The following is a 69,726-nucleotide window of genomic DNA, read 5'->3' on the forward strand; positions in this document are numbered from 1 at the left end:
GATAGTTTTTTCTTTTGATGGGAGTTTACTTAGTCTTTAGATTTGTTAATTGGGTAACGCTATGGGCACCTGGGTGCACCTGGGTAGGCCTGTGATTTTCTACCAGCAACAACAACAGGTCAGGACAGGGGAGGCAGCATGGGAGTTTATTTTTCTCTTTTGTTTGTTTAATTGTTTTAAGTTACATTAAAACATCAGTCAAACCGGACTCACGTATGGACTCTGTATTCTTTTTAGCTGCGTAAATTACATACCTACGGTGCATCAGTGGCTTTTGATTCTGGTTTATTTTTCATTTGTATTTATTTTCTTTGCTTCAAGGGACAAATGGCCACTACAGTATCAAAGGAGACACTTACTGGATTGCTGAGGAGAGGACGGCGAGACAACGGAAGGGCTCCTCTGCCACTGTGAAGACAGAAACAAAATGTCACCTTCTGTCCACTTTTCCCTCAAGGGCACCGGCAGAGAGACGTCCGTCCAACTCACGATGAACTTGCTGATGCTCTTCAGGCTGCCGAACCTCAGGTAGGAGATGTCTCCCTTGTCCTTGTCCCGGTCCTGGTCGGTGGTGTAGATGTGCGTAATGCCGGCTCCTCTGATCAGAGGCACGCACTCATCGCACGGACATTTAGTCACAAACAGCATGGCGGGCTCCTCCGGTTTGATGTGTCGAGTCCTAAAAGCATCAGGAGGAACAGGATCACTGGTTAGGAGAGGAGAGGAGGGTGGTGATTGGTCCTCTGCTGTGCGAGCGGCTGTGCTGACCTGAAGGTGAGGGCGTTCTGCTCGGCGTGGATGATGTATCTGTACTTGCGTCTCTGTCGGTCTTCCTGCTTGTTGTCCATCTGTGGGTATTCTGCGTAATGCGAGCCTGACGGGTAGGCGTTGTACCCGCAACCCACCAGGGACAGAGACCCCGTTCCATCACAGGCAGCCTGGGACGGGAGACCAGTTTAAATTGAAATAAATTAACAGGAATAATAATGGTATTAGTACTTAATATACATTGTATTTGATGTTAGATGAGAGCCAGTCTCATGTCTGTACGCTGAATATGAAGTTATTCAACAAGGAGCCTGTTAGCTTAACCCTGGGATGAAAAAGAAGTCAAAAGGTGCGCTCACCGATGGTGCCTTGGCCCAGATAACAGCACCCACGCCCACTTTGGGGTCCTCTGGAATGAAAATGACAGCTTTGTGTTTACGAGGAACATGACTATGACCTTTAAGCATGCAATTTAGGAAAAATGCCCTACAGGCAAGATTCTGTTGCCTTGAGTCACAGCCAAGAGACTCACACAAAGGAGTCTCGTGCTGTACAAACAGAAAAACCCATCAGACCTGTCCTATAAGCCAGCAGCCTGGCTTGAATGATGCAATGGCGAGCCAGTTCTTGGGACACCCCCTCGTGATGGGGAGGCGGCGAGGACTCTGGGGTCGATTGCTGCTCCCTGTGTCACAGGAGCAACGCAATCAACAACAAATGACGGCGAGCGCTCACACAGGTGCCGTGAGCGTTTCCTACCTGTGGAAGCCGTAGCGTTGCTGCGGCACGCCGGCGGCCACCGCAGCCAGAAGCTCCACCAGCTCCCTCATGTTGTGTCTCAGGTTGGAGAAGTTCGGCTCCACAGAGAAGTTCTCCAGACCCATGTGGGTCAAAATCTCCCGGTGCTGCTCGGGCGTCTTGACCAGGAGCCGTCTGGAGAAATCCTTCAGGTGTCTCGTCCGCTCTCTGGAAAGCAGAAAGAACGTCTCGTTACGCGGCGCGGCGACGTTTCACTGATGCGGTGAGTTGCAAAGGGAGGTACCTGTTGAAGAGCTCCTCAGTATTCAGTCCCGGTTCATCGTCAGACATTCTCTCCACGAAATCGCACTCCCGTGACGTCCGGTCCACGAACTGCGACAGGCCGGGCGCCAGCGGCTGCAGCAGCACGCAGATGTGGGGCCGGCTGTTGGACTTCAGCTTCTCCGTTGCCACGGCGTCCAGCGCCGCCTCCTCCGTGATGCGGTCGGGTGAGCTCGAGGGGGTCGTGGAGGCGGGCCCCATCATGCTGACCTCGGGGTCTCCGGGCCAGAAGGAGATCTGACTGACTCCAGCTGGAGGAGAGAAAGCAGCATTGTTTATTGTTTATGGGATCCAAAGTTCAGCTCAGTGATGATGTTTAATAGTTCAGCGTGATTGTGAGACACTGCAGTTTACAACAGTGTAACAGCACCTGGAACCCGTTTAGAAATAGTTGTTGCAACCCAAATCACACTTTAAAATATGCCAGTTCAGCATATATCAACATGCGCAAGTCCCGAACCACAGAACTCAAAATGACCCCCCAGCTCCTCACCGTTGATGATCATCTTGAGGCAGGAGGCGCAGGGTCTCCGAGAGAAGTACAGCTGACAGTCAGCCAAGCAGGCGCCATGTTGGATGATGGCGGCCTGTCCCGCGTGGAGCTCCGGTCCCGAGCAGTGAAGTCCCACCACCTTGCTGTCCCGCGCCACCACCAGACCCGTCCCGCGGATCTGGAACACAGCAGATGTTTTTGCTTAACATTGAGAACCACAACTTGAATCCATATTTGTGTGTGTGTATGTGTGTGTCTGTGTGTGTGTGTGTACACCGACCTCACTGTGGTCATCTTCTTCAGATTGCTCTTGTGGGAACAGCTCCATCCACAAACTCAGCAAGGTAAACAGGTTCACCTTTGACAGCCTGGGACCAAAACCTGGAGGAGAGACATACAAAAGATTGTCCGACTTGTCCATTAGAGAACGGAGAACGTGACTGTGTGTGAAGGACCGCAGCGGTCAATTTCTTGGAGCAGATGGAGGAGCTAGATACTACTTCTCAGTGTAATATATTGGTGCTGAATGCTGTTAAAGACACATGGGGGGGATCTGACCTTGATATTTGATCTCCAGCTAAATCAATCTATGATATATTTCCATTCCTGAATGAAGTGCTCTATTATAAACAAAGTGGACCCATTCAGCTGGACAAGACTCAGACACAGGGAGCTAACAGACATAAACAACCATGTGAGTCACTTGACAATAATCATGATGCTTATTGACAAGCTGCTACCACAAATATCCTCAGAAAAGATATGCATCTGCTATATTAGAGTGTAACAGCAGCAGTAAAACACAGATTACACAGAAGTACAGATTAGGTTTTCTCCTCATACGGCAGCTGTTTCGTGAACCGACAGAAGAGCCACCAGTGTTGCTCAACAACCAGAACATGAACTGTCTCATCTGCCTCACCTTGGATCCTGCTGTCAGTCTGGGTGCTTCCGTCCCTGGTATCGCGACCCGGCTCGGACGGGCCCGCATCGGCTCGGTTCCTCATCTCGCTTCCTTCCATTCAACCCTGCAGGAGGCGATATAATGTCTCCGGCCAACCGGAATCCACTACGAGAACAGCAACTATGAAGAGGAACCGTTTTTAGCGTTGATCTGGTTGACTGTCAATGCATAGGCGAACACTATATCCGGACACTTTCAAAATAAGGACAATGTGGCTGAATAACATGACTAAAACCAACATAAAAACACCCGGGATTTTTTCTAAAATGACCCATTTATTTAATCTGTCTATGACTGCGTAGATATACGAAGCAAAGACTGGGCTGACGTTAAAATAAGATTATAGACGATATCTGACTTCCGACACAACTACGTCACAACACGTTAGACAGCGAGACTCACACTAGTACGTGTCGCATGCAACAGGTTTGCGTTGTCCTACATATTCTGCAAAGAAGGACTGACCGGAACCTGTAACATATTTTTATAGTTCTATGTCGTCGCGGATAGCGAGCCGGTTTAGTTCCGCAATAACGTCTGACGTCACAAAGTGGGCGGAGGAACGAGACGTTTTCAAACCCCCGTTTATTCCACTAGGTGGCAGCAGAGTACCACGAAATGACACATCACCACGTAACTGCTGCTTTATTACCTACCATCTGAAGAAATATCGACCTCTGTATGAAACCGAAAATGAATCAGTGATACGAATGTGTATACACAACTAATTAATAAGATAATACCCAAGTGCAAAGAAAACCATTACATGGAAACAAAGCAGAGTTTACAATTATGTATTTATTCACATAAACCTGTTATTCCATAGCTAAATATGCACATAGAAAAACATGTCAGTTAAGTAACAGCAGAAAAACAGATCGAGTCCTTTAGTGCTGATCACCTCAAAGTAAACCATGGTGGTGAGTTGACCCAAATTACCTGGCTTATAAACTTTTCTCATGTAAATAAAATATAAACAAAGTGCAATAAAAAATATACTTTAATCTCAATACAGTATGCAGAAAAATCCGATTTTTTTTCCAGTTCTCTTTTCATCTAAAACAACTCAGAAACCTAACCTTAATGCATCTGTAAATGTCTCCTAACCTGAATAATAGTTTGATAATAAACAGGGAATCTACTTACCAGCAAGCTCAGACCAACTGAAAACCTCTCAAGCTTCTGAATGCATCAAGAAATAGAAACCTAACTAAAGAAAATGAAACTGATATGAGTCAGCTGACCTGGCCAATAACTCTCCATACATTACCCAGTAATGCAACAGAAGGTCTAAACCAGGACCCGCAGGCAGATTTTGGTCGTCATAAACCCAAGCTAAAAAAATATAAACAAAACATTTGACTTTTTCTTTTTAACCACATAGCATTTCAAAGTTTTCATATTGCTTCAGCCTGCAGCATTGTGTGCTTTAAAATTGATAAAATATACCAAGGAATAATTACAGTTTTATTTTGGTCCTGCTGAGTTGCCTGTTTGTTTCTTTCTATTTGCCCCGATAACAAAAGTAAACACAAACAGATGAAACCAGTCACCTTGGCTCAGTGTGTTTGAGGTCCCACAGTAAAAAGGAACAGATGTTTTTTCTTGGAATATAAAACATCTGCCAACGACACATTTTAATTAATGTTCACGGTTGCTTTCTGACGTTTACCTCCGTTTTCTTTATCTTCCCTTCCGCAGCAAGACTTGAGTATAAAAAGGTAGTCGTTACTATATATCCTACAATGGTTTTGACCTTTCAAAATGTACAGAATACCAGCCGAGAAAAATAAGCAACCCACAGTGGGATCTGGATCAACTGTGACGTTGATGCCTTTAAATGAGCGAGAAACAAAGACTGCAAATTGAAAATGATAGAAATGGAAAGTAGATACAACTGAAAGACGCGTTTCAGTGCAGTGGTTCTTGTCCCGACGAGTTCCTTTCCTCCATTTCTTCCAGGGTTTTGGTCTCCCAAATTAACTTCACCAGAAGTAAAGGAAGAAGTGTCAGAAAAAGTAAGCACTGGCCGAGAAAAACAAAGAAAAAAATACAGCATGCAGGGAACACAATGCTGCAAAAAAAAAAGACGGCATAGCGTTGAGTTACTCCACAGGTATTGGCCAAATGGCTGAATTCAGTTCTGTTGATAGTGTAGCTTGAAAACACAGTCCAACTTGTGAATTCTGATTATCTACCTCAACAAATATGTAAATCGACAGTTCAAGAAAGCTTTCTTTTTCCGAATGCGATCCGACCTCACGTTTCTGGAGCGCGACTTCATGCACTCGAGTAGCGCTCAGTTCTTGAAGGCGCCGCAGCGGCTGGCTTTGCTGATGAATTCTTTGAGCATCGCGCCGTCCACCTGCCAGAAGGCTCCGGTCTGGGTCACCTGAGTGAGATGGTTGACGCAAAACCGAAAACAAAACACCTCCAGGTCCTAGAAAAAGACAAGTAATACGAGATAGAGTGGCGTGTTTGTGAAACAGTGTTGGATTTTTAAAACTATTTGGAGGGAACGTTTGGATGTTATTATCACTAGACGAGTTCATCATGCAGCTTCTATTGTAAGGCACAAATTCAAATCGGATGTACAGCATTGTGGTGTACAGTATGTCGTGTACTGTACCTCAGCGTCGTATCGTATGGCGGCAGACAGCAAGGTGAAGGCGTTTTCGACGTTGATCCCTCTCTTGATGATCTGCTGACACAGTCGTTTCAGGCGGTTCTCACAGTAAGAGGTAGCCAGGTCCAACAGGCCTGAATCCAACACATAAAAACACACGTGAAATAGTGTAAAAAGAAGCTAAACAATTGAAAAAAAAACACAGCATTTGACAAACACGGGAGCTAACCGATGGCGTCCTCGGGTGGTAGGTCGACCGTGTCCGTGTAGAGGAACTGCAGGAAGGATCTGTAGACGGGGTAAGAGAACTGGCCGATCTCTATCACGTCCTGCTGATCCTCCGTCCACTGGGAGCGAAACATGGACCGGAAATGCTCACACCTACTCAAAACAACAGCCAACATCTGTGGTGAACACGACAGACTCATGTGCATGGAGGAAGTTAAATATCTGTCTTAACTGTGTGCAACTGGGACACGCACCTGATCTTCAGCACGGCTTTGTGAACGTGAATACTTTTTCCGTCGACGCTGAACTTGAGGTCGGCCGTCTCGGGACTGTCGAACTCTTTCCTCAGAGCCTCCGCCACGGTCATGAAGTCATCGTGCTCTGGAGTAAAGGCGGGAGCAATAGTCGAGCTTCACATTTCCCGTTTTAAAAACAGACTTTACAATAATAACAAAGAGAGAGTCTCTCTTTTACCCATAGACATGAGCCTCCACATGACGGAGGGTGTGGCGAAGCAGGCGAAGACGTCGTCGGTGGTGGCAAAGTGTGTGAGGTGTGGCATGACGATGGACTGACCCCGACACTGACCCCACATATACACCTGGGGGAGGAAACAGTAACATGGCTCACTGAGATGCTTGGTCAAAGTTAAAAAGGCTTATTTTGCACTATTTATGGAAGCATAAATGACCAAGACGAGTACTGAGCGGAAGGTTGTGCGGCTTAAAACATAAACTCAGTCAGTGCTCTCTAGTGGATTGGCTATGACCCAAAACTAAAAAGATATCAAAAGGAACAAAGAACACACAGGCCCACATAAAATAAACTGGGACAAAAATGAGAACTCAAGCCTGTAAAGAAAAGAAGCCGTTATCAGTAACGCATAACAAGCCAGGTCAAAATCAGAAAACTGTTTGATCAATTAAACAAACTCTGAAGCCAGGAAATACACAAATCAACTCACATATGAACAAAATACATATTTGCATACATACCTGACCGCTTTGAGTCTTGGCGGCTGAAGTGTGTGTTGAATGGCAAGCTGCGACCTCGACAATCCTGATAAACGAGAGAGATGCGATAGGAAATTGGCATAGATTTACGTACAAAGTGTTTTAAATGTTGTGTTATAGCCACAACAAGAGCGGGCAGGAGCTCTTTGTGGCCGTTATTACTCCTTAAGACCAGGAGCGGAAAGGCACAAGGAGAGGAAATGAGAACAGGAAACGGGAAGTAGAAGTCTCAACAGGATGACGTCATCCCCTCTTTGCCCCTTACCGCTCTTTGTCCGCCATGATTAGCACAGGACTGAGGTGGTTGCTCTTGTTGCCGGTCCCCAGTTGCCCGTAGGTGTTGGCTCCCCAGGCATACAGCAGCCCTTCATCAGTCAGTGCCAGGCAGTGGCTGTTGCCCGATACGACCTGGGAGACAGGGAACAGTTGAGTCACCGAGTGTGTGGTGACCCCACCTCGGTCTACACAACATCCCCAGTCAGCATCTCACCTGTTGCATGCACAGCCCCTGGAGAGCGGTGAGGCGGCAAGGCGTCAGCTGGTTTCCATTGTTTCCGATACCCAGCTGTCCATTTCCATTGTAGCCCCAGCCGTAAACCTGAACACACACACAAACAACTTTACTGCTTGACGTTCAGGTTTTCTATAGCCGTAGGATCCGGGGGGTTTCGCGCAAAGGCCACGGTCACCTCTCCGTTGTCCAGCAGCGCCATGGAGGAGGTCTGTCCACACGTGATGCCAGCAACCGTCTTGCCCTGCAGGCAGCCGGTGACCTTCCTGGGGTGGGGCTGGTTGGCTGTGGAGCCAGAGCCAATCTGGCCACAGTTGTTATAACCCCACGTAAAGACCTGTAGGTGGGTGGGGCAACACACATTTGAAGGGTTAAGTTGTACTGTCAGGACAGAGTTTTCACAATTACAATGGAATGTTTGTACATAGCATGTAACATGGTTACAGCCTTTCCTACTGGCCGGCCACCCACACACACGCGCACACGCACACGCACACGCACACGCACACGCACACGCACACGCACTCTAATCATGTGTTAGGTTAATGCCTCGGGGTTAAAAATAAGCTGCTTAGTCCAACACTAGCGGAGCAGGAGGTGGCTACGTCACGGTTTTCACGTGACCCATCTAAAACTAAACTTTAAAGCTTTTTCAGCTTTATATGCCAAAAAGGAAAGTTAAAATACCCACAAAAAAAAAAGGTTTCAAAAGAAAGTATCAGTGACTGATGATGAAAGTGACAGCTACCTCTCCGTCCACCGTGAGGGCCATGGAGTGATGCGAGCCACACGCCACTTGTCTCACTTTCTTGTTCTGTGGGCTGGCGGTGACCAGCAGCGGGGACAGCCCCTGGTTGGTGCTCCCGTTCCCCAGCTGACTGTAGCCGTTGTGGCCCCAAGCAAACAGCTCTCCGTCTGCAATCAAACAAACACAAAGAGTGACGACCAGCAGAGTCAAAGCTTAAAGGTGCACCGACTAGCTTTTCACACACACAGCGTCGTATGGACTTTTTAGCCATTGTGGTGGATGGAAACACGGCTAGAATATGATGAGCACAAGGGAAGGAGTTCATGCAGCAGCAGCAAATACAGGTAATGTATGATGTAGAGGCTAAATGATTCATATAGCAATGTATGCATTGGTAAGTACCCACCCTCTGTAGCCAACAGGACATGAGGCCCACTTCCATAGCTCAGGCTGGCTACCTTCTTCCCCCGCAGGAAGTCCAGTTTCTTTGGCACAATGGTGCTCAGACTGTCTCCTGTACCAAGGCAGCTACTGCTGTTCAACCCGAACACAAATACCTGGGAACGCACAGACAACATAAAGAAGGTTTTTAGAAAAGATGGCGCGAAATCCGATGCAAACTAAATACAGATATGCAGGTACAGTACAACAATGGAGTAGAACAGGCGGACGTAACATGCCTGCTTACAAGGTGTCATAGTGACCTAACCCGAACCCTCACCTCGTTGGCGTGCGTGATGTAGACGGCTTCGTTAGCAGAGATCCCAAAGACACAGGCCTGCCGGACCGTGCCCAGCTCCTCGGCGCTCAGCAGGGAAAACAGGGGCCACTTGCTGACGTCCACCATGGCCCCGGTAAAACTCTGCCTCCCTTGTTGGGGAGCAGCAGTCAGGGCTGATGGGGGAGAGGAGGGAGGACCGGGAGGAGGGAGAAAGCAAGGGGGAGGAGGTAATGCTGGAGGAGGCAGGGAGCAAGAAGCGGAATCATCCCTGCTGACACTACGGGAAAGAGGAGAGGAGAAGTGGCTGTGGTTATAATCAGAAACGCTCCCACTTCTGACAGGAAGCCATTAAAAACACATTTATAAACAGAGGACACACACACAGACAGATGTACTCAGAATTAAATATGTAAAATAAGCCAGTAAGCATCAAAAGCTGAAGAAACTAACTTTCTTCAGCCTTGAGGGCAATGGAGAGTCCCTGGTTAAAGCCATGACCAGCTCAGGGAAATGAGGCACGGCATGCAGTGGAAGCAGCACACAGCTGTTATTGCAAAGCTACATAATGGTAAAGACTTGACTGAAAAATTTAACACAAAATCTGTCAATTCCACAGCTGCAGTTACAGTTTTGTAAGAATTAACGTAAAGCTACTAACGTGGCTCTGCACCGATTAAGAAAGTAGTTCATCTTAAGATGTGCTAGCTTGAAGCGGACCAACAGGGCAACTTTTAAATTGTTAACAAATAAAATACTGAGTTGAGGCATCGCGTTGTCTCCATAGATAGGTTCCCTTTGTGTTTATTCGCCCTTCAGTAACACACCACAACAAGCTAACGTGTCAGCACACAGTGAACAAGAAAAGCTGGTGGTTTGAGTTCAGCGCTGCGCTATTCATACCTAAAGCATCGCTCCATGACAACTGAGAAAAGACAAACAGACACATATATAATTACACAAATCAAAATCATTATCAAACACCCCCGTAAATAATATGTAAAGGTGTAACGTTTACCCGACTGAAACGTCCCACCGGCGCTGTCAGCAGTACAGCTGCTTCTCAAAACTGTTGAGACGGTTGTGTTGTGTTGAGTTTAGCTTCTTCTTCGTCTCTTCTATTTTAGGCAGAGTAGACGTTAGATGGAAGCGTTGCTGCCCCCCTCTGGCCATTGGTGAAACTACTGTTCCAAAAAGTTTATTAATTGCTAATACTTTTCATCAATCATGTCTAGTATTTAGAAGAAAAATCACTGTTAGCACTTAAGCTCAAATACAACCATGTATAATGAATTATTATCAAATTGAATGTTTGATGCACATCAGCATTATCCCCCCACCCCCTCCAGAAAAAAACAACACACAAGGTATATGACTTTTGCTGTAAACTGTTTAATTCAACCAAGACACCTCTTTAAAGCACATGCTTGCATTTGGGATCTAACATAAACAGTTAACCCAGTATTTCAAACTATCTTGCCATGTACTTGTAGTTTTTCCCAACAACCAGCAGATGGAGGACTTCCACACAGATCCTGGAGGCGCTCGTTTCAGTGCCATCTTTGATCCACGCTACGGACCGCTCACTGCACAACAAAGTGTGATTGGGCTAGTGGCGCTGTTTCAACATTTTGATAGTAAAGCGCTTCTACAAGGCCGTGAACAAGAGGCAGTTTGACCATGAAGGACTCCCAGGTTGTTGCGTCAAAACAGGTGCGTGCTGGTCTAATATGCGCGCTGTTTTAGATTTTGACTACCGCAACCAGCAGGCTGCGTGGACTGTTTTTAGTGGGATCAGAGAGGCTCTGTGGATGAAGAAACAGAGAAGTTGAACCTGGTCCACATTGAGGAGGACTTCTTTCAAGACTCCAGACAGGTGAGCAAACCTAAAAACCTATTGCAAGGTCATTTAATTGGTGTGACCTTATAATGCTTCCTCGAATTAATCGATAATTACATATTGCTAAAGTTGTTACAAGTTGTTGGGAATACGCTGAAGCTTTTAAAACATCTTGGTTGGGGAGTTCTGTCAAAAGCCCTTAAGCATAAAATGGTTTTGGACATGAAGTCCCTTAATTAAGATATTAAAAAGCTGATCACCACAAGTTAAAGAGGTCTAATTTACTTGGGAAGGTAACTTAATTGTAAACATTATATACATTATATAGACATCCTTTATGGTTGGTTATGCATATATTGTCGTAGACTTTTCTTTAAAAAATGTGTGGAAATTTAATATAAGTCCTTTTCATATCGCAGCTATTTTGACACGCCCTATAAGGTAAACACAGGTGCAACTGATTAAACTAATTCGTGCCATTCTAATTTGTGTCATAACCATCGAGCCAACATGTACAATACAATTTTACACTAGTTATTTTACGTGAGTCAAATCCCTAGTAACAGTACTTTTACTTGAGCAAAGTATTGCACTACAGATGATATACTTCTTTCCATTTACCTTTTTAAAATTTTTTTTTTTTAGTTTTTACCAAATGTAAAGGTCGAAACTGTTTCAAAGCTCTGTCCATGCTGTGAGCAAAACGGTTCAGAAAGGCACATAACCTAAGTGATCGTGGTGGGGAACAAGTGCACCAAAAACAAGGAGAAGCAACAGGTCACATTTATGTTGAAGAATTCATAGTTTTTATTAAAGAAAGCAATCCTTCTCAACTTTCTCCTGCAATGGCATGAGGAGAGACGCTTTGGAATCTTTCTGATGTAAATGATCTCTCTGAGTGTTGCAATTAATAGTCAACTCTGGTTCATTTGCATTTTATGAATTCCCACTGGCTGCATGCGTCACACTCCGTCTTCTGCCGCTTCCTTTTTCCCCTCCCTTTGTTTTTCTCTTGCACCCTTCTGCCTCATTGTTCACCTTCTTTCTCTGCATTCTTTCACCCTCACGCCCGTCATGATCCCTTCTTCCCCGTTCCTCCTTTTCCACTTGTGTATGACAAACGCACACATACTGTACACACGCATGCAGCTGTGGCTGTTTGCTGGCGGGAAGCCGAAGCCTCTCTGTGCAGATGGCATTGTGCCCCTCGATGACAGCGATCCCATGCTGCAGCCTTGAGCTCCTCAGAACAATGCAAATTGTTAACAGAGTGTGAAAAGAATGTGCCAGGCGTCAGTCGTCCTGCCGTAATGACTCTTTGCATCCTTTATGCATCAGTGGTACTTATTGTGAATCACGTGTCAGACTATAAAAGACGACATGAGCAGGAGAGATGGCTGCCTGTGAGGAATTTTACCCTGCTCTCGTTTCCTGTAACTGCAGCTGAGAGCGATGTCTGTTCCAGGACGTTCACTGTTTGTCTGTGATGGAGTGAGAGATGGCTGTGAAATTCTTGGCATATGTCACATGATTGGGTACAGCAACACAGATGGCAGCTTGATGCTAAATATTCACCGGAGGAAGCCCTGCTGGGAACACTCCTCTTTTGAGCTTGAGCCCCCATTGTTACCTCATTTCAGTGTGGGCCTGACCAGAGGCTATTTAGTGCCAGGTTACATATTTAAGATGCTATGTGTTGTGAACATCCAATACCATAGCATCACAATAACATTGTCAGATTAACTCGGATGACATTGATCATTGTGAACACATGAGACTGCAGGGCGTCTGATGGGGTGTTAAAGGAATAATAATGCCTATAGAGCTTCAAACCACCAACTGTGAAGAATATTTGAACCCAGAAGGTTTGTGTTTTAGTTTAAACCCATTTATTATATTATATTATTTATCACAGCTCATCACCATTTCTCCTTAAAATATAAATCCCTGTTCTTGTTGAGAGTGCATGTGTTTCATTTTCTGGTTCGCACCTTCATTTCTGTCAGCTCAGAGGGGGGATTGTATTTTATCACACTGCAAACATCAAAGGCACTTTATACATGAAAGTCGTTTCCTTTTTCCTTCAGTGAAACTGCTGTTTTTGGGTTACGGTTTCGTAATGGACTGAATCACAGGCAAATGAGCCGCAACCCAGAGAATAGGTGGTGTGCTTTAAAAGCCTTTTGGGGAAACACTCTGAGGGATTTAATAGCTTGAGGGAGGCAATGGACAGATTTGTCTGTTGAAACATAGTCCATCATTCACTGAAATGTAATTATCTATCTTAGTTAAACGTAAATACACTTTGTGCCTTTGGTGATTTATATCTGCAAACAGAATTAAGTCAATTTATTGCTTTTTGTTGTGGGTAGTTTAATCGGTTTGAAACGCAAACATTGACACAGTCCAGAGAGCTCACACTACTGATGAGGTTTCTCGAGGTTGTGTTTGAGTTTTTAACTCCCTGAGGTCTGAGCACGTTTTCTCTATTTTACATAATTTCTTAAATTTACCTTTTCAAAAGGCACTTGCATATGATGCATACCCATGTGTTGTATATTAACATGTGCAAAACAATCTCAGCTCGCTATATAACGAGGCACTATTGTCCTAAGGCACAAGTGTAAAGAGATCATGTGGCTCTAAAGCTGAAAAATGGAAGCTCATGTGGATTCAGCACCATGGACAGCGCCGGTAGCTTCTGCAGTATTTTCAGCCCCGTTTCAAGCCGCAATGACTGCGAGACAGTCTGTCACCGAGAAAAGCTTTTAACCATTTATTTTGTGGTCTTTTAAATGGAGAGAAAATATACCGCAGCACTTAAATCCACAACCGGTCAACCCTAATAAGTTAATACAAATGCGATTCAAACAATCCATTCCAAAAGACACGACTTCGTCCAGGCGAGCATGCCATGCAAGCCGAACTGACGAGAAGACCCCAGTGTTACGAGGAAGTCGTGCAACAGGTGTCTACGTTTGCGGATAGAAACGGCGCCATAGAACTGCCTGATTGTCGGACAGAGTTTGGAGTGACACTTGATGCGAAGAGGGGAGCGTCAAACGGCACAGAGGGAGACGCGGGGAGGCGGTGATCTCTGTCCTTGCGCCATCTCGTCGCCCACCTCCCCAAATCGTGCCGGTTGCGGTTTACATCCAGTCAGTCCGGATACTGACGATGTGGGAACCACGTGTCTACGTGTGGAGCTGCATCAAGCTGCACAGGCGAACCGGACGTAACGGTTTCCTTCAGAACAAAAGTCGACGGTAAACCAGCCTGAATGCAAATGTTATCAAGGAAAAAGAGCTTTATAGGCTTTGCTAACAAAGTGCAAATTGTTTTGAAGGTATATCAGACAACAATGCCATACGCAGTGCCTTTGGTCAAACATTTGGTCATATATTTTATCTAAATTGGCATTTTTATTAATGCAGTAGTTATATTTTTGGTCCCTATTATGTTCGTTTGTTTATTGAAACGTGCATATTCTGAAAATATAGTGAACAATTTACTTTAGTAACCTTTTATTTCTGCCTTCATATGACCCCACGATGAACAGATTCTATTTCAATTTTTATGTACTCCCCATTTCTTCTTTATTTGCTCTATGGCCTTTTTTGGCTATCAAGTACAGTGAAACAAATACTCTTTAACAAATACAGTAATATTTTATCAGAAAATAGGCTCTAAGAAAATACAAAGAACAATTATCAAAAACAGTTTCCTCGCATTTATGAAAGGCTGCTAACGTTGTGATGGTCTGGTCGTTTGTTTTGAAGAGGCCAACCGGAAATGTTTCCTTATTTTAATTGCTCCCACTTTGTTGCTGGTGAGGTATAGTTAGTCAGTGCACCTCCTTGCGCCTCACCGGCCCGTCGGTCGTCGCGAGCGAAGAAGACGCCGAAGCACCAGAGGAGCGCGAGACGACCACGAGCCGGACCCGGTGGTCTTCTTCTTCTTCTACTTCTTCTCGTCTAGTTTCTGGAGTAGTGGTGACAGCAGAGACAGAGTCCAGCAGCTTCTTTTCATCAGCAAGGTGAGGAAGAGGAGGAGGAGAGGAAGAGGAGACAGACGGCAGCAGTATCTTGGCGCATTGGAGCTTATGGATTATTGAGAAGTGGAGGCCGAAACGCGGATCAAATATTCATAAGGACTTTTAAAAGAGGAAAAGTAAGATAGTGCGGAGATTCCCCGCAGTCACCCACCTGCCCAGTTCAGCGCTGCACGCGCTCCCACTGCCAGAGACCTGAGAACCAGCGCGCTGCTGGGAACGGATTCTGCCTCTCGCGTGTGCGTGCAGTGTGTCTGAGTGAGTGAGTGTGTCTGTGTGTGTGCGTGTCTGTGTGTGTGCGTGTTTGTCTTAGTGTGTGTGTGTGTGTGTGTGTGTGTGTGTGTGTGTGTGTGTATCTGTGTGTGCGTGCGTGTGCGTTTGGAAAGGAGCCCCCTGCTGCAGTACTTGTCTGCTGTAGCCTGCTGGTACAGGGATGCCACCGACTTGCTGACGGACTCCCGGTATCCGCACCCCTCCCCTCCTCCTCCCCTCCCGCACGGACGGACGCACCGACCCCTGCGATCCCCACTAATATGCAATGGTTTTTTGTGCAGAAGCCGACAGCTGCCGCGTACCGCCGACTTCACGCTAGCGCCGCCGCATGCCTGTCCGCCGCTGCCGCTCCTCTCCCCGCGCCGCGCGGCAGTCGACGCCATTTGAAGAGGAGCGCTCGGGGGCTTTTCTCGCCGCGGCGGCCGGGCGGCAGCAGCAGCAGCGACCTTTCCTCCGCCGCTGAGGACCACCGGCCGCTGGGGCAGCCAGAGGCGGAGACCGCGGAGAAAAGCGCAGCAGCGGTCGCTCTTTTCCTGCCGCACGAGGACGACTTCGACGCGGAATACGTGCGGCTGCTGATCTCTGAGCTTGTTGAGGAACCGGCCGAGAAACCGGGCAACGAGCCGGGATTCCAGCTCCTATTCCTGTCTATGGTGCAGATTGGGAGGGCGAAGCACCGCCGAACTGAGCCCAACAGCTGGCCGGCTCTGCTGGCATGCAAACAGGGGGGCGGACCAGCCCCCATGCGGTGGGTGAATTTTAGGCTGCCGCATCCGGAGCGCCTCTCGTCCCCCACCTCCTCTTCCTCCTCCTCCTCGCCCGTCTCGGCCAAATCCATGCGGTTTATTTGGAACAACATTTTCAGCAAAGGATCGCATATGCTGCAGTGTCTTTGTGGCAAGAGCCTCAAGAAAAACAAGAACCCAACTGGTGAGTTTGTTTTATGTGTGTGTGTCTCTCTCTCTTTCTGCGGGTGTACGTGCGTGTGTGGGGGTGATAGAGAAAGATAAATACTTTATTCAGTCTCAGTGCTTCTACATACGCGCAGGAGTGGTGTGTGTGTGTGTGCGTGTGTGTGTGTGTGTGTGTGTGTGTGTGTGTGTGTGTGTGTGTGTGTGTGTGTGTGTGTGTGTGTGTGTGTGTGTATTCCCTCTCGAGACTGCACTGTTCGGCTGCTTGCTGGTGTTTCTCTGCAATCGCAGTTGTGCAGCAAGTGAGTGCACTTCAGGGAGGGGAGGGGTGTGTGATTGGGGCCGAAGGAGAGAGAGAGAGAGGTGATAACTTATTAGCACAGAAACTGAATACAGTGCCAATGCCTGCGAGAAGGAGTGCGTGCTTGGCAGAGATGCTGCAGAAAATCAAATCTAATGCAGTATGCAGACGCGTTCAGGCTCCAGTAACCTGCATGATTAAACAGCACATGGCCTTATTTAGACTTCCACTGTGCATTCAGGATAGAGTGTGTTTTTCTTGTGGCTGTGGATATTTCAGTCAAACGTCTCTCCTCATGAGATTGAAGACTGAAGATGATGCTGTGCTGTTTAGCAGAGCCCCGAGTGCCTTGGGGGGCAGACTTCGAGGGGTCTCACTTGTTTACTGCAACTTTTTTATTCAGGTGGACTCAAAAACGTCTGGTGCAACCATCGGCAACACGTCCATCTTCTAAAGCTGGATGTGTGCGCTTGTAGACAACTTCAGAGATCAGGGCTGGGAAACTTTGTCACAAGTTCCTGCTCTGTTCATCAGCAGGGTGCAGAGATGATGTCATCAAGAGTATTTTGAGTCTCATAGTCTTGATCTCCAGAGGGTACAGGACATATTTAGCTTTGCTACATGCTCCGACCAATCCTTATAGTTTGCTTTGGTCTCCACCAGAGTTTCCCTTTGCTCTGAATGAGGGCAGCACACAGATTGACATTGGCATCGCAACAGGAAGTGTACATTGTTGACGTTATTGGCATATTGACATTGCATCAACAATGGAGCCTCTGTTTCCTCAGTACAGTGTTTAGAGGGCAACAGCAGGCCATGAGGCTGTTCGTTATTGCATTTTTTAAGTTATATGCAAACCAGTCATTGCTTTTTTAATATCGCTGAGCTTGGAACTAAGATGCTATCTGAGTGGGAGTATGTGCCGTTTGTGTATTTCAGAAGAAGCCTTGAAGCAAATGAAATGTACAAAAGCCGACGTTATCGCTCCCTTCACAGAAACATTTGTATGGCTGGTCCATTAATTGATTAATCAATCTCATAATTTCCCAGTGAGGTAGAACATCAAACTTGTGCTCAGTCAACACTTTCTGCTTTACAGTTTTCCCTACCTTTTGTAATTTAAAAACGTCATGTCTCTTTGACATGCGGGCACCAGACAGACGACCACCACGTCTGGAAATGAAAAGCTGAGCCACCTGTCAATCAATTCTTATTAACCCCAAATGAAACCTTTCATTTCTTTCTCCGAGCCAGCATCCAGTGGCATTTAGGGGAAATGTCAAATATCTAAATTAGTTTTGTTGTTTAGAGCGCTACAAGTGGAAAGAGTTCAGAAAGTTGTAAGAAGAGGTAAGTGAAAGCTGTGTCGGGCATCGGCAAGCCCGTTTACACTCAGAGCTACATCGTAATGTGAAGTTGTCATTCTGTGGGCTCTTGATTGGTTCCCAGAGCCCTCAGCTGCATTTCTCCATACGTTAACATCACTCTGTGGTGGCATTGAGTACACGTTTGAGTAAGGTAATGGACAGTCAGCACTGAAAAGTGAGGGAATGAGGTCAAAGACATGAATGCTGTGTCTTCTCTTCATCCCTGGCTCATTACAAAGTGCTGTCCCTGTGGTTTGGAGCGGATGTTTAAAGAGGACAAATGCATTATAAATCAAATCCGTAGAAACACTGCAGCATGGTGTCTGCCAGCCTTGGCCATTGACTGTCTTGTGGCAATAAAGGCAATCAACATTCGTGACAAATTGCAGCCACACTTGCAGGAGAAGGCAGTTTGAGGCAGATAACCTCTTAGAAACAGGTGAGAGAGAGGTGATTCTCATACGTTTATGAAAGGATAGTACGTCTTTCCTGCAAAATGTATCTTTACTTCACCAACAAATAGTTCAAGAAAAAAGGCATGTGTTTGCCTCGTGAGATCGGGAAGTAATCTTTGTGAAAACACGAGAGCAATAAGATCTTAGCACCAAACACAAGCCTCTAATCTTGCAGATTAAAGGTGTAAACAAATCAAATCAATATTGATGTGTTGGCACAGGTGAAAGGACGATCTTTCTACTCATAGCTCAGCTGAACAAAATTTCCACAGCTTCCTTTCACTGCCTGCCAACACGCGATTGCCTGCACTTTATAAAGTGGCACATGTCTGGTTGTGTTGCGTGTCCTCTAGGCTCTGTTTCTGCTTTTATTCCTTTTCCTACTGTGCTCCTCTGCTTATTTGATAAATTGTCCGGAAGCTAGAAATGCTCATGAGAGAAACGCGTGTGCTGCTGTGATACATAAGCAGGGATATTAACCTTCTGTCTCACACCCTGCAGCATGAAACCCCCTCTTTCTAAGACGTCATTAAATGGACAGTATCCAAGCTGCAGTCTTGTCTTCCTGATGTAAAAATACATTTATAATGTGACTGCAAAATGTCCTAGTACATGTTTATATATGTACAGTAAGCAAAGTTCAAGGGGTCTACGTTACATTGGACATAATGCTGCATAATGTAGTTTGACAGTTGTAATATTCCATTGAAGGGTAATCTGCTCGAGGTCATATTGAACAATAAGTTAATAACATAAGAATGATGGATTGTTCAAACAGGAGCTCAGAAACGTGGCTGATCTCATTTTGTCATGGAAGCCTCAACACACACACACACACACACACACACACACACACACACACACACGCACACACACACGCGCACACACACACACACACACACACACACACACACACACACACACACACACACACGCACGCACACACGAGTAAGTTCCCACCAGCATCCTGCAGCAGGCTCGTAGATTTACAGCAGCAGGACCATTTAGCTGTCACTTTCTCTTTTTAATTAAAGAACACATACTGTAAACTCTCTCCCTTGGAGTTTTAGTGTGTAAGTGTGTGTTTATGCGCGATACACACAGCAGTTGGTGGTGAAATATGGACCTGCTGTAGATGGGAATGAGGCAGAGTTTAGCTGACTCAGGATTTGTTGCCATTTTTCCTCTGAATTGCACTATTTAGTTAAAGTCCACTGGGAAGACAGAAATACAGCTCTGTTTAGTGTGTGTGTGTGTGTGTGTGTGTGTGTGTGTGTGTGCGCGCATCAGCGTACGTGACCCATTCAAAAAGAAGAAGCAAGCGGAAACCATTCGTTTATGTTGTTGGGTCACTATTATATATTAAAGTTGGCTATTACTTGAAATCTGTATAATTATTGTTATAATATATAAAAGTCATATTTTATTTCTAAAATGTACGATAAAGTAGTTTACTGTGGCTGATCCTGATTCACTTTCAAAAGTCCCTCTGAACAACTTGTGGTGTACAATCTACTGCTAAACTTGGTGACAAACATGTGGTATTAGATTTCCTGCAGCTGTTTGACAATAAAAGCTCCCTTTTGCAATTTGCCGGTTTTTGTGGAGTTTACATGAGCAGTGGCAGTAACGTAGGAGAGCGATCGGTTTACAGGCGCACTGGGCATTTCCTGTGAGAAACAGCTGAACGTGCGTGAATGGAGGTCCAGAGTAACGTCTCCTCCAGATGAACCTGCATCAGTATCATTCATTGCTAAAAGGAATAAAACCCAGTGCTACTCAATGCCTGGTGCTCCATGTGAAGTGACCCAGATAGAGCGTTTCACCCTTTATAGCTCATGTACACACACACACACACACACACACACACACACACACACACACACACACACACACACACACACACACACACACACACCATTTCCATTAAGGTGTCTAGCTTAATATTTGATTGAATGTAGCGGTGGGGTGCCAACTCGGATCTGTGTCTCCGAGTGAAAGGCCCACACATACACGCGCATACATTACATGTTTAATTGTATTTAAAGTTCAATCTTTGGATCAAAAATACCCACAGCATATGTTCTTCAAGCTCGCAACAAAGAAAATGTGTCTGCCTGTCTCTCTCCGTCTCTGTTTCTCACTTGCGTGCTGCTACATCGTCCAAAAGTGATGAGATGACAAAATAGTGACAGTCATAGTGATGTGTGTCCTCTGAGGTCACATGGAGGGTTTTGGTGCAGTACTCTAACATAATCCGTGTGTGTATGTGTGTGTGTGTGTGTGTGTGTGTGAACACTCATTAGCTCATGTCCTTATTGTCGAAACACACTGAGTCTGCAGAAAAACATTTTGACTTTGCTGCTCTGATCTGCCTTCGTCTGAACCCTCACATACGTCATACTTCACACACTCGCAAGCTGTCGACTAATCACATCTCGACACAAACACGTACAGTGCGGGCGCGCAGGTCATTTATATACTCAAACCAGATCAAACCAAACTCAGCTGGACTTTGCAGGTGGAAGAAAATAAATACAATTTCTGATGTGATATTCATTGTAGTAAATGTAGCTTTTTTTCATGTACATGTACATGTTTAGTAGATCAAATGAGCCGTTAAAGATACAGTTAGAAGCCAGCTGGTGAACATTTAGCAGCATAATAGCCAGATATTTCCTGCAGGAATTGGAGACTCTTTATAGCTCTTTGCTCCATATATGCAGTCACACAGTTGGGGCCTTAGGGGCCCCGAGGAGACATAGGCTCAGGTTCATTCCACAATGTATATTTTAGTGTGTGTGTGTGTGTGTGTGTGTGTGGACCTTTTAAAGAGCACAGATCTGCTCACCGACTCATCTCTTTTTAACACAAGCGGCGTTTAACTGACCCTGAAACTGTCATCTACCAAATTGTTGCATTTCTGTTTTGAAAGGACACGTTTTACTTGAGCGAGTTCCGTTTTTGAAGGATGTCAAACAAATATACAAAACCCTCATGAGACTCAGCTGATTACAGTGTGACTCCGCTCAGCAGTGGAAACTATAATTTTCCAAATGAAGCAATGACTAAACGTGTGTTTGTGTGTGTGTGTGTGTGTGTGTGTGTGTGTGTGTGTGTGTGTGTGACGGCTCTCTCTCCAGGTTTCTGTCAAGAGAGAGTGAGTGCTGAGTGTCATTTTTCCAAGTGCACTTAAAAAAAGCAGCAGGGCATCAGAGGCTCCTACAGGAAGTGTTTTTCGCAGACTGAATGATAAGAAGCAGAGAAACATGTGACAATAACTCAGTCGGCCTCTGACTCATTAAACGGTTTCATTTTCTGCTAAAAAGGAGAATGTCAGGCTGACTTCATGAAACTCTCTCTGCCAAGTGTTTTGTTTAAGTTCATCACAAAGTACTATTACAATTATTACAAATACGTTTGTCCTGTAGCGTACTATTTTTATCTTGTCTTTTTATTTATTTACTATGTTCTTTTTTTATCATCACGAGGTTCGTTTACATAATAAGTAACCAAATGTACATGAAGAATACAATTAACAAACTAAACTAAATTAAAATAATTATGAATGATAAAAGTATAATTGTAATCAATAATAGCAATAATGGGCTAAGCTGGAGATGTCACATGTACATACTCACTTGATCATAGTGGTACAGTATTGAAGCATAAGAAAATAAAAATGAAAAACTCAAGGTGCACTTACTGGCATTTCTGCGAGCCTTCAACCATATTACATGTACATTACAACTTATGAACGCTGTTAAATTTAGTTTGGCCTCGAGTTCAACGTTAAAACATTTTCTTGTTCAGAATGAAAGGCTATAATTTAGACACTGATGGTGGCTCACGTTACAGATGCTGAGTTCCCTCTGCAGCTTTCTCTGAACACCTTGTCTCTTTATCTCTGCTCTCCACTTCTTTCCTTCGTTCTCCCTCACACACACTTGAGCTGACTCCTCGTCCCTCCTTGTCGGCTTTAACCTTTCGCTTGATGACAGCCCTGCATGACATAATCGCCATATCTGTCCCGCTCACTATTTGTGTGTGTTGCCGATGTGTGTGTCCTCATCTGAGGCCGCCTTTTGGGACTCAACGTTATGAAGTGAGTTTCCAGTGGAGTCCAACTGGCTCGTGTTAACAGGTGTGTGTGTGTGTGTGTGTGTGTGAGAGAGAGAGTCATGGACTATGAGTTTATACTGAAGGCAGCAGAGAAGAGACTAAAGGCAGCTTTGGGCAGAGCTGATTCAGGTAAGATACTCTTGACAGAGAATCTAAAAAACAAGACTAATTATGTGTCAAGCGCAATGTAGCTGTGTGTTGACTTCTTCACACTTTTCTTTGGCTTCGTCATTCTTTTGAAACCTTTCAACGGTCTGCTTAAATCTTAAGGTACGATCACTACGATGTCTGAGCCCAACTCGGCTCTTACACGGCTAAAGAATTTGGACCGATTAAAAAAAATATACACACATGGCAGTTGACGATAAGCCAGGCGTCACTCTCGAGCATCGCCAATTGCCTGTTCCATGTAAAGTAGTTTTAATCCACTAAATCCTCAACTTTTAACTATTATGTTGAGTATTGTGATTAAGGTAATGGAGTCCAAATGCTCCAGAAAAAGCTGTGGTGGTGAATTAAACATGGAGTGGAAACTCAGGTGATAATTCACTGGGAACACGCTCTTTTTATCAGCACAATTTGCATTGTCATAAAACCCAGAGACACAATGGCCAAAACATATCACCAGTTCAAGAGGAACTTTAGATGAATGAAGACGGTCGGCTTCGGGCTGCAGGCTCTATTTATCATTTTGGCTTTTTTGCTTTGCTCTTAGCCAATAATGGCTTTTCTAAAATGTCAGTAAAAAAGTAAATTCATTGAAGCTGATGTTGAGCAATTAGACGAGGTGAAACGAAAAGGTTTCACTTCTGATGAAAATGCTTTTAAAAAATGCTTTTTATATAATGCTATTATAATGCTTTTTTGTTTTTTGATGGTTAACTCCAGTAATTAATAGTCTGATAAACTCGCTCTTGTGAAACGAGAAGATTGGGAGCAATTTCATGCCTTTTTTGTCTGATTTTAAATGAATTGTTACGCTCTACCATCTCACAGCCATTAGCCTGCTCTCTCCGAGGCCTCAGGTTATGGGCGCAGCCGTAAACTGGTAATAGGATCGGTGTTTTCAAAGCGCTGTATTTATGTCTGTATTCCACCTCAAGCCGCACTTGTACCTGTGAGAAGTGCGGCTCTTAGATCTGCATTGTGGCCCGATTTGGATTATACGCCTCATGGGCTGAATGGGATCCTCATATTCACTGTGCTGCTGAAGTGTTGACATCGTCACTGAGAGGGATTACTACACACACATGCACATTCTGTACACAATATGTGGGGAAAACAGATTAGTCAGAGGTCTCTTCAACCTCACTGTCGGTCTAAGAAATGTGCTTTCACCACAAGAGCAGTTATTTTATCAATTGTGCCTTCATACTGTGCCTATTGTAGTTTTTATTCTTGATAACCGGCTTCGTTAACTTTTTGAGTTTCTTAGTTTTTACCCACGACCGACCACAACAACACAAAGATCCTTTTCTAAAATCTACTACCTCGTCGGTTATTATCCAACACCAACTGTGATCTTTTCTCCTGAGCGAGGCGGGAGGAACAACACCTTTTTTCGTCTGGACAAAACAGCTGAAATTAGGCTTCAAACTTTAGCTGCAGAGAAAGATAAGCTGAACCATTCTGCTTTGTTGAGTCTTAAACGCTGAACAAAGTTGTGTCTCTTGTCACACCATCTACCTACGCTCTCCGTCCCTATTGCTCAAAACTAATTGTGTGTCTCCTTCACTCAGCAGCAACCACCTTGAAAAAACATGCGTTAACTTGTGTTAAACATGTTTTTATCAGTTACACAAAAGGCCGAGAGAATTAAAAAAAAACAAAAAAAACTTGAGTGTGCAGCCTTTTAGGTGATGCCAAAGTGTTGTGACAGAATTGCCAACACAATCAAAGAAGAGACGCGACTCCTTACAGAGAGCAGCTTACAGTGATGTAAACTCACTGTCACTGCTCATCAAAGGGTCTGCACACTGAACAGCCCTGTCGGCAGAGCGGCAGTGGGAGTTGTGGTTTTGCAGAGATTGAATGCGTGTCGGGGAAAACCATTTAATTCTAAGTGCTTTCTGACTCGGATCACTACAATACACTCACTCACTCACACAGTGGAAGACAGGGTAACTTAATTTGTATTGATACACAGACTACATTTCTCTGACAATATCTTGCAAGACACTGCACTTACTGTAAGTGATTGTACTATTGTGATTTCTTTTACAATCAAACCTTTCTTCTCTTTCAAAGAGAGTCACTTATGGAAATGCAGTGATGGCTCACACACTCAGGAGTAGCAACCGCATCCAGGTGAAGGCCGTGAAGTCTGGCCGTGATGCGTTTGGATAATGGAGAGGAGATGAAGTGGTATCACGGCGGTCCGCTTCACTGACCGCACCGCATGATCTATTTAAAGAGAGAATGAGAACGCCTGACATAACATGAGCTTCTGGTGCACGGCTTTTTATTCCTCCACTGTTTGAATCAGTTAACTTTCCTCAAGTTATCGTTCAGTAAATTGATCGTTACCTCCTTTGTGTTCAGATTCTCCAACCTTTAACTTCACAGGACTGTTCGTTGAATACAACAAAACAAACAACTTCAACGGCCAACTATGTAATTGGACTAGGGAGGCTTGGTTTACATTTTTTTTTAACAATAATTATCTGCGTCTACTGGTTGATACCAACAGGATAACTGGGAATTTTACATTTTTTTATTTTACTAAGAAAGGTTTATGACCTGTTATTTATGCATGTCTGAGGGTAAGAAAGACTAACGATTGATAATTAAATATTCTATAGCTCTAACATAACCAACTCTAACTCGCAATGCTATTGTTAACGCAACAAAAAACAACAGCTCTGACTCTAAATGCTCTTTTCTTTCTTAACGTAAAGTACAAATGAATTGTTGTTTTTGCTGATATTGCAGTCGTCTTCCAGAGGGAGACATGTCCTACAGTGGAGGTGGTCGCTGCTTCAGACTCCGCCATGTTTTCCTACATTACATTTTCTCGTCATACAAACACACGTTCAATCTCTCTGTTGCCACCTCCGCCAAGCTTTGCCTTTCAGAAGCAAACTCTTGCTTGTAGGGTTCCTCGCTTCGGTCTCTGTAGTTATCTCTCCCCCGTCCTCGCAGTTGCCACCCTCCTCCTCTTCTCCCTACTCCTCTCATCTTCCTCTGTAGTTCTGACTTTTTGGGGAAAGATCCAGAGCGATTATGTAACCACTCTGACGCAGAAGTCCTCCATTTCTGTTATCATTTTGCGTGGAAAATTGTCACTGATGAGCTGAGCCCGCTCTGACAGCTGCCTGTGACCTCTGACCTCTCTGTGAAAAGCCAATAGCGTGCTGCTTCTAAGATGGCGGTAAGAACGCTTACTGTACACATCCCGTCTCGACAGTCTTTTTTATTTATTTATTTATTTATTTTACAGTTTGTGACTCTGGAGAAAAGGCATGGCCAACACAAATTGACTTTCACTGTTAATACTTCACACTTCAAAGCAACAGCATAAATATTAAAACGGCACTTCCTGTTGCTTTTCCTGTGAAATGTCCCTGAAGCTTTTAAACGAGAGATCAATAGTTATCTGTGAGGTGTTTCGAGGCCCATGAAGCTGTTACTGACATTGTGCTGTTGTGGAGAGTCTGAAGTACTTAACCTTGTAGTGTCGACCCGTGTGGGGTTGCTGATATTGTTTAAGTCAACTCAGTTATACTAAACACGTTTAAATGCTCTGAATAAATCCTGCCGTGTCAATCTGAGCTGACGTTACTGTCACGGGGTAAAACAAACAATTTGTTGCAACCATTTGGCAACCATAGTATGGAAAAATAAAATAACGCTACATTTCAGTACAGAAAGAGAGCTCAGAAATAAAAGAAGCATTCGTCTGGTTTCACTTATCTTTCCAGATGAGCAGTTTTTCTATCTCTCCAGTCTGGTGTCTTGCTGCTAATTACATGAGCTGAATGGTTTAGTGTCAAGCTTTTCTTTAAAATCCTTTTGGGCTCAGTTTTGGTCCTCGTAAAAATCTCATTAACTCTTAAAGAAATAACACGTTCTCCTTCTTTCACGTTGAATCCCAAGTAAGACGTACAGCTGCTCAACTCTAGAGGGACGGACGGACTCGCTCGGTCTGCATGACCTCTCATGACAATCTGGACAGATGCTGCTGTGTAAATGTGTCACTTTGCTGACTTTATGACTCTTTTTTTTATCATACTGCATGAACTCAATAGTGTCACTTTAAACTAATAAATACACCTCACTCCTTTTAGATCAGATCATGTATCTGTAAAAAATTGCAAGGTTACATGGCTCATTTCCCCCTTTTTATCAAGTTATATTTGTGATAATCAAGTTTATTTTAATCCTCCTGACTGACAAATGACAAAAAGACTGTTTGTGTTTCTCTCTTTTTGTCCCTCTGGCACACGCGTGCCTGTGAATTTTCGGACAAGTCGATGTGAAGTTGTTCACTGATCTTTGTGCTGCAAAAAGAGAGGATCTGATGAGAGAGAAAAGGTATAAGAGAGAGAAAGGAGGGAGGGGGATTCAAGACACTAGAGGCAGCAGACAGATGTAAGAAAAGAGAGAGCGGGATGAATAATTCAGTACCTCCATTCCCTCTCTCATCCTCCCCGCTGAGGAGGAGATGTTACAAAGATAGACAAGGAGAGGAGAAAAGGAAAGGAGATGTGAAAAAGAGAGAAGGACAAATAAAGGAGGTGTCACAAGATGAGAGGAGAGAGAGAGAGAGAGGAAGACAAGGAAAGGAGATGAAAGACAATGAGGAGATGGAAAGGAAAGAGGATGAACCTTAGAGATTAGAGAAGACAAGGAAAGTATATGTGAGGGGAGGAGATGAGGAAGGTAGGGGAAACTGAGGAGAGGGGAGGAGACAAGAAAAAGGGGTGAGAGGGGAAGAGATTCAGCAAGGAGATGAGATGAGTGGAAACAATTAGAAGAGAGAAGAAGGAGACTGAAGAGGAGACACTGAATGTAGAGGAGAGGAAACAGGAAGGACCAGACAAGGAAAGGGGATGAGAGAAAACAAGTAGAGGAGACGAGAGAGGGAAGGAAATGAAGAAAGAAGTTAAGACGATGGGAGAAGTGTGTGTGTGTGTGTGTGTGTGTGTGTGTGTGTGTGTGTGTGTGTGTGTGTGTGTGTGTGTGCGCAGTATGATAACTGCAACTGATGCCAAATGTGTGTGTCTGTGTGTATCTGTATGTTGTCCTCTGCATTCAGCAGGTGACCTCTCTCTCTCTCTCTCTCTCTCTCTCTCTCTCTCTCTCTCTCTCTCTCTCTCTCTCTCTCTCTCTCTCTCTCTCTCTTTCTCTCGTTTGGAGATCCACCTGCGTCACTAATCACTCGTTACCTTGGTAACAGTGGATTTCCCCGTGTCTGCGCCTCACTATGTGTGTGTCTGTGTGTGTGTGGGCGGGAGTCTGAGTGTGAATTATGACTCATCCTGCTGAGTTGAGAGTGGCTATCCTCACACTCCTGTCTGGGGAACACCCACCCACATCTGTTAGCTCCCTGTCTGTCTCACCTCTTCCTCCCTCTCTCTCTCTCCATCCTCCCCTCTTCTTCACCTCTCTCTCTCTCTCTCTCTCTCTCTGCTGCCGGTGCTCACAGGTATGTCGGGCTCAACGTGCGGTCCACTTGTTGCGCACTCTGTTTGTTCAGAGCAGAGGAGCAGCCATGATCAAACAAAGAGCGCCACCTACAGACATGCTGCTTCAGTTTCGCGCTCATTCATAAAAATGGACAGTACGAGTGAAGCTCACTGTGAATCTAACATTCAATAGTTAATCAATTTGGGAAATAATTACACGTTCAAATCATCATCTTTTAAAGAAAGGAAACTGCTGATTTCCCAAAAAGTTGAACTATTCCTTTAAGCAGTTTGGTGTCAGACATGTAAAGTTATGAAAGTAACAAGTCTCCACTGTCAACTCCTTGAAACTAAGATGCATAGACCAACACAGACCCACACAAAATGTCCTACAATACTTTTAAAGTGTTTCAAATAAGGCAACAAACTCAGTGACACTGTTATGAGACAATGTTCCCCATCTGGTCCTTCTATTGTGCATCTATGAGCTTCTTGGTGGACGCACAGAAAACAAAGATCTGAACCAATTAGTCATCTTCATCCTCCCACATGCAACATGTTCACTTCTCCTCTCAAGGTAGTCGACAGTTTTGGTGCCGGTACAGCACAATCACTTTTTTTCCTCTTTTTATTCCTCTCCTTTGTTGGTGTTTGAGGAAAAAGACAGAGTCTCAGCCTCTACATGTCATTGCCGATGTTTGATCCCTGATCCCGATGGGACACATACACACTGCATTAGCAGGTTGACATCACACCTGACAGGCTCTTGCTATCAGACAAAAAGCCAAAACTACTCCATGCTTGCATGAGGAAAATATTTACATGACTGTAACATAACCTGTGGCTCTATTGATCTCTAAACTTTAACATATCAACTATATAGGTGAACTAAGCAGCTCCCAGATGAGCATTACCAGTGTATGAATTATTGTTAATTATTGGCATTAATTATCAGTAAATCACACGAGAAACTAGACACTATCTCTCTTAAACTCAATAGATGAGTTAAAATATTGTTTGCTGTGATAGTGATGTGTTTGTCTCTAGTGGCCATTAGAGGCACAAGGTGAGTGGACTAAAAATGCATTCAAGGATTGTCTGTAAAGACGCAGAGGTGTGTAAAAGGGAGGGGTTTAGGAGGAAGAGGCGGTGGGGGAGTGGAGGGTGCTGTTTTCTTTTGTTGCCCGTAGAGGACGCTGCTGCTGTGCACACCCAGAGCAACACGAGACACTCAGACATGCAGCATTTTCTATCTTATTTATGCTCTTTATTGCATAGTTCAGTTTACCGGCATGATGTGTGTGTGTGTGTGTGTGTGTGTGTGTGTGTGTGTGTGTGTGTGTGTGTGTGTGTGTGTGTGTGTGTGCGTGTGCGTGCGTGCGTGCGTGCGTGTGTGTGTGTGTGTGAGAGAGTACGGTGTGTGTGTTCTCTTGCAAACCGTGGACAATGAAGCGGAGAGATTTGGGACGAGTTTGAGTCGAGTGAATGGATGGTGGAATAAATGGATGGCAGAGGGAGGGGGTGTGAAGATTTTTCTTTTGAAGTTGAAGAGCTGTGTCACGCCTTCCTCTGATGCTATAAAAAGCAGCAGAGGCGATGAATTTTAATGTAAATGAAGCTTTGATTTATTCATAACTCCTTCACTTGGGCTGACCTGGATAAAACATCAGCTCACACACACAGACTGACACACACACACACCATATTTTTTGTTCCCTTTATTCTGCCGGGCTAGCAGGGGTTCCTTCTGTGTCTAAATTGTAGTGTGTCAGCAACAGCGGAGACGAAAGCAGCAGAGCCTGAGATCCTGTCGGAGATTCTGTGTTTACCGGCTGAAATGGGACAGACGATGAAGATTTAGGGTGACAGACTGCTGCTGTTGCTGTGTCTCTATCAGTCTGTGAATACAGAACTTAACAAGTAAAGCAGGGTGTAGCATGATGAAACATGAATATACTGACATGTATTCAGTTACTGAAATCAGATAAACTGCATTCAAAACTCAAATGTGCTCTTTCTGAGGCGGTCTTTAAGTCATTCACAAATGTACCTTGTGCAGGAGTACCACCCTGCTGCTGATCGTTATGTACCTCACAGTGAACCCCCGCTGTGTTATTGATGTGCAACCACCGTTAATGAGCTCATGAGCTGCTGTTGGGTTGCTGTCCTTTGACACACTCTGGTGCCACCTAGTGGACGTGATGAACGACACACGCTTATTCCTGTGGCGTTGAAGAAAACTGTGTCTGTCTGCCTTGTGTGTGTATGTCTGTTTAGCACACACACACACACACACACACACACACACACACACACACACACACACACACACACACACACACACACACACACACACACACACACACACACACACACACACACAGCAGAAGATGCAGACATAGACAGTGTCTGAAAGAGGCTGTTCGCTGTCCATGGTGCTGAAATAATCCTCGTTAAAGTGTCCTGACACAATGAAGCCTTGAAGCGACATACAATTATTTTTTAATCATTTAGGCTTCACCCGCTGCACTTCAGTCCTTTTTTGGATTCACACAACATGGGCAAATGTCATTATTCCGAACCAATATTTTATGTAACACTATGATACAATACAGTAAATAGAAACTTTGAGCATTAATATGTTCTCTTAACATCCCATTTTATTGTGATATAATTAGTTTTTTAAGCTCCTTATAGCCTCACTCCAGTCTTTATCTGTAATCACCCAGATTAACATATTCACTAACGCTGTCGCTCGATATTGGGATTCATCCCAATGGGGAAATGATTTCTATCTGCACATTGATGACAATCAACCCAGCAGACAATGGAATATCTGATATGCAAAGTTGTTATATTCTGACTGATGGAAATGTCTTTTGGGTGCTGGAATGTGATGAGTACATTTCATGTGAGGCCTTAAAAAAATCCACACGGCCAAACTCTACTGTCCATTGTTCATTATGAGGATGATAGAGTGGACAAGGTTATGGGGATTTCCTTTGATATGAGTTTCCACAGAAGAAAGGACATTTCATTTCAGCGTTCTTTGTGTCCAGCTGGGTCCAGGCCCAGAGATGGATGACCTACATGCTGCACTGCTCTGCAGTGCACACAAAATGGCTTATGAAATAAATGCAAAACGTACGTTTACAATATAACTTTAAATAACCATAATGACGTACTTTGTCTGGTTGTGCAAAGTGCACACAGTGACCATGTCCTTCCAGTGCACAGAGTTCATAAAACATACTCAGTTGACTGCTGCACCTGATTGAGATGTGCGAGTACTCAGTAATCTTACAGTAGTCTTTGTGAGCTATATGCACGTGTACAGACAAACCAGACATGTGAGGCCGGTCTTCCTCCTGTTTATCTAACCCGCCTCTTGCATTTTTAAACCTGTGGTTCAGAGTCTGCCGTGAAGATGTATGGGGCGAGCTGAAATGTGATATAAAACAGCTTTTCCGTAATGGTTAGGATGTAGAAAGCCGTGTTGTTGCCCCATTTCATTCGATAGAAACGCGCCCGACCACCTGCTACCCGGCTCCAGCCGACCGTCCAGCGGTGACGTCGACACACACACACACACACACACACACACACACACACACACACACACACACACACACACACACACACACACACACACACACACACACACACACACACACACACCGTTAAACCGTTGTTTTCGGGAGCGCGTGTGCCTGCTCGCTCGGCGCGTGGCTCCAGTGGGTCCAGAGAGCGCTCGAGCTGTCAGTTTACCCAGACTGACAATCAATGGGACATCCGGTCATTACTTTCAAAATAACAATGCAATTTAATTATTACTGCGATCTTTAAACGTGTTCCACTGCGCCCAATACAACATTTAAACAAGCTCCACAATAACCTACGACAGGAAATTTAAAGGTACGTGTTACATAAAAGTAGGCATATTGTAAAAGAGGACTAAAATAATTTTCCTCTATGGTTTTAGACAGCACAAGATGCAGCGGTGGCATATACTGTAGGGGGCTTTGCTATGTTAATAATAATGTAAAGCCAATAATATTAATCATAAATAGATGCGTGGCGACACATTTAATACAATGTAGGCCTATATAAAGCAGCCGTGAAAAAAAAGTAGATGAGATGAAAGTTGACCACTTGATGGCAGCAACAAGTAGCCAAATGCCAGAAGATAAGAGAGGAAATGAAGGCTGTGAATAGGAACACAATGAATTGTCTTCACTAAAAGGTTAAATTGTGTGTCTGTGATGTGAGTCACTAATACAGCCTATAAAATCTATTTGACAAACACAAATCCTGTCGAGTCTGCACTTTGAAAGCCACACGCCCTCTTTCCGGTGGGGCTCTGGGTAACTCGCGCTAGTTTCACGCAGCTGGAGCAGCTCGCGGCTGCACGCGCGCCTCGCGCTTCTGTCAGTGGAATACAAACGGACGCTTTCAGGAGGAGAGGCTGCAGAATGGCTTCCTGAGGCATTGTCCTCCTTTTCTCCTGGATTTGTCTGTCTCGCCTGTTGACCATGGGGACAGAAACCCACGAACGGGGTCCAGTGAAATCGGTTGGCGGAGCCGTTCAGTGACAGCTGCTCTCTGACTGGCAGACCGACCGGGGAGACGTGACGGACAGGTAAACCGCTGGAGGTTTAAGGAAGCAACGGCCCGGAGGGATAGTGATGACAGAGAATATGCTGTAACGGGAGGCGGTGTGCACATTTTGGACTTTAGCGCTTTGTGGCTCAAGTATGGAGCCGTTTTAGCCGGTAACGCGGAGACCGGAGGTTTGCGTCTGGTTTAGTCTGCGCTCCGTCCCCTCCGGTGGACACAGCCGAAGAGACTGGCGTGTCGCACGGAGACGGGGCTGTTTTTGTTTCGGCGGAGACATGGCAGCGGCCATCGCCAGCGGTTTGATCCGGCAGAAGCGGCAGGCCAGGGAGCAACACGCCCACCGGCCGACTCCTCACCGGCGGCGGAAGAGCCCCGGTAAGAAGCCGGGGCTGTGCAACGGGAACCTGGTCGACATCTTCTCCAAAGTCCGGATATTTGGCCTGAAGAAGCGGAGGCTACGGAGACAAGGTGTGGGGGGAGATGGGGGGTTGGACACACGCGCACATGCATGCACACTGCACACAGACAATCGCACGCACGCCAATGTATTGATATGCGGGTGCGCGCCTCCACGCGCATGCACAGGTGCACGCACTTTTACGCGCGGCCACAGTCATACACAACCACACTCGCACATGCACGGGCCTGCCTGGTGCACGCTCTCTTTCGCGCGCGCTCTTTCACGCGCACACACCCCAATATCATGCACAAACACACAGACTGACAGACTCGCCCTTCCCCTCTTTTTCCCCTCTCTCTGCTCTGTGGTGACACACGCGCACATACTGTCATGTCTTGTAGTGCCCTATGGTTCAGTAGTTTCCAGGTACATCCATTATTGAAGCCACAGATTAGTCTGTCTCGTCTCTCTCTCTCTCTCTGTGTGTCTGTCTCTGTGCATCTCTACCCTGCTCTCTCATTTCCAGCTCATAATTCAGAAAGCTCTGTCACCACGGGCAGACGTTGCCTTAGCAGGAGCAGGACGTCAGACTTAAAGGCAGTGACAAGGACACCACTACCACCTCTCTTATTTTGAAATCACACCGTGCTCAACCTGATTTGTTGATTGGGGAAACGTGAATGTGTTTCTTCATGTGGAGGTTAAAAAGTCAAACATTTCCTCACCATTCAGATGTCATGTCCAACTCAAACTTGGGACGGGTCTGGAGAATTGATTAGATGTTGCAGCGAATGGGGATTAATGAGAAGAGTGTTAGCAGAGGCGACAAGTGCTGTTGTGATCAATTGATTGTGTGAGAAAGCAGCAGGTGCCGGCGGGATGGGTGGATGAAGGGAGGAGAGGAGGAGGCAGGAAAGAGATAGAGGAGAGGCCATCGTGAGGAGTCTGGCGAGTGATGGGAATATGTGGGATGTGAGAGCCAAATTACAGGTCCTCACCTCCTCCTTTTCTTACCTCCATTTTTCTTTTTTGTCACCTCCTCTCGCTTCACTTACTCTGATTTTTTTTCTCTTCCTTTTTCCCTTGACACTTTTCACCCTCACGTAGGCTACTCTCCTTGTTGTCCTTCTTCTCTTCAACAACAACCTCCCTTCTCTTCCCTTTTTTGTCACCTTTTCTCCCTACCTTAGATCTTCCTATCCCCTCTTCCCTTGTTCCTCACAGGAGGAGTCTTTAGTTATGCAATTTCCCCTGTTTTGTCATCCCTCGTTTCTCTTCTGTCTTTTTCTGCCCCAACCTCCTTTTGACCCTTCTTCCGCCCTTCTTATATCATCATATCCTCCATCTTTTCATCCCTCCTTACATCCTTGTTCCCTTTTATCCTTTCCGAAAAGAATGGATGACAACAGTCTCCTTTCCTCTCCTTATTTATCTTCCTACCTTTTCTCTTTTACATCCTCATTTCCTCACGTACCACCTTCAGTTCCTCTGCTTTTACCTCCTTCTCTTCCTTATTTCCCTTTTTATGACACTTGTCTCCTCATTCCTTCCTCTCCTCATTTATATCACTCTTCCTCCTTTAAATCCTAATCTTCTCTCCCAACCTTAGATCTTTTCATCCCCTCTAGCTTCATTTCGTGTATATCTTTCCCCTCTCCTTTCATTCTCCCCCTCTCTTCCTCCTCCTTTCTCTTCTCCCCTTTGTCACCTTTGCTCATCACCTTCTTCTCTCCACCCAATCATCCCCACATACCTCGGATCTTTTCATCCTACCTTCCAGCATCATTTTACTTTTTACCCTCCCTCTTTTTCCACCCTCTTCCGTCACTCCCTCATCTGTGTTCCCAGCTGTGAGAGCTGCTGGTGAAAGCTTGGCAACGTCCACAACCTCTGTGCTCTGTCCGTCTGTGTGTGTTTGTGTGTGTGTGTGAGAGAGATATGCCAACATCCCCTACTGTCTTCCAGAGGTTTTGTGAAGGAGACAAAATTATCTGCAGCCGTCATTACGCGATCAAAAATGTGGTTGAAATACAGCTCAAACTTGCCCGAGAGTCAGACTGACGTGGAGCCAACATTGGCTTTTTATTAAATGTGATCAGTCCACTCCTGATATGATGGAGGCTTTTTCTCGCCCACGGCTCGTATCAGCGCGTCATTATTAGTAATTAGACGTCTGAGTGGACAGTTCACAGCCCTGGTGTGGGAGGACAGTATTTAAATCCCGCCATGAAATCAGTCTTAAAGAGCTGCCGCCCTACCTAAAGCTCTCCAGTCCGACTTTGAGTGGAGGCTTTGATTGTGACATGGTGGACCGGATTCCCCGCCAAATGAAAAGAAAATAAATATTGGCTTTCGGTGGCTTTAATCGAAATATATGAATCATGTGTCCGTTGAAATTCCCAACGTCTGATTCACACAACGGCCAAGAAATAAATTCTCGTATCACATGCCGCCACTGAAATGCAGCTGTAATATATCCATATGAGAACAGAAAGACAGATGAATAAATGCAAAGCTGGGCTGGAAGGTACGCTCTCCCCCGTGCCTCCAGGTCTAACTCTGCAACATATTTTTGATTTTGTATTATAAATGAACACTTTGATGAAATACAAGCGACATGGCAAGTTCTGGGAAAGATAAGAGACAATAAATTACATTTAAAGCAGTTTCTTCTCGTCGTTCGTCACACAAACGAGCTCAGAGAGGTTGATGTGCGACTGAGTTCTGCTCTGCTCTGACAGACGGATGTCAGCAGGTAAACGTCTAAACCACAAAGCAGTGAGAAATATCCCAGCTGTCAGAAGGAATGATGTTTTACTTTATGCGTATCATTCTGTGGCGTTCACAGGAAAGAGGAGATGAGAGAAGAAGGGATGCATTAAGTGATGATTTTTATTATCGATTAATACGGCAAACACATTGTTTTGAGTACTAGTTGTTCAGCCTACACAATCAGTATTTCTCACAGTCTGTCTTGTCAGTCAGTTAAATAGTTCTGTAATTTATTGTGCACAGTAGATACTGTTCCTCTCGCTCCTTGCTCTTTGCAAGCACCCATTTCAGGCCTTGATTTCTGGAACGGACCCTGATATTGCAGGTCTTCAAATGCTCTGTGTTCTGGCTACTTCCCTGAGACCAGTTCGCCACAGATGTCCTTGAAAGGTGAACAAGCTCTCAGACTTTTCTCTGACATTTCTCTGACATTCTTCTGCGTTGTGTCTTTATGTGACGCTCACAAGGAAGCCTGAGTGCTTGTTAGTTCCTGTGGCTGAAGACGGCGCTGAACCACCAAAAGCTCTTGATTTTGTGTTGATGTTGCGTCCCGCCTTCAACCGTGGTCATGATGAACTCTGCGTCGTGACCGAGAGGGCGAGATTATGGACACGCCAAATTAAGGAGTCGCTGCAGAGATGAGCGATGAGGACGCTGCTCCTCACGTTGATAGGAGCCAGATGTGCTTTTCCGGGATAGTCCAGTGGAACTTTGACTTATTAAAACACAGGTGTGAACTCTGTGTGTATGTTCTCCGTGTGATGGATTGGCTGTCTGCGCAGGGTGTTCCCTTGCCTTTCATTCAAGGCCTACTAATAATCAGCTATGGATAATCAATAGTCGACATCAGTGTTTCACTCCAAATTGTATTCTTGTCAAAGCTGGAAAGGGGATGATGTGTGGCACAGACCTGTGTAAAATGTGTAGTGCAGGTCCCGTTGCCGCCGGTTCAGAGTTGATGCACATCTGAACCCGACCTGAATGGTCTCAAAGCATCTGCATTTTAACAAGAAATCCACTCTTTTCGGCACCCAAAGTGTTTCTCTAATACTGTAATGTAAATGAGGATGAAATGGTTGCGTTCACTTGCTGCTCGTAAATTCTTCATCTCTTCTAGCGCTGTGTGTGTGTGTGTGTGTGTGTGTGTGTGTGTGTGAAAACGAGAGAGTATTCAATGCATCTCTTGTATGAGACGCCCATGTTTGTGTTTGATACTGTGTTAAACACTGTATTGAGACTCAGACTGGAGCAAATTAACAGACAATATGACATGTCAAATCAGCGTGGCCGCCTGACTGATTGAATCAGATCACATTATGATGGAAATGTGTGTGTGTGTGTGTGTGTGTGTGTGTGGATGGGGGAATACCCTTCACTGGAACAGTCTGGAATCACGAGGCAGTTGCCGTGGCAACGCGCGAATGGGAATGTCCCTAGTAACAGACAGAATTTGGAGGCACTGGGACGAGTGGGATCGTCACCCCGACGGCTCTGGGAATGTCACTGTGGGAACGTCACGGGTCGTAAATGAGCGAAGCGATAACTGGACGTGAGACGGATGGATAGAAACATGAATAGATGGAGAGTTTTCTCCTGTGGAGAGTTATTGATCTTTCATCTGTTACAGCTGGGACTTGTGCCAAAACCAACAATAACACCATTTGATCTGTAATTTTACTCCTAATGGGACGGGACTATGTGATTAAAAATCTATAACACGATAAATGATTTCACATAAGATGGATACTTCCTTTGGAGTGTTGGCTCAATTCAAGTTTGCACTAATCAATCAATACAGTGTGACGAGTTACAGGTTATTGATTAGACTGTGAGTCGCTGCAGGGAGGTCGTCAATTTATTCTCACTTTAATTCTAAGGATTTTAGATGAAGTATTTATTTAATATGGACTCAACATTATTTTGCTTGGTCCTCCTAACACAGAATTACAATGAACTTAAGATGAAAAAGTAAATCAATAAAAAATAAGGCAGAAAATATAAAAAATATAACAGTATTGCACAAAATATAATAATAGTATTGCTATGATAAAATATGCTAATAGTATTGCTCATTGTATCTTCATACACTATGCGTTGCGGAGTCCGCTCAATCTAATTTGATACAAGAAGTTATGACATGTATTGATGGTTAAATAATTGAGTTATAGTCGAGGCCTTGCTCACAATAACACAAACTTTATTTTCCTCATATTTTACTGTGCGACAAATCCCTGTTTGAAAAAAAAAAGAATTGCGTGGACTTGCAGTTTCCCATCAGCTGAGTCACACTGCCAGCCAGGAACGCTATTCTGGTGTTGCACTGAAACGCACCTGTAATATATCAGACTTAAGCCAACAGAAAGACTCTGAAGGCAAAGCCAGACTGCAAAGTACACTCTCCTCTCCGCCTTCAGGTCTAATCCAGCAACATTTTACAGTATACTTTATAAATTAACACGTCATAGATGAACTATAAAGGACATGACAGGTTTAAGAAATAGATAGCGGACAATAAATTACATTTCCAGCAGCTTCCTCTGGTCGTTCGTCACACAAACGAGCACAGAGAGATTTATGTGTGGCTGATTTCAGTCTGTCTGCAGTGAATAGTGTGCTGCGGTGTGTTCTGCTCTGACAGACGGATGCTGGGCCGGTAAACTCTGATCCATAAAGCAGCGAGAATTATCTCAGCTGTCAGAGGGAATGATTTTTACTTGATGCATCAAAGTGCAGACTGTGCTCTGCGTTATTCGTCGTACAGAATCAAGAAAACGGACGTGAGGAATGTTTGTGTGCAGGACTGCAACTACTAAATCTTTTCGCTGTCAATACTTATGTCAACATTGAGTGTCAGAGAGAAGGAAAACTCCCCCAACCTGCCCATGGTGACCCCAAAACAAAGAAGAAATGATTTGAAATCAATCAAACATATCCAAATTCACATTTTCATCTTCTGATTTGCAACCTCCGTGTGGTGCGTGTCACCGCGCTCCTCCCAGTGGGACCATCGAATGTACGAGCTCTCTTTCTGATCCAACTGAGGTTGTTTTTTTTCCCGCTGGCTGCGGCACACAACACGCCACAGTAAGTAGTGAGCGGGGAGTTTTGTCAGTTCGAGTGCTGGCTGCAAGCTTCACAGCCCCTCTTCCCTGCTTCTCCCCTGCTGCACAAGATGGATCCTTCACAAAGATGGAAAACACCCCCGCCTCTCTCTCTCTCTCTCTCTCTCCTCTCTCTCTCTCTCTCTCTCTCTCTCTCTCTCTCTCTCTCTCTCTCTCTCTCTCTCTCTCTCTCTCTCTCTCTCACATACTCGCTCTTCATAAACTGGGTCAGTCTTTGCCTTTTCTCTGTGCATTAGGGGGTACCTTTACTCATTCACTCTCAAATTTTCAAAGGGGATTCCCACCCTGCTTCGTGGCCGCGGCGGCCTTGTGCCAAGTCACTGGTGTTTTATCGAGGGAGAAAGGGTGTGGCCACATGGAAGTGTGTGCGAGGAGCCGTGTGAAATAGTTGGTGACACCTACCAATGCGGGTGTAAGTGAGCAAAGATGACAGAATGGGACGAAAGCCTGACTGTATTATATCACTGTATAAGATATAACATGTGCATTGGAACAACTGTGATTTAGTTGTGTTTGAGATATATCTGTAATGATGTAAGCATCTTCATGTCATTGGGGGTTTATCAAAATCATATCATATGGAGCAAATATTTATATATATTTATCTGCCTTTATACACATTATTCCCATAATAGATCAACTGCTTTAGGTGAAGAGGAACCATTAGAAAGTTAAACCGTTATTGACGTTAAATTAAAGGGAATCATACCCGCCAACTAATGTATCACTCAATAGATAAATAGTAAACTGAAAATGGGAGATGCGAAGCCATTATGAAGCTGCTCGACACCATCAAAGGTTCAGAAATAATTCATCAGCGTTATTCAAATGGAACAAGGGCCACGAAGGAAGGATTAGTCCAAGAATCCTAATGGATTGGATGTGCCCGACTAGTCTCTCCACAGGAAATCCCTCAGGATGCACCGGGTCGCATGTGGTCACATTGTTCCTTAATGCCAAACTGCAGTGCATCTCAAATGTGCCCTGCAGGATTTTGTGCATAAATTGATTCGTGGGGATGCAGAGATGCATCATTCTGTTGAAGCCGAAAAAACCTCATCATTGTCTTTTCATTTGCTTATTATTCCACCTAATTGGAAGATCGGCTCTTCTCAACTCTTCTTCCTCCCCTGTGTGTGTGTGTGTGTGTGTGTGTGTGTGTGTGTGTGTGTGTGTGTGTGTGTCATGCAGAACCACAGCTGAAGGGCATAGTGACCAGGTTGTTCTGCAGGCAGGGCTTCTATCTCCAGATGGGCCAGGATGGAAGTATGGACGGGACCAAAGACGACAGCACCAACTCCTGTAAGACACACACACGCACACACAGATGGATGTCACACATGATCAGGTGTGCCGATATATTACAGTACATTTGGGGCAACGTATACATATCTGAAAGTGTGACGAGAAAAATAGAAAAAGATCACCGGGGTGCAGAAGAAGAACCAGGACAGTCTCTCTCAAGGGCAAATTGTTATTTAGAGATGTCTGTCTCTTGTCCTCATCTAATTTGATGGAAGGACGCGAGACACTGTTGTGTCTCGCTGTGAAAAATGCCGAGAAAGAAATGTAATAACTCGTAGTCATTATTTAGATAAATAACAGTTCAAGGAGGGTCAAGCTCCTCCACTTACAAGGAAACGTAAATCTGCCATTCAAGCATTTTGATCGAAATGACTGACAGTTTTTGGTATTGATTGAAAATCACAGTACATGGGGTCATGAAGACGGCGATGAGCCAGTGATGCTGCTTCCATTACGCCGCGTCGTGCTGGCAGCGAGTTTTCAGAGAAGCACACCAACTGTTCGCCTGAGTGCGACAAGTGGCCGCTCAGAGGATTTTGCTTCTTGAAGCCTCGTTTATTGGACCTCTGCACCCGGCGCTGCCCTCGGGGAGCTGCTGCAGATGGACGGCTCATTGATTAACGTGGCCATCGCTATATTCTGATGCGCCAGGCTGAGAGAAAATCAAATGCTCATCAGCAATCAAGCGTCACGCGTGTCCAAAGTGTTGTTGGCACATGGGCCGAGCCGGTTGCTCTCTTCCATCCGTGTGTCGCAGCAACGTCCCACTTGTTTACTATGATGTCTTTTCAATTTATTTTTTGGTCAACAATATTTGGCGGACGTCTTTTTTTTATGCTATTTTATTCCTGCCACGGCTCGGCGTGTCGATCAAACTGAATTCACTGCAGCTCGCACTTGTTGCCAAGCTTCATTTTCAATTTGTTTGTCAGTTGTTTTTGTTTGTCTGGCTGAGCCGCGTTCAGCCGAGGGGAGACTCCAGTGACATTTCCCGCAGCATTTAAAAAGAGGGTTGTTGCATCTCCAATCAGCTGGGTGCATATCTTTATGTTAATGAATCTGGCGCTTCAGAAAGAGGGATATTTATGCAGGATGATTACTTGCAGGTGTAGCAACTTGTGCACAGTCAAATTTCCTCGGCTCAACTCTGAAAACTGTTGACGCCGGTTGTTGGAGACCATTTCTATGTAACCTTGATTAATGAGGGCTCAGTCTGATATCCCAGGTGTAATCAGCGCTTGATTAGAGGGAACCAGCGCTGCTCTTGGTCTCAAATGCCGTGTCCATTTTCCCGGCCTTCATCATAGGTCATTGTTCTGTTATGTTATGATTACACAATAATATCTCGGTGTGTATTATGTTACACTGGCAGGGATGCCCCTCACTTTATGTTTGGATTTTCATTTATTAAAATCAACAGCGTTCAGCCTTCACTTAGCTCGTCTTCAGGTTTCGCGGCGGCTCAATGAAATAAGCAGTAACCTTCAATTCAACCTATCACAACAAACATCTTTTATTTAATTCAATCGTCCTTTAACGGAGAGCCACAACCTTCAAAACGGTACACCATTTAGCTTTTAAGGATTAATTAAGAGACGAGTGTGTTTAGGCGACGTGCTCTTCAACACATGAATAGCTTAGTTGCGTTAGCTAATGTGGCCGTTGAAGAAATATTCAAAATGAGGGCTGCTCACAGGGATTTATCAAGTGTTTTAGAAAAGACACACTGCAGAGGAGCTCTGCAAATGGAGCAGCACAAACACAATTGTGTTTATCTCCGTTGTATCGGGGTGGAGGCAGAGAGGAGGCAGACATCTCAAAAGCTGCACAAATGAAAGCAATGAATTCCCACACACTGTCAGCACGAAGTTTACAGAAATTGCGACAGTTCCACCTTTTCCTGGCATCTCACTCACAACATGAAACAATTAACATCTTTCTACTCGAGCCACCGCTGCCAGCCCTAACTAAAAGCAATACCTCATTAATAACTCATGAAGACATCCTTCAAATGCATCACAAACCAGGTTAGACAAGAAATGTGGCTTTGGTTCAAGAAGAAAACTTGTTTTGTTTTTTATGAACTCAGATTCGATTGCACAGGAGGAAAAAAAAAAGAAGGAACATAAAGAATAAAAACTGAGTTTGGGTTTTAACCGCAGTTTACTTTTTTTGACATTGCTCGTCTGCTGCAGCGTTTAATAAAGCTGCAAATGCATGTAAACCTTCAACATGTCTGGCAAAGATGATTAAATGTATTCATCTATTGTTACGTTTATGCATTACGTCTGAGTTTAAAAAGTAAACCATTACTGCCACTGAAAAGCTGCCAGTCGCAGCCTCGAGATACGAGAAAGACTAAAAGGTTGATATCCTGAAAGTGGAACGAATCTAAAAAACCAGGACAGTAAGGGGTCGCAGGAAGTGAACAAAACCAGTGACACCAGCGCGGCTGTCCGGGGCTGTCGGGGTGATCAGCTGTCTGTTCCCGTCACCGACAGCTGTCCTTCTAACACTGACCCGGTGGAGCTGAGGGCACCACTTTGCCCTTGAAAAACATGGTCAAGAATGAGCTGGTATTGAAACATTCTGGACAAAAATAATTACAGTCAAAATATAATACACAATTGTCTTCATGCAGAAACAATTTAAGATTCTTGTCTCTCTTGGTGATGGTGCAGTGTCTCAGGTTGTGACTCAGAGGCTTTCACGTTCATGCTTTTCTACATATCGGGGTCCGATAAGGTCAGAAGGACGGAAAACACTAAAAACACTAAAGGGAAGATTTCTTCTTCTTCTTCTTCTTCTTCTTCTTCTTCTTCTTCTTCTTCTTCTTCTTCTTCTTCTTCTTCTTCTTCTTGTGCACATTGTTGGACCCCAAACATTGAGGAAATAAAACCAATGTCAACAAAACACAAGGGTTTATGTTTCATTTGGCTTTATTTTCATCTTCATTCTGATTGATCTTTATAATAAAATAAAAAAGGCTTCTCCTTCATTCTATACAACTCGATGAAAAGGAAATAAAAGCATACAAATCTGTTGCAGTGTGATAACTTATATAATTGAGATACGAGTCCCGCCCCTTCTCAAAGGTAGAAAAGTCCTTGCTATTGGTACTTGGGATTGATGGACTTCTTATTTTATAACATGGAGTACCTTAATTGTAAATTCTAAAGCGATGGAGACAAATCATCGCTGGGTTTTCAGGCGGAGCACTTTTTATTTAAAGTTCAAATTTCCGGTCAATGATCTGCAGACTTCTCCTCTGGCTTTAAAAGCCCTGCTCGTCGCCCCTCGAGGCCGCGCTGCTTCTTCACCTCACCATGAACTAACTGAACTCACCGAGCCGCGGACCAGCGGACGCCTCACAGCGCCATACGTCCAGACCAGAAACCAGCACTTCAACTCAGTCCGTCTGTTTTTGTCCTCAGCTCTGTTTAACTTAATTCCTGTGGGTCTGAGAGTCGTGGCCATCCAATCAGTCAAGACTGGCCTCTACATCGCCATGAACGGAGAGGGTCACCTCTACTCATCGGTAAGCGCACACACACACACACACACACATGCAGCACACCAGCGCGGACGCACAAGGTTGAGGGTGTGTCCACAGGACATTTTGTTTCAGTATTTATCCACGTCTGTCTTTCTGGGCCGTGCATCATTGTTATTGCTCTCCTTTTTTTTTCCACAGTCCTGTTTCGGGCTTAATGCTTCTTTCTGGAAAATTATGGGGCTTAATTGCAAATCATGTGTTGCTCATCCAGGTCCCGGGTGTTTGGTTTTAAGCTGTGGTAATTATTTGTGGGAGACAAATGGAAGTATCAGCCGGTTTTGACAAATCTCTGGTCATTTGTAAGACTTTACTTTATCCACAGGAGTGAGGACAAATACGGCTTACAATGACTCAGGAAGGCACGTCTGTGCCTAATGGTTATTTTCACTACCAATTAATCTGTCGATGAATAATGAGATTTATTTAGGACAGTGAATAATAGGGAAACATTTTACATCACTAGTTCCCACAGCCAAAGGTGACCACTTCTTACTTACTTACCACAAATAGAATATTAGAAAGTATAATTAGTTGTTTTACATATTAGCAAAATGATTGCCGGATAACGTTCTTGTTTCAGCTCTTGTGCAAAGTAACATTTGTCTCTTTAGTATGAGCGTTTGCCTACTGTAAGCAGGTTTTGTGCAGAGGTAACATCTCACGCTCGTCTCATAATGCAGCTCAAAAGAACCTTTGGGAGATTTTAGTTCAACTCTGTATCGAGCATTACGCTCTCTGTGTCTGTCTGCAGAGCCTCTTCTGCTGTCTGAAGGAGGCGCATTGAGCAAAATGGAGCAAAATGGATTTCTCACCTTAAGTAGCAGTTACAGACAAATCCTTCTCTAAATTATACAATGTGTCACTTACATTCTGGCTTGAATTTAAAGGCGAATTGAAGCATGCATGATATAATAAAAGCTTTTTTATGTCAAAAGACAAAATTAAAGACCCCATATTTTAGATTCTGTGTGACAGAAAGTTGGACGCAGATGCATTAGACACAGAGAGATGACAAAAGAGAGAGATAAATTGCTTTTTATGGATGCCAATAAAACATATTTGTCAGATTATGGACAAGTATTAATTAAGTATACATGTTTTAATGCAACTCCAGAGGCTTTTCCTCCCTGAATGGTTAATATTAAGATAAAGAAAACAAGTTCAAATAAAAACTGCAAACAAAATCCCCCAAATAGCTAAATTTGTGAAACCTTTGTCACAGCATTGACATAAGAAAAGAGACGTAGAACAATGTGGAAGACTGGTGATTGGAGAGAGGGATGAAAGAGGTGGTAGAGGGGAAGGGAGGAAGAGGAGGAGCGGCCGGCTGCTCGGAGATCTGCTTGAGTGGAATATGAATTATTTCCATGCTGACTCTTCAGAGAGAGTTCACACTCTTTCACTGACGTCTGTTCTCCCAAGCATCATCCCTCTTTCCTCCCCTCTATTTCTTATTTTGGGGGGTGGAGATGACGGGAGCCAGAGAGGAGGGAAAAAGAGGTGATGGGAGGAAAGGAGAGGTGATGGAGAGAGGGGACGCGGGACTATAAATGGAGGGGAGGAGATGAAAGGAGGGAAATGAAAGGGAGAGGTGAGAGGAATAAAGGCGAGGCCAGGACCAATCATGAAAGCAAGAAGGAGATCTGAGAAGAAAGGAAAGACTTGGGCGGAAGGCAAAAGAAAAGGAGGTGAAGAAGAAATAGGACACGGACAATGTGAGGACAAACATGTACAGGGAAGAGGAAAAGGTTGTTTTCACAGGAGGAAAAAGATGGAGAGGAAGGACAAAAACCGGTGTCGACAAAAGAGAAAAGAAGCCAGGGAGTAAGGAGGAGAAAGCTTTCAGACAGAAGACCACACAAGATGGAGATGAAGAAGGAAAGAAGTCGACGGCAAAAGGATGAGAGGTAGAAAACGAGGTAATCGGGAGGAGAAAGACAAGAGATCTGTGCTGCTCTGCTGGGCTTTCTCAGCCTGTCGCTGAAAGTCACAGATGCATGAGGGCTTCCTGTAAATAATTGAAGAGGGGGAGTCCCCCCCTAAACACACACAGACACACACACACACACACACACACACACACACACACACACACACAGTAGCGATCACCTACTAAAGCTGCGTCGAGGGAAAGTGAGGATGTGTGATCATTCTCCAGCTCTGCGACTGATGTGAAGGCGGCTACATGATAACGAATATATGAATTATGCGCTGCAGGTCTCATTCATCGTGATGTCACCTTCGCCTGATGTTTCATTGGCTGCTGCAAAGGTTTCGGCAGGTGTAATGTGTGTGTGCGTGTGTGTGTGTGTGTGTAGGGGGGGGGGGGGGTAGTGAGTGGTAAGGATGGTGCCCACCGGGCCCTGAAGAGATATTCATTAAACATTTCGAGGGGGCTGCTGTCACAGCTCCAGTTTGTTTCTATCCCGATCTGAACCTGTGTGTGTGTGTGTGTGTGTGTGTGTGTGTGTGTGTGCGTGTGCGTGCGATAGGTTCAGCTTCAGGTTGAGCAGCATGTTTATTGGACACAGTCTGTATTATCTTTCATCTTGCCAGGTTAGTTATTGTGCAGGTGTCAGGAAGTCGATACAAATCAGATTTGAGTTCCTGCACCTTCAACTCCAACGCGGCGCATTTTATAGAACTTTCATGAACAAACGAGTGACTCGATATTCCTGGTACAAACACACGCCTTGGAGGGATTTGAAGCACACTGGGACTGCACTTCTAATCCGGACACGATGTGCTGAAAACTGAAAAGTGTGCATGCAATTATTTATTTAATTGCGTGTTGGTTTCATGGTCGATGTAGAATATACTTAATGTCTTTATCTGTAGATCTTGGTGCGATAAAACACTGTAGAGGCTAGATAAGTCTGTGATTATTATTGTGACATCTGTTGTCTATATTATTGCCTCCCCTCGCCTGAACATTAATTTAGGACATTTCCTTGTGAAGTGTATTTTCTCGGCTTCTTTTGAAATTCATGCCGCGTTGCTCTCAATAAGATTCTTTATCCTCTTATTGCAAATTGTTAATGATATGCTGCAAACTTAGTTATACATGGTAGGACTGTCTTATTAATCCAAGCTCCCGAGCATCTGGCAGTTTGTGGTTGTGCGTGTGTGCACGTTGAGGGTGTTGGACGTGCGCGCGTGGGACTAACAGATGGCACAGTGTGCAATGAGCTGCTATGTGATAATTATGGAGCATGCTGGGGAAGGTGGAAAAAAAAAAAAAGTGCTGATGAGTTTGCGACTGTGTGAATGAGACTCGGAGTGGCATGAGTGTGTGGAAAAGAGTGTGTCATGCACGCGTTGGCATGTTGTGTGTATGTGTGTGGGTGCGTTAGGTGTAGATTTCAAGATGTCAGCTGAGAGGTGAAAGAGGAAATTGACTTTGACACGTTTCTTGCAACATCCCACTATTACTGCTACTCCTCTTTTTATGATTATTTTCTGCTCTACGTCTCCGTGCACAGGAGGAAACATGTAATTAATATGCGAGGGATGCAAGAGTAGAATCCTGTTCCTGCACCCGTGGGGTCATGAGACGTAGATCCTGACTGAGGTTGGTGTACACCAGTGCCCACCCTAAAGTCTGCTTGTTTTTTAAATCTGAGGTTTTGCTGACTGGCCCCCAGCCAAGATAAGGAATGGAAATGTGTTTGTTCATGCCAGCTCCTGTGAGTCAGACTTTTAGAGCCCGAGTCTGCTGAAGAGGTCCTTGGAGCCCGAACGCCATCAATTCAGCTCCGTCTTCCATCCGTCTTTGTCATCCCCTTTTGTTTCTCTCCCCGTTCTTTTAATCCAGCGATCCTCACAGAAACATTTAAAAATGAGGGAGGCTGAATACATTTGGTCCTCCACGAAAACTTGAAAGTCCCTCTGAAGGGAATCAGAAGGTTAGTTATGTGTCAGAAATGTAGCAGCTTAAATCCAACACGTGATTAAATCCCAATAAATATAATATGAATTTATCATGTGATAATAATACTACAGAACGCCCTATTTTAAGAGCAAATAAAGAATTACAAAAACAAATGACATAATAATGTTCATACTTTCACAATTTCCAATATGCAAAGGGCTATAAAAACAGATCCTCAAAGTTGTAAAGTACAATTACAACGCAGTCTTGTTCAGGCCGATCTCTGCCATGCACATGAATATGGCTTTGAGATTTTACTGTACAGTTTTAGAGAAAAGTGACTTCAAAGTCAGCTTACATGTAATAATGATTTTCATAACTTCACAATTTCCAATATTCAGAGGGCAATAAAAACAGATCCTTAAACTTGTAAAGTAATATTACAATGCATGCTCGTTATGGTAGCATATGAAATCAAAAACAAATGGCATTCATTGCTCACAAATATCACAGTATGATTAAAAGCTAAAATAAACATCCAAGGTAACATCTTGTGTCTGAACACATGTCCCAAACCCAGAAATATTCTGTTTACTATCACATGCCAAACCTAATCTGAGACCATGAAACAGAGATTGTTTGATTTTTGCTTAGTTTTCATCTCGTTTAATTTATTAAAACAATTTTTAAAAAAGCTATGTCGTGGATTCGCCCTTCAATTTCTCATATTTATTCTCTCTCCTGAGCTGTAGCATGTTTTCTCATAACAGGATGTTTTCAACAAACACAAGAGCATGTGTGTGCTCTACGACGTACCTGTGTGTGTGTGTGTGTGTGTGTGTGTGTGTGTGTGTGTGTGTGTGTGTGTGTGTGTGTGTGTGTGTGTGTGTGTCTGCCTCACGTCCATGTGCGTAGGCGTGTACTTCCATTCACAACGCAGTCGGTACAGCACTCAGACAGAGTGAGTCCTGTGATGTCTACATCCAGAGAGATGAGAAGGAGGATGAGTGGCGGAGAGAATAAATGTTACTGCCATGTGAGTCATGACACACACACACACACACACACACACACACACACACACACACACACACACACACGTTTTCTGGTGACTAGAGAATGAATTAGTTGCTGGTGTGCTGTGCGCTCTCTTCTTGCCACTCTGTGCATCGTGGTATGCTTTTCTACGAAACTGAAAGCCTTTACTGGCGTGTCTGCCGCCGTCCTCCCACCTGTTTAGCCGTTCACACTCTCATCAAGGTGGTTTGACATCGCCGATTGATGCATTCAGAAAGCTGTAGAAGTTAAAAACCCACAAACTCAAAGACATCTTCAGCTTTGATAAAGACTTAAAGGCTGGGTTATTGTTTCAAGAAATGGTTGCATTTTCCGTGGGAGCGATCAAATCTTCAAACTAAGTGCCAATAACATTCAGTTCAAACCATCAGACCGGATCTCTGATCGGATGTGGACCCCCGAACACGCAGACCAGACCTGAGTAGAGCCGACTATAACGAGACCCGATCCAAAAGCAGTCGGCCTCAACAGACCCCCAGACGGGCTGCTGGGGTTGAAATGCAGCAATATGATAATAATGATAATAACAAAATCCCAAAAATAATTAGTTTGGAAGCTTCAAAGACTCATTTACGCAAATAATTGAAAGTCCTATTTTCAGAGGTCCGGAACAGGTGGCAACAAAACCTCAGCAGACCTGATGAGAAGAACTCTTCAACCCGTCCTTCAGACTGTTCAGGATAACCGCCGTCTGCTATGTGATCGACACAGAGAGCAGTTTAAAGGATGAAAGGCGACATTGACAGGAGAAACCCCTCGCGCTGTCTCCGCCCCGTCCTGAAGTAATGCCTCTGCTGCGAGCGCCAACACACCTGATCCAATTAAGAGCCATTTCCATGAGGGCATAAATGGATCAGGTGTGCCGGTCTGGAGTGGCTGAGGAACACGGCGGCGCTCCCGACTCGCCCGAGAGCCACGCCGTGAATTGGAGTCGGATCGGTGCCGCGCTCCAGTCCGTCTGGGACGGAGGACATCCTTTCAAGCGCCCTCTCGAAGCGCCCTCTTCACTTTTGTTTTCATGTGCCGACGCTTTTCTTTGCGCTCCTCCTCTTCCTTCTTCTCCGTGGGCTTTCTTTTCTTTAGAATGATTTGTTTACCCACAATTCCCCTGGGTAATTAGTGCTGTGATAATAACTGGTGTTGGAAACAAACACACCCACTCACTGAGCAGTGCACACAAACAGACACACACACACACACACACACACACGCACACGCACACGCACACACGTAAATACACGTTGGGATGAAAAACAACTTCCTTGAGCTAAGTCGCATTAAGCAACGTTACAAGTAGAGCAAGTGCAAATCTGAACGATGCTTCCTCATATTTATGAATAATGAAACTGCAATGTTGTCGTTTGATTAATTAAACATATTTTTTATGCAGGTTAAAGATAAAATAAGCAACATGGTTTGGTTATAATTCTTTCATACGATATATGATGATATATATGACATGATGATATGATATAATTTAGTAAGAATGAATGATTCCAACTAAATTCGTATTAAAATATGAATACAAATAATTTAAATAGATATCATTGTGATTATTTGTGTGCTTTTGACCACATTTATGTGTGCTTTTGAACACAATTTCATACAGTGTGTATATGTATATATATATACACACATACATACACTATATTTATATTTTAAAAAAAGGAGACGCTGACCAATCACAGCGCATGAGGGCCCTGTGACGAATCACACGTCCAGACAGTCTTAAGGCCGTTTTGTGTGTGTGTGTGTGTGTGTGTGTGTGTGTGTGTGTGTGTGTGTGTGTGTGTGTGTGTGTGTGTGTGTGTGTGTGTGTGTGTGTGTGTGTGTGTGTGTGTGTGTGTGTGTGTGTGTGTGTAAGTTCAGCGCTAAATGTAACTCCTTGATACCATCCCTGGAACATTACACGGATGTGTTGTAAATTATCAGGCTCCATCACTCTTTAATTATATCCCCGTAAGTAATTGTGTTGACATTCTGTCATTATAGATATTCTTATCGCCGATGTCCATTACGAGTCCATGAATAAATTTGCTTTAAAATTAAAGGACAAAGACTTTTAATCTCAGAACGTTCACGAGCTTTGTCGCGTCCTTAAGGTTTCTTCAGTATCAAAGTACTCCTGTGAAAATAATCTGATAATAGCTAATTCAACATACTTTTAAATTATGCCAATTTGCTGTAATGTTGGCACAGTTCTCTCAATTTCGTGTGAAGGGGCCCACAGTGTCAGACTTTAAATCCACCTGGTTTGGCTGTTCCCTCGACTGAACACAAGACTTTAAAGGGGTTGACATTCACCATTCACTTTGACGGAGAAGGTTTTTGAGATTTGAGAGGAGGTGCAGTTCAGCCCAGGTGCCGCTACTTGTGTGAGCGCCATCGCTCCACCGTGAACGTTTGAAGCTCAAGTCGAGCTCGGGGCTGTCAATCAGTCTGTCTTTAGCGCTTGAAGGGAGCGCTCGTGACCTCACCGTCCTCCAGCAGCTGCCCTGGTCAGCGAGGTAACGGGCCTCAACTGTCAGTGCATTGTGAAGCCATTCATCTCGCTCCCTTCAACAAGAACTGCTCCAGATTGCCCGTCGATTAAGGCCTTTGGTGAACGACAAAAGTCCAAAGGAAATACGTTGGAAGAGTAATTATTCCCAACAGTGTGGAGTTGCATTATGAATGGGCTCCCAGTGACCAGCAGTCAATCTGTGGTGGCACTGGGCAGCTCGAGTACAGCTAAGTGATGATGTTATTGCAGCCTCGTGCCAAGAGGGGAGATGGCTTCCCCCAGCCTGCTTTTAAGTTTCAATGGACGAGGGACAAAGTGCAGCCGGTATCAATTTATTATGTTTTGTAGAAGGATGCTAAACATGTCCGTGTGTGCATCTCTATCTCATTACGGTTGCAATTCAGGCTGAGATTTATGTGTCTATAGATGTGCCTTTCAAAAGATAACAATGAGCATGTGTGCAGCGTTTTCACGTCCACTAAATCTGAGAGAGAGAGGGAGGGAGAGAGAGAGAGAGAGAGAGAGGGAGAGAATCCCCTGCTGTGTTTCCAATCAGGAGGCGTCATCCTCCTCACTGGGTGATTTATTCTCTCCTTCATGTCCCAATTTACAACCCCACCCTCCTTTCCATTCATTCTTTCTCCCCGTCTTCTTTCTGCGGGCATCTTGTGGACGGAGCCTTTTAGAAAGGACGACAGAAACACATCGAGGCAGGCAGTGTTGTTTGAAATGACTCACCTGCGAAGCTGCGTGAGGTTTTCATCTGGAGCTGTTGTTACTGTCCACTTTTCCTCTCTGAATTCAGTCGGGTGTAAGTGTTTCTTATTCAGACGAGGGCGTCTGCCTCGGCATCAAACCTCTTTTATTCTAAAAGCAGCATTAAATGATGGATGACCTCACTGGCCAACATTAATAAGTGTCTGGCTCTGCTCTCTGCACGCCAAAGATGGCCCTCCTTAACAGATGAATAATGAATCCGGGGTGCAGGTCAAGACTAAATATATATAATTCAGTTGATGAAAAATATTAAGCTCCTCTGAGAACAATCACGCAGTTATTACAAATCAAAACCATGGTTACCAAAGGAGAACATTTGATGTGTGTGCGCGTGTGTGTGTCGCTGACATTGGCAGTAAGAGCGTTCATTCATTATAACCGTGTCTTGTTTTGTTGCCAACCAATCATTTAGTCACATTTTAAATCCCAGCTAGCCACCCTGCACCTCCCTCCATTCATCCCCTAGAGCCACAAGTGTGTGTGCGTGTGCGTGTGTGTATGTGTGTGCGTGTGTGTGTGTCCCGGCGTCTGATCCCTCGCAGCCGCATGTTGGTGCCACCCTGCCTTCAATAAGTGTCTCTCTGTTCGCACAAGATGGAGCACGTTATTTGTGAAATTAGCAATGCAAGTGTTTGTGTATATTTCGCTCCCTCGCTCTTGCATCCCCCCCCCCCCTCCTTCTCCCTCTCCAAACCCCCCCTCCACAACTGACCCCTCCCTCTCAGCGCTGGTTGGTTGCCACGGCTACAGTGTCGCCTCTCTTCCTCATGTTGCTATGAGACTCGGACCGACAGACCTGAGCTGAATGACAATGTGTCTGTGGCTCTGGCAAGAGGCCCAAACAACCAATAAGAGGCGGTCTAGACAAACACTTCCCGTTCTGGGGCCTGGGGACCTCCGGGGTGATTGTTTGGGTTGGCAGGAGCCTCCTCAGCCATATGAGGGCGAGTTTATTAACGCTATTTATATCCTCCGCAAAAACTGAAATCATTGAATAATATTTCCTTTATTTTCCTTTATTTAATTTGATGAAGATGGAAGGATTACGTGAAGAAAATGCAGCGATTGTTGAAGGTCTATCTAATTACGTGTAATGTGAAAGCATAACCCATGTGCATGCCAAGCACCAAATGTCAGACACACACAAAGTTAATCACTAACTGGGGAAGAAGAAATGAGAAAAACCAAAAAACAGAGATGAAAGATTATTTCGCTTAAATCTGACCTTTTGTCACAGTGACAGAAAATCCAAATCCAAGTCAGCTTAATGCGTAAAATGTCAATTATGTGCGACTATGGTCCTTAACATCTCACCCAGGTGATAAAATCTCAGATTCCTCCAGCTTTGAATTATGGTTTTGACATGTTTAAAAAACAGTGGGTTTTGCAGAGATCTTTCTTTATATGGTTCTCAATACCGCGTAATCATAAATATATCTGTCGTACATACAGTATGTATTTTTTCTGCTTTTCTTTTATTACCACATAATCTTAGTGTGGTAATTATTGCTTGTGTTTTGGTTTATTGGCTGAAAAATAGTCCAATTTGCCCATAAGGATTTTCAAAATTAAAGTACTGAAAGGAAATCTGTTTGTTTGACGACTGCTTTGCTCACAGCGGCTCAGTGAAACACTTGAGTGTGACTTCAAAGCAATGATTTCATTTCATTAATTTCATTTCATTGACTACATATTCGTTTATCAATCAAAACGATCCCCAGATTAGTTGATAATCATGAGCTGCGACCCTCGTAGAGAAGTTTACTGTCCCAGACTGAACCCAATGCCGTGTGATGCAAGAAAGAAAGAAGTGGAAACACAAGCCACCGACCAAAGCATCTGCTTTTTTTTCATTGCTTGAGAAATTGCAGTTTTCCGATTTTTGAAGTGCGACTTACCTCGATTCTGACCTCTCCAAAAGAAGAGTGTTTCATCTCGGGCTGCCATTGATACTTGCTGTGACTCAGTAGTGCAAGAGGACACTGGGGAGACTACTTTTCCCCCCGGTAAGAATAACACCTCGATTCAGTGCTGAAATGTGCTGCGCTGAAGACGACCGGGGAGCAGACTTCTGATGTGGGTGGGAGGAAGAATTCTTTTTCAGGCTTTGTGTCACTGCTCTATCCTTTTAGTTTGTTGTTCATGTGCACACACACACACACAGAGGAGAAGAGAGCGAGCGAGAGACAGAGAGAGAGAGAGTCGGGGGAGAACAACATGCCAGTCAGTGTTGGGCTGCTCCTCTCTATCTGTGGCCGGTCAATATGGTTTTGTTGTTTTTGTATCAGGTGTATTGGCAGGCTGATATAATGATGTTTGTTCTCCATTAATTGAAATTGTTTAGTGAAGCATTTTGTGAATAAAGGACTTCATCAGTTTCAGTCTTTCCCCAACATACTAAGAATTGTGTCTCTTTCTGTCTGCGTCTCCTCAGGAACTGTTTACAGCGGAGTGCAAGTTTAAGGAGTCGGTGTTTGAGAACTACTACGTGATCTACAGCTCGATGCTCTACAGGCAGAAGGAGTCGGGGCGGGCCTGGTTTCTGGGCCTCAATAAAGAGGGACAAGCCATGAAGGGCAACAGGGTCAAAAAGACCAAACCAGCTGCACACTTCCTGCCTAAACCTATAGAAGGTAACACACATTTGCACACACATGAACCCGGGCTTTTGACTAGATGTCTTTTGTTTCCATTTGCTAAAGACACCTTTTCCTCACACTCTTTGTTTCTTTCCTTCATTCATACTTCCCTTCCTTCCTTCCTCCGCTTTCTTCATGCCTCTCTTCTTCCTCTCTCCTCCCTTTCTCCCATCCGCCTCGTTTCTCCCGCCACTCCTCCAGTTGCGATGTACCGAGAGCCTTCGTTGCACGATGTAGGGGAGGCGGTGCCTAAAGTCGCCGGGGGCCCGCCTTCCAAAAAAAGCACAACCAGCGAACCTGTGGTCATGAATGGCGGCAAACCAGTCAACAAACCCGACAAGGAGGCGACATAACCTTGCCCCCTCCCCCCCTTTTTAACCCTCCCCTTGCCAACCAGAGGCCAGGAAAAGCCAGAGACTCGCCCCACTGCTGCGCGCTCAAGAAAACGAAACTGCAACAAAAGGTAACCAAACAAACAGCAGCTCAAGTTCTGACTGGTCAGCAGTGGGGCCGCACGTCCCGCCTCACCTTTCTCCCAATTGGACGGCTCTGGTGTTGTGGAGCAGAGCCAGAAGGACAGAGCGCGGCGGCTGGTGGCGGGGAAAGAGGAGGATGAAGACCGTAAAGTCAGACCAATGCCAGCCAGATATTTTAGAACTGGGACACTGGCATGCCCTCATGTGGGAGACTACAGGACTTCTTAAAAATAATATACAAAAAGAAATGGGGGGCGGGAGGGGGATGTCGTCCTCGCCGGTATTTTTCTGTGACAATCTGTAAGAAATAGGGCCCCCTTATTCCTCTCCTGATTGTACTGTTTTCTGTTGCCAGGTCTGCTTGCTTGCTGGTGGCTCCACACGCACATGCACAGAGCTCCCACCCGACATCGACCAGTCGGATTCGATCTTTGAGTAAATAATGAACAGATTAAAAAACAAACATCAGGCAGAGAAGGCTTTAAATACCAAACACCAATGATTCAGCGGCTGCTTAGTCATCGATCAATTAAGACGTGGCACAGGACATTCTGTACTAAGCTGACAATGAAATGTACCTGAAAATGTCGCTGTGCATTACATGCAATGCAAACACATCGAACAGCATGTCCCTAATTTTAATCACATACTATATAGCTGTTAAACAGAGACTTCTTATGTGACACTACATAGCTTAAAGCATGTTTGTCTTTTCAGTTTGCCTACATTTATTTTTGGTTTATTATTCTGCACACACAGAGCACGAGTGAGCTGCATCGCTGTACAGACTCAAAACAAGTTGTTTTCCGTCCCTCTACGGGCGCTACGAGGGTAGCTCAGGAGAGGAGATCAAATGGCGTGTCAAGTAAAGAGTTTCGGTATCAAGTTGCTGAAATGAGTGTGTAGCTGAAACCGGAGCGTTTTCCACAAATTCCTTGTTTGTAGCAACACGGAGTGCACAGGAGTCATGCTGGCGTCCGAGCAGCATGGTAGCAGTCAGTGTTTACATGGAGTAGCAGATATTGAGGGTCAAACCTTAAGAACGGTCAGACGGCCTGATACAGGAGGACTTCTTTCTTTCTGTTGCCTTCCCAAGTACTTGAAGTTAAAGGGAGTAATGAGGGTGATAATTAACAGGGTAGGTGATGTGAAAGCCACTGTGTGTAGAGTTACTGTTGTCCAAAACAAGACGGCAGGGTTTATTTGCTCCTTTCAACCCTGAAACAAACAGAGCAGACCAGATCCTCCCCTTTCCGTCTTGTACATCACACCACCAGTGTTTAAAAGCCTTTTAATCTGCCAAGTAACAAAAAAACTATAGCTATAGTTAAAACTACCTGTTAAATAGATGAAGTGGAGTATTTCAAATGAATATCAATATTTTTCTCTAAAATGTAGTATAAAGTAGCAAACAGTAAAGTAAAGCACAGTTATTAGGTCTATACACAATATGTGGTTACTTTTCACCCCTGGATGCCGATTCAGGTGGATTAGAGCAGATCTGATCACATGCATATTTATTACCGAAGAAAATGGAGAGTGTGAGAATTAGATGATTAAATTAGCCGGCACAGTGGCCTATAAAAGCAGGTGAAGGTCACTAAAGCGTGTTGGGAATGTGGTAAAAACAAATGGCACACATTGATTGCAGTGTCAAATCAAACTACTGAAATATGGCTTTGCTTGAAACACGGAGAATTTACATGGCAGAAAATCAAAGGCCTTGAAATGAAATTAAACCAAATAGATTCCCATGCTTTGCCCTCTCACTGTGACAGTCAACATGGCACCAATCTGTTCTGGACCTGAATCCTGTTCAACACCCAGGCTTTCTGTTTATTCGTCTTTCTTATTCAACAGCAAGTCTAGGCGCCAATTAACTCCTCAGAAAGTTACACCAGTAGTCTGTCCCATTACTTAGGAGACATTAATACTGTGATCCCACGCTTCACATTAGTGTCAGAGACAAGGAGACACAAATTACTTTGGTAAGGAACAGAAACTACGCATCCTTCTCGCTTTGAGTCAAAATTTTTGGCAACGTAGCCACTTTGCATTTAAATCACATCCTTGAAACGCTGTCATATTTGCTGAAGATGAGTGACCTCCACTGACATTCCCACAGCGCAAGAGAACAAAGCGTCCTCCCTCGGAAAAAAACAAACAAAACAAGGCTGCATGATTAATCCTCGCAGTTGTTCCGACATTAAACGAGCAGCCTCAGCAACAGGTGTGTGTCTGTGGAGCAGGTGAAACACTCCGCTGCGTTTCATGTCGTCGCGCTGTGTTGTACTGTACAGAGAATACACGCCGCCACGGAAGAGACTGAAAATGCAAGACGGCTCACAGTGTTTCTCAGATTTGTCCCTCACACACACCATATTCTTCTCTCCTCTGAGCTCATTAGCTGCCGTTGTGCTCAAATGCGTGTGGCTGTCCGGCTCACATTATACGAGCTCACATAGTGTAATGGGCCCATCTTTAATACTGTTGTGAAAGAAACATATTTGAGATTTCTGATGACAAAAAAATGCAATTCATTAAAGCCAGAATGTTATGAAATACATGTGGAAAAAAGAGAGATCTGAATTGAGCGTTTTCGGTTTCTGTGTATTCTCTATGCGTGAAAAAAAAACCTGCAAGTGCACGTGAAATGTATTGCTGCTGTTGGATCATCAGAAAGTGTTTTTTTGTGTTTTCTTTGCTGGATAGTACTGTAGTTTCTTGCTATGTGAGTGCCTCTCATCTCCAGCCAAGCTCAAGATGCAAGATCCAGGGCGGCTGCAGATTTCTGCTCGATGCTCAGCCTTCCTGGGTCCCAGCAGGGGTTTAGCCAAGATTTCCAAACTCTCCAAGTGGCTTGACTTCAGCTCTGTCCTGTCTAATTTTACTTGAAGAGCATAGTGGGGTGATGGTGATGAGGAAAAAGTCTTTTGATCTGTGTTGTGCTTGTCTCACGTCAAAGAAATGTGGATGTAACATAATATTGTCGTGTCACACTCGGGGTTACTCGCATAACGGTAAAAAAAAAAAAAAGAAGAAGAAAACCCTGACAATCAGGTCTGTAAACCTCCTTTTCATTTCATAATGTATCCTGTGTTGTCTCAGCTGCCTGTGTCAAAGACGCCACTTTAATGACCTATAGCGTATGATGTTTTTGTGCTTGTCTGAGCAAACATTAGGAGGCTGAGCCGAGACAAGACTCCGCGACAGCAACCGCTCTTCACTGAATGATTATTAAGCAGCTAATTTGTCCACAGTGCTGGCAGAGGGAAAGGATCGACCAACTCTTCCTCTGTTCAGAGAGGCCCAGCTTGTTAGGCTAGAAGTGGGATTCACATCCTGTGAAAGCAGCTATTGAAGATCTGTGGCACATGCTCAAGAATTAATGATGGTTGAGGCTAGAGAAGAAAAAAACAGGACTGGTTTCCTGGCTACTGCCCAAAACACTGCTACAATAGTGTTTCCAGGCTGGTAATCACTGCTCCTGGTTCAAACAACGAAGCCGCAATTACTGTCTGTGTCTCCCCAGAGATTTCTTTCCACTGGTAGTTAGCCAGGTACCGAAACTACAATTATGGGATATCTAACAGCGGGCTCTGCCCAGAAAGAGAGCAGCTGATTTAATTAGAAGTGACAACCTGGTTCACTTTTAATTTCCACATACGAGCGCCACTTGTGTTTTCATGCCAGGCACACATGTGGCCATCTTACTTTGTCCTGTAGCTGGAGGCTCAAAATGGACACAACACACATGAAGATGGCCTGACCACAACCGTGCAGGTGCACTTGAGAGACACTGGAACATGGAGTGGTTCGTCAGTGCTGTTGGTGAGCTGCTCCCTCAGGTTTTCTATTATTCTTTCCATTCCACTTTATTCCTCTGACAAAAGACGGCCTTATTACATCTGAATCTGAAATGAGACGGTAAACGCACTCTCTTCCCAGCTTTTATTTTCTCTGACACATACACACACACACACACACACTTCATCCTATTTTACGTTTCAATTATCCTTTGATCCCCAATCTTCTGTAGCTATGCTAGCTTTCGCTCTCTGCTCGTTTTGTAATCATGCAGCCAGAGAAGTTATCTCCACCTCCTCTTTACTCCGCCGCCTCTCTCTGTTTGGACTGTTTCTTTTTACCTGTTGCATGTTTTTGTTTTTTTTAAAGAGGAAAGATGACTGGGACTAATGCATGTGGTAATTTAGGAAATATGTTATCATAAACAAAACAAACATTTACAGCGTAACACCAGTAAAACTTTGCGTCTGGCTCATTTCTGCCATCGGTTTGCACTGGTTGATATTTGTGTCATGAATACATTCAAATGGCATACATTTGTTTCCCTGTGGCATCACATATTGTTTTCGAAGCATAATCCATCATTGCAATAATGGAGCAAAGGAAGAATGAATCAAAATTACTTCGTATCACTAACACAGTTACACTAATGCATGTCTTGCGTGGGATATTTTCAGCAGAGCATCAATATTTTATTCTGTCTGAGAGCAAAATTATAACACAAAAAAACCCCAGGAAGAAGTAATTGTTTGATATCCTTTGCTGCTTCTTTTAACAATGATGGATTGAGCTCAGGAAGTTATTTTTGGTATTCTTAGATTAAGAAATAGGTGGCAACGAGCCCTGATCAAGGACCATCATACCACATTAAGTGTAAAGGTTTTGAACCTACAAACACACAAGATGGAAGATCTTCTGCACAAAAACATGTGCACATTAAAAAAAACAGGCAAATGACAGACGAAGGTCTTTTCCAAAGAAAGATGGCGCTAGACTTGAGTGTAGTTTAGTGCTGCCTCCAGTGGTCGGGTGCGGTATTGCAGCAATACTGGCGCGGCACTCCGAGTATAAATCTAGCACCATTTCTGAATTAAACAGTTTTTTTAAATAATATTAATGACCTGGTCTTGTGTTTTACCTCCTTCCAGTAAATGTGTTACTTCAAAATGTATTTCTTCAATCACTTATGGGAGCAGCTGTGTGACAAAAACATTTTAACCATCGATATGTAGTGTCACGGTCCTGGAACAGGGCTAATGGAAGCTAGCGCACATGTAATTACATGCTCAGTCGGACTGTGATTAAACACGGGACAGAGAACACATTAAGTGATGGATTTACAACAACCTGCCGTGTCTTTCTAATGCAAACCATGCCAGCAATGAGTCAAAAGCAAAATGTCACTGGTGCTAACCTTAAGGGAGATTACTCTGTTGGTAAATGTACAGTTACCTTTACATACATATTATGCAAACAGTTTGTCTGCACTGTACAGTTTGTGTCCAATCCATTGTATAAACACAGAAAACAATATTGAATAAAGGATTTATAGAAAGAAAGCGTGACTGGACTGATTGACTGGTTTACCGCACAGCAAGCGAGTCTCATCCTTTTTATTTTCATAAAACCTAATCATTTCTAGATATCATCGCTGAATTTAATCATCGGTTCAACATTGGGACTCACTTTAGGGTTTACAATCCATCCTTTGCGTTTGTGCTGCATGTCAGCAGCAGAAAAGCTTCAGTCAGTAGCTCAATTTCACAGAATACAACCCTCCAAAGTCAGTCCCGTTGTCGGTAAAGGAATAGCTTTTTAAAAGTTACTTTGAGGAACTTTTAGCTGAAACAATTCGATTGAATACTGCCCGCGCCTTCGCCCTGCAGACAGACCTCCCGCTGTGGAGAGCTCTGTGCTCTGTAGCCCCACTGTGGGCTGACTCCACGCTGGACACATTGCTGGACCCGCTGGAGGGAAGGGCGGCAATTGGAGAACCAGAACCAGGACTGAGCGGCACACCGTCTGACCCTGCTGCAGTGAAATGAGAGAAAAATACAGTTCCTCATAATGTCAAGTATTGTTATTTGTTATGCTTCTTTAAGAGTATTTCTTGACTTAAATCAATACATTTCCGAAGCAGCGGCAGAAAAGATTTTCCATACTAACTTGAAACTTTTCAACTCCAATAGACCACAGTAAACTTGCTAATCCAGCCTCGGAGACAAGCGGTGTGTGATGGAAGCACCATTAAACAGCTCCACTATCAGGCAGATCTGTATGGAGAGAGAGAGATGTGGAGACAGCTCGGCAGACAGGTTGACAGTACACACACACACACTCACACACACACTCACACACACACACACTCACACACATTGCCCCGCACCGCCTGGCCTCCTTTAAATGACAGATGAACCAGCAAATACTGTAATTAAGTGGATGTCATTAAAATTTGCATATGTAAATGTAATGTAAATGAGGTGTACTTTGAAGGGCAACATGGTGTTTAATTAGCAAGATGTGGGTTATAAAGAACTGTAACTTTAATTAAATCCAATGAAACGCTGCATGCTTCATCTCTCATTCAAATTGATTGTTGTTACGTTTTTTTTTCTCACTTGTTTTTGTAAAGTGTCGAGATTTAGATTGTGGACATGATTTTATTTACTGCATCGCACCCCAGTTATTCTTCCTTGATAAGTATTTCTCCTGTCGTCCTTTACTCATTTTAAGTATTTCGTTTCACCATCTGTTCCGCTATCACGAGCACGGTCACGTCTTTTGGAGCCGCCTGCAAAACTTTTTACTTTCATACTTTGTCGTGGCTCTGCACGTGTGAGATTCATCACTGCGGACAAATTCATTTCCTTAAATGTGAGCGCCGTGATGTTTAGAATGGCCTCAGCTGCTCATTTGTCGTTCTTCCGTGTCCGTGTATGCAATACGATATATATGTGCCTCATCGTGGAGCTATTATACTCCATTATATAGAGAAGCATCCTCTCCGGTCTGTGTAATTGATCATTGAAAAAGTCAATGACAGGATCTAGATGACCTCCGTCTACTTTAAACAAAAGATGAAATGTACCACTTATTGGGGGATTGTACGGCTCCAGACTTCAAATTAATATGGACACGTCCTCCTTCTCGCTCTCTTTCTTTCTCTCGCTTTGTTTCTTTGTGCTTATCTTGGATGACAAACTTGTTGTTTCTTCTGCTATGCTTTCAGTCATATTTTTTGTGGGCTCATGGTCCACATCTACCAATAAATGCACTAATGTCATGTCCTTATATTGTCCCTGGCTCCCTTTTCCCTGTTGACTCTCCAATAACAACAAAACTCTTAAGAAGCCCACAGGTGGGTGGCGTTCTGCTGGTGAAATAAAGGCGCTATAAAGATCCTGGCTCCGGCCCTGTTCGACTCCACCGAGTGTGCCTTGACTCATTAAATTAGCTCACGTTGGCCACCAGCTAAACTAAAACATCCATAATGCAGAAAGCAAAATGGCTGAACAGTAATCTCTTATTAAAAAGCAGCCAATTATAGCCAGAAAGCAAAATGACATTTTCTTATCACATAACACAAAGTGTTTTGATTTCCCGTCTTTTTGATTAATTTCATTAAAACAGCATCGAGTTGGGATTTTTGGTCTCTTATCTGCCACGAACACACGCGCACACACACACACACGCACACACACACACACACGTGCACGGTGAGTGTGGCCACGCTGTAGTAATGTGTTTGAGGTGGCGTTGAGAGCTCACTTGAGAGCCTGTTTCTGTCTGCCTCATTATCATCAAAGACAACAGGCGGTCCACATGCACACTCACATGCACACATGCACACAAAGGCACGCGTCAGAGATGGGTTTCATAGTAATCCCGGCCACTTCAAGCTGCTCTGTCCCTCACCGCTGCCGTCACGTGGAAACCTTGTACCTCCAAACAACTGTGACACGCACAGTGACCCGACGTGTTTTTTTTTTTTATATCATCCATTGTGATTTAAATTCTCCTTTGATCCGTCATGTGACAGGTGTTTCCTGGTCGCCTGGAGGAGCGTGTGATCCTTTAATTGAAGCTGAAAGGGGAAGATCAGCAACAACAACATGAGGTTTTCACAGAACAAAAACATGTGAGGTGGTTTCGTTGGATCGACATGGAAACCAGACGGCTGTCAATCTCAAAGGGTTAAGCCCCTCCCTCCTCCCGCCTTCCCTCTCTCCGCCCCTTTTTGCAATAACATGCAATATGAGTGAAATTTGAACCCAATGATTTATTAGAATTCCAAATCCGGCTCCGATTGACAACCTGAACCTCCTCCGTCTAAACAGAAGAGCTGAAGGTCAGAGGTCACTCACAGTCGTTGCACTGTTACTGTCACTCATCCTTCTTCATCTCTTTTCCCCGCCGCCTCGTACCCTTTGACCCCGCTCCTCTTTTCCTCCCTACGTCTCCTTCCATTAGTCTTCCTCTCCTCCTCCCCTCATTGCCCTCCCTTCATTCATCCCTCCCACTCCTTCCCCTCCTCTTCGTCACAACAGGAAAGGGAAGAAAAGGTTGATGGAGGAAGAGCGAGCGGGAGGAGAGAAAGGAATAATTTATCTCTCAGGTGATAAGTGACATTTGATGGACGCACACACACACACACACACACACACACACACACACACACACACACACACACACACACACACACACACACACACAGAGAGAGAGTAGGGCAGAGCAGCATCCAGCCAAGCAAACACACGCCGTCTGAATACTGATTAACCAATCAGAGCCCATTTCTGCCTGGCACCAGAGCTACTCGTTGGCTGCCATGGCAACCAATAAAGCATCATAGTTGGGAGGAGAGGAGGAAAGGCCTCGGTGTGTGCGCATGTGCATACACACTGAAAATCTATTAAATCTGAAAATTATTATTATTTCATTATGTTCGGCAGCCATCTCACTTTACTTTAAATATTTTAGAGTGCTTCGTAATTGAAGCTGCACTTACCAATATTCTCATATTATCAACGGTTCAAATGTGTCATGTGTCAGTTCATCAATAAAAAAAAAAGCACCGTTTAAATTGGACCGGTGGTGTTTTCACATCACACCGTGCGGTCCGGCCGGTTAAATTCTGGACAAGAGTGTTGGCAACGGTGTGTGGGACACACTTTCACACGACTGTGAAACACTTCATTATCTCAGCACTGCCGAAGGAGAGAAAAAAGAGGGCAAAATTAAAGACGGGAAGAGCCTTCGTCTCGCTGGTTTTGGCAATATTGTTCTCAGCGGTCATGCAAATGAGGAGCAGTGGACTGAGACGTGCAGGGAGAGATGGGTCGAATCACCGGAAATCTTGCTTTGTCTCTTCGTGCACATCAAATATACACTTTGCATAAGGAGCATCCACACGTTGTGTGTAGCAAAACAGTAATGTACTGCAATACTACTACAGGGGATGTGCCTATAGAGTACATTGTAGTACAGATAAGCTGCACGTCAACATGCATGTGTTTACTCATCCAATCCCTAAGATTTAGGTTTCACCACGCAGCCCGGCAATGCTGCTGCTAACACACACACACACACACACACACACACAAGCCATGAGTCATAGGGCGGTTTCCACAGTAATCACGTCCACTGCGTCACTTATCGTCTCTGTGGATTTACGTCGTGTTCGGCTTGACCGCCACATGGCTTTTCATTCTGCTCTAAAAGTGGTGGGAATGGCGGGATGTGGTCTTTCCCCACGTCAACACGTGAGGGTTCTCCCTGAAAAAGAGCTCAGGTCAAGTGGTGAACTTTACAGACGGAATAAAACACACACTGCTGTCATGCTCAGCCCCTCTCAGGCTCCGTTCAGCAGTGTGTATTCACTTTCACCGGGAGGACATTTTAGGGATTACACTGGGTGCTATAACAAAACCAGGCCGCGTTATCCCAGGTTTAACCCTGGGCTTTAATATCCCTGAGTTAACATTTAACAAGTGTGAGTGGATTAGTGATAAAACCCTGGGTATTCAGAGAGATAGTCCTCACAAAAAAAGGCAGCATGATCTTTTGTTCAAATGTGTAAAACAAACCATGTCAATGTGGTCCGTTTACTCCAGTAATTACGATTTTATAGAAAGACACACATGCTGGTTGCTCTACCGTTGGCCCACGGTAGAGCAAGAACATGCAACTTGAGGAAATGTCCCTTTAAAGCAGTAAACTGAGTGTGTTTGCATAGCTGGTTTTGTGGTATTATTACCAGACAGACGGACTGGGTGAACAGAGAAAGAGAGGAGTGGATTATTGAAGGGCACCACAGCAGGTTTAATATTGAAGTTGGAAAGAAGCCTTCGGTGTCAGAATTCATAAATATTGCATTTCATATGAATATGATTTCCCTTGCTGGCTCATCTGAAAAACATAATTTGGGATATTCAAGTCTCTTAACCAACTTGTAAGAGGCTGAAACATATTCGAGTGAGAGAGCCGGGCTTTGTAAAGTTGACTCTCAGCTTCATACCTGATCTAATAACATCTGGAACGTGTATTTTTTGTCTTCACTGCAATGAATTTACCGTTCAGATGGCTGAAGAATATGTATGAATGAGAGAGAGCTCTGCCTCTATGTTTAGAGGGTTGTGATTTCAAATTCACGGTTGATCTCTCTGTGTGAAGAACTAGTTAAACATTACCGCTAAGACTTCTGGGAACAGTTCATATTTGAGTGGAAATAGAGTGAATAGTAAAGAAGAATAAGACGGCGTACCTTGTTGGTTCATTCACAAAACGGTTCACGGCTTTGAAGTCACAGCTCCATGGTTTGAGGAGGAGGGGGGGGGGGCGGGGGGGGGGGGGCATTTTCTTTGGATATTTCTGAGAATAGGTCGCTTTATATCTGTCTACCTCTTTGCAGGTACGAAGAGAAAATGGACTGGAGCAGGGAGAGAGATCAATGCCCGACTGCAGCACAAAGAGCAAGACAAAATCAAGTGTTTTTCTGTGCTTTTGGGCAGCAGTAGGTGTGCAGGTTTGGTGACCTTGGCAACTGGCATTGGAGCAGAACATTTGATTGTGTGTGTGTGTGTGTGTGTGTGTGTGTGTGTGTGTGTGTGTGTGTGTGTGTGTGTGCGTGCATGGGAGTGTGTGTCACATGCAGGGTCAAGACGTTCAAGTGGAAAATCAATACTTTACTACCAAATGCGCATCTAGAAGAACGCCTTTTTATCCAGAATAAAAGCTGTGAGCAGATAGCTTGTTCACGCAATAAACCTTCATTTAGAAAAAAAACTGCTTTTTAGCACGACGAGTCTGACAGTCGTGTCAGTCGATCGTAGCGCGATGCACGTCTGGCCTTCCAGCAATTTCACCCGTGGGTGCTGCCGCCAGTCAGCCAATTCAGCGTTCGCGCGAGGTAATTGTCCAGGTGGGTGCCGGCAGCTGTTAAGGCAATTACTCTCTAAATCATAGGGGGAAAAAATAAATAAATAAACTTGGTTAACCTGCTCTGGTTGACACTTTTCAAACCTCTCATTTGAGCTGTTGTCAAGATCACGAGCTGTGACTCCCCACTCACCAGATGGAAGGCACTGAATCAGCAGGTACATTTATCAGGTTTTGTCTTTGATATTACCAAGTCCACCGCCGTCACAGTGGAGATGCATGTAGCATTTAATATCCATAAATCACTGCCTTGTTAATTATGAGACATTAGCGTCATTACTGTTAACAGATGAGGCCGCTGGGGAGAAATCCACTGGCCTGCCCTCGTACATTTTGTGCATACAGATATCACCTGGCTGCACAACATGTACCGTGACGGCGTACATCCGAGCGTCACGCATCACACAGCACAAATATGACCGACCCAAATATTTGTATTCATGTCTTCGTAGTTTTTCTGCCTTGAGTTTTTGAAGCTCCACAGGGGACGATATTCATAAACTGCGAGCACTGACAGTTATGCTGGGTTTGACAATTAATTGGTTTTGCAGGTGTGCAGGTTGTATCTTTCATGCTAAAAAATTAAATGACATCTATGCTATGTTTATTTAAGGGATTTTTGATAGCTGTGTCTTGTCCATGAAGTGGTTTGCTGTTTATCAGGTACAATAACGGTATAATGTTCACCATCCTAGTTTAGTGTGTTGGCAAAGTCCATGACTCCATGTTGCATGACATGTCCATGTTTCTTTTTATCATGTGATCTATTTATAGACTGCATTGGACTAGATGTAGAGGAAGGAGGATGCTCTTGTTTTTCCTGCCTAAAATAATAAAGTGCTGCAGCACTTTCATCAAACATTAACAACACAAACACACCCACGCCTGCTCCCTCCCACGTCCCCCGGTCTGTCGATGCCTCTCTCTCTCTCTCTCTCTCTCTGTGTTTTTTCTGTCTGTCAATAGAGGAGACGGTGGCATTTCCAGCCCGCAGACAGCTTCTCCCATCAGGCCTCATGACTGACGGCGGAACTCTTGTGCATGCGTATGAATACAAGTGAGCTCATAAACTATTCTTTGCCCGTCCTTTAATGTGTCCATCAATCCATTTGACCGTCTAAGCTGAATAAATATCTTTAAAGCGGCCACAGTTTGCGATTCTAAAATGTCACACTCAATAACGGATATCACACCGGCTTAATGTCAATCAGCTGTTCATCCGGCACTGCAAGACATCTCAACGACCACTCGACTAGATCTGCATGAGACGACTAGCGGTGGCTTCAGTGATCGACTCTGACCAACACTTCCTGCTCTCTGCATTGGATTCTGAGGCTGAATGTGAATATAAAGAGGCACCATTTATCCCTCCACCTGTGGTGTTCAGAAGAGGATTTGTCTCATGCACTTTACTGGAATATTGAAACAGCTAAACTGCAGCATTCCCATAAGAGCACATGCACAAGGTTGATAAAGCACAGGCAGGAAAAGGGCACCTCTGGGGCCAATGGCGGGGAAAATGTCACACAGCTCCTGCTAATGGCAAACAGTAATTATCCAGAGGGGGGACAGGAACAAATGTTGTGCTGTTTTATAATTAGCTGCTGAAAATGTGCGTTAGCATGTATGTAGTCTAGAGGCTGTCACTGGAATAATTCTATACTTTTTCAAAGTATATTTTTAAAGCTATTCATGTATCCCATGAATAAGTATTTAAGTTATGAATGCAACTAGAATTATTGCCTTGTGGTTGTCGACCCCCGCCGCCAACCGGTCAAGTCAACGTCTGTCCAAAATGTCATCACATCATCATTTCATCCTGCAAAATTGCCCTAATTAGCATATGAACGATTGTGTAACGGCTCAAAAGGTGTTCTGCAAGGTCACAGTGACCTCTGGCCATCACATTTTTAACCAGTGCACCCTCGAGTCCAGCTGGGTGTCTGTGCCACATTTGAAGAAACTCGGCTGCGGGCGTTCCCTGAGAGATCAACTTCACGAGAACAGAGCGGACGGACAGCCGGAAAACACGACACCTCTGGCCACAGCTGGGCCATGGTCAGCTGCGGGAGCTGCGTGTGCAGCTCACGATTGCTTCTAAGAATCTATTAATTGATCATAACGGGACCCTGAAAGGGCCTAACATTATTCCAGTGTCTCCTTATCGCTCCATACGTCACACAATGTGACATTTATTCATGTGTGCTCGCTCACTACAGTGTCTGATGAAGTTCTCGTCTCAGATGAGGGCCGTCCTGTGTCCGGGGAGCAGAGACTGCACTGTCATGTCTCTCTGCGGCGCGTTGACGGGCAGCTCTGCGGTCCCGCGGACACTCAGGAGCTGCAGCACCATCCGCAACCGAAAAAATAATTTGACCAGAGTGATGGCAGCTCAGCTGGATCTGTCGACATGTTGTCCGTCCTTCGACTTGAATGCTCCCTCGCGGCTGCTTGGTTGGCCGCCTGCAGAGATTGGCCTGATCTCTGCTCACATAAATCATAACCTCGGGAGGCGAACGGAAACTTGAAAGTGTTGTTGTGTTGAAAGTGGATTGTTGTTGTTTTTCGATCGTGGCCTTCCCTGTGGCAAAGTTAACACACCATCTTCATTTTTGTGAATACAGCAGGAAGGCAAACAAAGTTTCACCGCTTCATCCGAGTGACAGAGAAGTGGCTGAGACAGTCGAGACGTGAGCGTCTCAAAGAAATGTCACCGGATGGTTCGGCTGTGAGACTATATGCTTAAAATTCAAAATAGGGAACGACGGAGCGAAGCTGTCACGTTGTGGATGTGCGGAGGAGTCGAGTAAAGCTGAAGCTCGGAGCCTGAGCAGGAAGAAGTAACCCTGCTGCGACATCAAGACATCCAACCGAGCTGAAGCGAGCTCACCCGAGTTTTGAAAGGTGAAAAGCAGCTGAGGGGAGATGTGCTGGAGGACTTCCCTCAGACCTGACCCTCTGTGTGAGTTGTATCATATTTGTTTCCCTGTTTTCTCAGCAGTCAGCCTTTTCATATGGTGTAATTCCACCTAGTAATTCCAGACTGGTGTTTACTGGAATGGACGAACTCCTGCTTCTCTTCGTGGCTGTTGTCGACTGAAGGAGGCGATGGAGTGTCACATAATTGTATTGCAATATTTTCAAGCCCTCATGAACCAATTTCGGCTCAGGGTCAATGTTTGAGGGCCCAGCCATCTTCAGAATAACATCGGGGTGTAATTAGCATAATTGTTTCTACGTATTTGACTCTTCAAAATAGAAGAGCGGGTCTGGA

The 69,726-nt window shown here is 44.5% G+C and overlaps 3 protein-coding genes across 5 annotated transcripts in view; 1 reads left to right on the plus strand and 2 right to left on the minus strand.

Annotated features, from left to right (window-relative positions):
* cdadc1 (cytidine and dCMP deaminase domain containing 1) overlaps window positions 1-3,843 on the minus strand; it is a 4,378-nt gene extending 535 nt beyond the window's left edge. Inside the window, exons 1-11 of the mRNA XM_068590679.1 lie at window positions 3,708-3,843; window positions 3,264-3,425; window positions 2,622-2,722; window positions 2,342-2,519; window positions 1,811-2,099; window positions 1,528-1,734; window positions 1,344-1,453; window positions 1,128-1,177; window positions 769-938; window positions 490-679; window positions 360-408 (exon numbers count right to left, since the gene is read on the minus strand). Of these exons, the coding sequence (XP_068446780.1) occupies window positions 360-408; window positions 490-679; window positions 769-938; window positions 1,128-1,177; window positions 1,344-1,453; window positions 1,528-1,734; window positions 1,811-2,099; window positions 2,342-2,519; window positions 2,622-2,722; window positions 3,264-3,363 (1,444 nt within the window). The 5' untranslated portion in view covers window positions 3,364-3,425; window positions 3,708-3,843. The remainder of the gene's footprint in view (window positions 1-359; window positions 409-489; window positions 680-768; window positions 939-1,127; window positions 1,178-1,343; window positions 1,454-1,527; window positions 1,735-1,810; window positions 2,100-2,341; window positions 2,520-2,621; window positions 2,723-3,263; window positions 3,426-3,707) is intronic.
* Window positions 3,844-4,083: 240 nt separating this feature from the next.
* Window positions 4,084-10,322, minus strand: rcbtb1 (regulator of chromosome condensation (RCC1) and BTB (POZ) domain containing protein 1). 2 transcript variants are annotated; one of them, XM_068590900.1, is made up of 14 exons: window positions 10,220-10,322; window positions 10,053-10,074; window positions 9,153-9,429; window positions 8,838-8,988; window positions 8,432-8,598; window positions 7,862-8,020; window positions 7,663-7,770; window positions 7,438-7,580; window positions 7,155-7,218; window positions 6,634-6,760; window positions 6,414-6,540; window positions 6,161-6,312; window positions 5,935-6,065; window positions 4,084-5,745 (listed from the first exon to the last, which is right to left on the minus strand). In XM_068590900.1, the coding sequence occupies exons 1-14, from the start codon at window positions 10,320-10,322 to the stop codon at window positions 5,605-5,607; spliced, it is 1,872 nt and encodes a 623-aa protein (XP_068447001.1). In that variant the 3' UTR covers window positions 4,084-5,604. The 2 variants fall into 2 exon arrangements, with proteins under 2 accessions (XP_068447001.1, XP_068447000.1); XM_068590899.1 differs by lacking the exons at window positions 10,053-10,074; window positions 10,220-10,322 and having other exon boundaries at window positions 9,153-9,426.
* A 5,463-nt stretch (window positions 10,323-15,785) lies between these two features.
* LOC137793936 (fibroblast growth factor 14-like) lies at window positions 15,786-60,562 on the plus strand. 2 transcript variants are annotated; one of them, XM_068590400.1, is made up of 5 exons: window positions 15,786-16,243; window positions 40,199-40,309; window positions 43,747-43,850; window positions 54,531-54,729; window positions 54,937-60,562. In XM_068590400.1, exons 1-5 carry the CDS (start codon window positions 15,964-15,966, stop codon window positions 55,086-55,088), a joined length of 846 nt encoding a protein of 281 aa, XP_068446501.1. In that variant the 5' UTR covers window positions 15,786-15,963; the 3' UTR covers window positions 55,089-60,562. The 2 variants fall into 2 exon arrangements, with proteins under 2 accessions (XP_068446501.1, XP_068446502.1); XM_068590401.1 differs by lacking the exon at window positions 15,786-16,243 and adding an exon at window positions 32,569-33,181.
* The last annotated feature ends 9,164 nt before the right edge of the window (window positions 60,563-69,726 follow it).

Source organism: Clinocottus analis, unplaced genomic scaffold (assembly GCF_023055335.1).
Source record: "Clinocottus analis isolate CAN_PGR_092001 unplaced genomic scaffold, fCliAna1.0.p SCAF_24, whole genome shotgun sequence".
NCBI classification, from domain to species: domain Eukaryota; kingdom Metazoa; phylum Chordata; class Actinopteri; order Perciformes; family Cottidae; genus Clinocottus; species Clinocottus analis.

Coding starts and splice junctions, on each gene's coding strand:
- rcbtb1 (XM_068590900.1), bottom strand. CDS start 10,322: ATGGCCAGAGGGGGGCAGCAACGCTTCCATCTAACGTCTACTCTGCCT. Junction 8,021..8,431: donor CCCTCACGGTGGACGGAGAG/GTAGCTGTCACT, acceptor ACCCACCTACAG/GTCTTTACGTGGGGTTATAA. Junction 6,761..7,154: donor CCAAGACTCAAAGCGGTCAG/GTATGTATGCAA, acceptor TTCCTCCCCCAG/GTGTATATGTGGGGTCAGTG.
- LOC137793936 (XM_068590400.1), top strand. CDS start 15,964: ATGGTGCAGATTGGGAGGGCGAAGCACCGCCGAACTGAGCCCAACAGC. Junction 16,244..40,198: donor GAAAAACAAGAACCCAACTG/GTGAGTTTGTTT, acceptor TGTGTCATGCAG/AACCACAGCTGAAGGGCATA. Junction 40,310..43,746: donor AGACGACAGCACCAACTCCT/GTAAGACACACA, acceptor TTTTGTCCTCAG/CTCTGTTTAACTTAATTCCT.